The following is a 72,089-nucleotide window of genomic DNA, read 5'->3' on the forward strand; positions in this document are numbered from 1 at the left end:
CCAGTCTTGCACCAGGATCAGTTCTAAGTTGAAACGATTGGGCAACGTAGTTCATGAAAAAGTTCTTTGCTTTGGAGGAAAAGTTCACTTTGTCAGATCTACAACATGAGAAGCAAAGGGTGTTTGAGGGATTTCTAGAGTATATTCGTAGGTTTTGAGATCTCTCTTTACTTTGTTATGATTCTATAGATGAAGAAAGGCTGGTGAATGTTTGTATCACATGTATGTTGTAAAAATATTGGCCTTACTTAGAGAATCTTTAGATCTCTAGTGTTACAAGGCTTGTGGAAGCTGCAAGGAGAACAAGTATGTTTGTATGGAAGCCTTCAAAAGGTTCAACTTCACAAATTGTGAGTGCTCCTAGACAACCGTGGAGGAGAGAAAACAAAAAGGTGGAGGTTGTTGTGACAGAAGAACCTAAGAAGGTGGCCAAAGGAAAGAAGAGGGACAGAGGTGGCATTCCCCCTCCTTTTACTGTGTCCACTAAAGAGTTGCATAGCATCCTAGAAGCTTGGGTGAAAGATGGTGTAGTGACGTTCCTAAATGTAAGCATGAACCTACAGAAGAGGAAAAACAAAATCCATTTTATTGTAGGTACAACAGGAGATGTGACCATCATACTATGGATTGCTATGCTTTGAGGAATATTTTCCATGATAGGGTAGCCAAGGGAGATTTGATTATCAAAGCTGGGAAGAGAGCTAGCCCAAAGATGCATAGACCAGAGGTGGCAATGACTTTCTTCATAGGTCATGAGAATCCTATGCAAGAAGTAGCAGAAAACATGGCTAGCAGTAGCTCAGTCTTGCCACCATTGGTAGATGAAGAAATGGTAATGAGAATTCAGCAGGAGGATAAAATAAATTCATTTCTTGAAGGAATAGGCCTTAGACCCATGGCTAGAAGAGAAGCAGCCCAAGCCTTGACTAGGGTGATGGAAAGGAATCATGTAATGGTCTTTGTTGAAGAAAGTTTGATGCAAGTGACATACTAGGAAGCAAGAGATTTAGACACCTTTTCTAACAAAGATCTAGTTAATCGAGTTGTTGATGGCGATAGACCTTTATATGTCACTGCCTTTTTCGGAGCATCTCGAATCAAAAGGGCATTGGTAGACATTGGTGCATCCACTAATATTCTATCTCTCCCAACTTTTGATGCCTTGGGAATTTCAAAGGAATGAATTATTCTAAAGCCAATGCAAGGAGCAAGAATAGGAGCCTTACAGCAGAATACTCTTGGGCATGTGTCTTTGGACCTTAGGGTTGGGCCGATTCGGGCAACTACTCTCATGTATGTGATGGAAGGGAATACATCCTACCACATCATCTTAGGCCATCCATGGCTAAAGGTGTATAAAGCAATGGCTTCCACATATCATCAATGTGTGAAGGCCATTTGGAGGAACAAGTCGTTAGTCATTAAGGCCACCAAGATAAGAAGGGTTATTGGGCCTGATGGTCAGGTGGTATATGAATTCTGATGGTTAAAGAAAGGGGATGAGGAGGATGGCGAGTCTAATTCCCTTAATTCGACATAACAGCTAGAGGAAGTTCATACAACTGAGGAGTTTGTGAAAGAAGCTCCTGAGTGTATGAATGATGGTGTTAAGAATGTGCAAGAAGAACATATTGAAGTCAACCTGGGTGATAGAGAAGAAGGTAAAAAAATGGTAAAGATCAGCAAGAATATGTTCGAAAAAGAAAGAGGAAAGTTGGTAGTTTTGTTGAAGGAATACAAGGATGTTTTTGCTTGGAGTTATCAAGAAATGCCAAGTCTAAGCTTGAACTTGGTAGTGCACAAGCTAAAGGTGGATCCTAATGCTAAACCTGTGAAACAACCGCCAAGGAAATATCGTTTGGAAGTGGAGGAAAAGATAAAGCTTGAAGTACAAAAGCTTTTAAAGGCGAGATTCATTGAGGAGATCAAATGCCTGAGCTGGTTAGCTAACATAGTCCCTGTAAAGAAGAAAAATGGTCAGATAAGAATTTGTGTAGATTTTTGGGATCCCAATAACACCTGTTCAAAGGATGAATTCCCATTTCTTAATGTTGATATCCTAGTAGATGCAGTGGTTGGTCACAAGCATTTCTCATTTATGGATGGTTATAATGGGTATAATCAAATCCTTATGGACCTAGCAAATGCCTCGAAAACTACTTTCAGGACACCTTTTGGGAATTATTTCTATAGGGTGATGCCTTTTGGATTGAAGAATGTAGGTGCAATGTACCAAAGAACCATGACCGTAATCTTTGGGGACATGCGGCATAAGTAGGTAAAAGATTACATTGGTGATCTTGTGGTAAAAGTGAAGAATCCTTTAAAGCACTTGGTGCACCTAAGACAAGTTTTTGAAAGATGCAGAGAGCATAATTTGAGGATGAGTCCTTCCAAGTGTGCCTTTGGAGTATCTTCAGGGAAATTCTTGAGATTTCTTGTTCATCATAGGGGGATTGATTTGGACCCTACAAAGGTTGAAGCAATAACTATTTTTAGCCCTCCTACGATTCTGAAGGAGTTAAGAAGCTTTGTGGGAAATGTTTCTTACTTAAGAAGATTCATTCTAGCCTCTCCTGAGATCTTAAAGCCTCTCATGGAGCAAACAAAGAAAGGGGTAACTTTTGTATAGTGCGATCAATGCCAAAAAGCATTTAAGAAGATTCAGATGATATTGGGGGATCCCCACACCATGATGGCCCTTGTACCTGGGAAACCCCTGCTATTGTACATAGCTAATACCGAGCAATACTTGGGAGCACTGTTAGCTTAGGAGCAGGAAGGGCTAGAGAAGCCAGTGTCTATATAAGCAGGCTTATGAAGGGACTAGAGTTAAGATACTTAACAGTTGAGAAAGTATGTTTGTCTTTAGCCTTTGCTGTGACGAAATTCAATCATTACTTTCTAGGACATTGTGTGCAACTGGTGACTAAGTGTAATCCCATGAAGTATCTTTTGACATGCCTTCAGTTATCAGGAAGAGTGGGGCAATGGGCCATCCTGACATTGTGCATTGAGTGCATATGGCCAACCGCCATCATAGGCCAGGCAGTAGCTGATCTACTCGCTAATTTTCCTAGGACAAATTATTTTTTACCCCCTCAACAGGAAATTATGGTGATAGAGGAGCAAGTGTGGTCGATGTATTTTGATGAGTCATCTACAATTCAAGGAGAGGGGATGGAAGTAGTCTTAAAGTCACCAGGGGAAGAGCATACATTTGCCTATAAACTACACTTCCTTTGCTTTAACAATGAAGCAGAATATGAAGCCTTGTTGGTAGGGTTGAAGGCTACCAGAAGGTTAAGCATAAAATGGTTGAAGGTATTTGGTAACTCTGAGTTGGTAATAAGATAGGTTGAGGAAATTTACAAAGTAAAGAATCCTAGTTTGGTTGCTTACAGATCTGCAGTGCAAAGAATCATGGAACACTTTACTTTCATAAAGTACAAGGTGGTTAACAGAGGTGAAAACAAGCTTGTTGACTTACTAGCTACTCTAGCCACTAAGTCTATACTAAAGAAAGAAAAGATGACACTCCGAGTTGAGAAGCAACTTGGTTTAGTTCAAGATGAGCTATGTTTCCCTCAAGATTGGCGAAAACCTTTGTTAAAAGCAATGACTCAAGGGAAGTGTGTTGGTTAGAGTTAGCAACAAATATGAAAGACTTCCTTAGGATTAATGGGGATTTGTTTCTTAGGGGATTAGAAGGTTTGCTGATGAAGTGCGTTTCAAGGTAGGAAGGACTGACATTGTTTCACAGATTGCACTATGATATTTGTGGTGCAAAATCTCAATGTTAGCCTCTACAAAAGATTGAAAAGGTTGGGGATCTTTTGGCTAGAAATGGCCAATGATGCTAAGAAAGAACAATAGAGTTGTAAGACTTGTTCTGTTATTCCTCCAGATCATGCAAAAGTGCATAATGGCAAATTACTCAAAGAAGATTGGTAGGATCCATATTTGAGATACCTTTTGCAAGGTATATTTCCTGCTGATCGTGTACAAAGAGAAAAATTTTAAAAATATGTGACTAGGTTTAAAGTGGTGGATGAGAAATTGTTCAAGAGAAGTTTCCAAGGGAGATGGATGGTATGTATTCCTACTAATTAAGTTAATGGCGAACCAACAGGACACTCGGGTGGGAGAAAATTGTGGCAAATGGCTTTGTACCAGGGATATTACTGTCCCATAATGCAAAGGAATGCTCAAGACTTTGCAAAGAAGTGTTAAGAATGCCAATGGCGGGGAGACGAAATACACACTAGCCATCAGAGTCTTCATCCAATTGTGGCTCCATATCCATTCCACAACTGGGGGCTGGATTTTATAGGACATATAAACCCCCTCTCTGAAGGATGTACATGAATATTGGTAGCCACTGAGCTATTTACCAAGTGAGTAGAAGCTGTGGCTATAAAGAGGGCAACAGGTAGCTCAGTGGCTAATTTCTTAAGGGAGAATATAATATGTCATTTTGGGGTACCCAACAAAATTATTTTTGACAATGGCATACTATTCTTGAACAAGGATGTGCGCTGTTTAACAGACTGGTACCCCATTTCTCACATGACATCTACTCCTTATTATCCCAAAGGAAAGGGTCAAGCTGAGGCCTCTAACAAAAGATTATTGAAGATATTGGGAAAAATGACTAAGGAGAATGAAATGGGGTGGAAGGAGGAGCTTCCTACAACTCTGTGGGCTCATAGAACTGCCAAATCACAAGTTACAGGGGCTTCATCATTTTCTTTAATCTATGGCACAAAAGCTATTATCCCAATAGATTTATTAAGGCTAGTGGTGAAACTGGCAAAGATTGCAGGAATACCTAGAGAAGACACTTTGGAAATTATGGAGAAAATGTGCGACAATGCTGCCTCTCATAACCACCTTTACCAGGCTAACATGAAGGCTAAACACGAAGGCCAAGTTAAAGAAAGAAAGTTTCAAGTGTGAGAATTATTTTTGGAAAGCTGCCTCGCATGTATAAGGAGTTGCTGGAGCTGTTAAACATAAGTTTTCTCCAAAATGGGAAGGACTATACATAGTAGAGGAAGCACATGCAACAGGACATTATTGGCTAAAGGATCAAGTAGGTATAAAGGCGTATAGCCCCACTAGCAAAGCCCACCTTAAGAAATATCATGCTTAACCTTGTAAAAACTCCTTTTTTTTTTTTTGTGTGGCCATCATGTCAAAATGATTTTATGTTTTGCAAAACTCATACTATTATAAACAAAGACTTATATACAATTATTTCATATGATGTTGTTCATAAGATGCATGCAAAGTCTAAATAGTTTGTCAAAATAAGGCATGGTAAAGTTATAGTACAACCCCATGGCCTTTCAAGACCACAAAAAAATATTACAACTTGAAAAGTGAATGTTTGTGAGAAAACTAAAATTTTCAAGAGAGAAGTCTAGATCACTCAGAGCTCTTAGCTCACCTTCTAAATTCTCAATCTCTTTCCTCAAAGAGTTACGTTCTGTGGTGACACCTTCTAGTTAAGTTTGAAGGGCAGAACTTGCTTCTTGTTGGGATGTTAATTCCATTTGAAGTCTTTTGATTGATTCCTAGAGCTGAGTAATTGAAGTGACATGCACCTGTAACGCTAATTCTGCTTCCTTTGCTTTGTTGATACATGAGTTCTCCTTAACTCTTATGAGGGTCCTTTTTGGACAGTACCCAGGCCCAAGTAGACACAAGAACCTTGGGTCCTTTTACTTGTTGTTTTAAGGGACTGGGCTTGGTTCACCACAGCTAAATGAGCTGATTACAAACCAGATGGTGCACAGAGCAAGAATCTTACAATACATACATACTAGCAAACAAGAAATATATGCATTGAACAACAAGAAACAATAAAGGGGCAATGCGATAGAGAAAGACACAAAGTAAACGTTAGGGGTCCTTAAGATACTGTGTAATATTTCATTAATTTCTCAATTATGTAATACATCATGCTCACTAGGACGTATCACAAGATCCAAATAAGTTCAAAAATCATAGACTTAGATCTCTTCAAGCCTCTATGACTTGCAAAGTTTGAATCCTTTTAAATCCAAGTGTGTTCTCTAGTGGCTGTTTTGGAGATACGGGGTGGTATTTTCCTCTATTTCCTTACTTTCTTTGAATTCTAATAGAGTTTTCTCAATGATTCTACTCTAATTTACTGTTGCTGAATGTCCCTTCACTGTTGGCTGCTTTCCCCTTTTATAATGTCATCCTAGGATTCCAGGGTACCACTGATTCCCCCCATTTGCTTTCTTGGGTACCAGAACCAATGTTGTGCCAGCAACCTTGGTGGCTAATCCCTTCCTTATTTCTCATCATTTTCTCCTTTTGGTGCTTCTTCCCCAAAAGTCTCCAGCTGACTTTCCATTTTGGGGTATCCTTAAAGAGCTGACTTTTGGTTCTTCTTCCTTCAAGGCCTCTCACCCCTTTTCAGACTCAGCTTTTGGCTGCACTTCCTCTTGTCATTTTTCCCAAGTGAGCTGATTCCTTCTTGCCAGGTTGAAAGTCTTCCCAGCTACTTTCCTTTGTAGTTCTTCATTCTGGGTTCTCCGAGGTACTAGTCCTTTGCTCATGAATAGTTGGTTTCCAAGCTTTTTGGTTCCTTTTTGCATCATTGGGTGGCTAATAAGGATGTATCTATTCTCATTCCTTGTGTTTCTTGGCACTCCTTTTGAGTTGTCTTAATCTCATCCTAGCTTTGCTGCACGTCTCGAGGATGCCGAGCCCTTGGCTGTCCTTGGATATCCCGGTCCAGTTCTTACCACTGGACCACCTAGTGGTTCTCTGACCTTAGCGGGCTGGGCTCTTTTCTTCTTCCCTTTGTTTCATGAATTCTAAGGCCTATCCTTTCGTGGGTTTGGGTTCTTCCCTAAATCCCTCAATGGAGTTGGGCCTACCATATTTTTTTCTTTATTGCGGGCTCAAGTCTTTTATTTTCTCATGGAGTTCAACTCTCTGTGCCATTTTGGGCCTTGGTGCAACATGGTGACTTTTTTTTAGACCTCAACAACTTTTAGTTCACGAAGTAAGGATAAGGAAGCATGAACAAAGGGTCCTGCCTTCTTTAAGTCCCTCAATGCAGTGACACAACTCTTTAACCTACCGAAATTGACACATAGGCTCCCAACCTCGCTTAGTGTGGAAAGGAAGTTGTCAAGGGGAAGAGCTAGACAATCCTCTTTACCCTTTGACTGCAGTTAGGATATGATAGACCCAATTTGCTGTAAGAGAAAGCTCCTAAGTGATAGGGTCCACTTGCTGGTATCATTCATGGTTTTGAGATATATAGAGAGCAATAGAGAACAAGTTGCTCTTAGATTGGGAGAAGCCAATGAGAGCAATGGATTAGGTTTTGTCTGGGCACTTTCACCCTCTTGTCCCTTGGAAGTAGCTTCTGTTAAGTTTTCTTTTTCTTGAGGATTTTCGATGTACACCCGATTTAAGTCCTCCATTTCATTGTTAGACCTTGTCTTTTCATTGGAAGTCATTTCTTGTACAGAAACCTCTTGGGTTGAAGAAGTGACTTTAGATTTTAGTCGAGCTTGAGAAGTAGAGCCTATAACCTGTCAAAGGTCAAAAATGGAGAAAAGAAGAAAAGTTAATTGAGTTCAGGAATAAAAGAAGAGGTTACAAGAAATAGTCAATATAGAGAAAAGAGTGTACCTTGGGCTTCTTACTAGAAGGGGTTTTTGCATTCTTATATCTCTTGGTGCTTGAAAGTTTGGTGTTTAGAAGGGGCTTCAAAGTAAAATCTCCTTGAAAAATAGGTGGAACGTCCACTCGTTGGGCACCACTTTGCCAAAAATTCCTAACATGCTCTTTGATATTGGACCACCATAACTTGAACTTAGGTGAAGGCAATCCAATTCTGGTGGGGGAAGTGAAGGGGATATCGGGGCTTAATACTAAAATCTTGATGAGATTTTCCTTTTTAAAGGCTAAAGAAGCTACCACAGCAGGCAAAGCTGAGGTAGAAAGATGTCCCAATATGCCTTGGTCAAAACCAAGTTGACGGGCAAACCTATGGGGTTTGTAGGTTTGAATTTCTAATTCATCTTGAAAATGTGCCTGAAACTGAGAAAGAAAAGTACAAGCCACAAAAGAAAGTTCTTCCTCAGACCAGGGGCTATCTTTGTAACGAGAAATAGAGATGCTTTCTAGGGAAGTGAATAGTAGGGGAAGTCCACCCTCCAAAGCAGAGTATGATCTAGCTGTCCAAAAAGTAGGGTCATCTAACACTTTGCTAAAGAATCTGTTTGAAGATACTGCCACTTTGTTCCAACGCCAAGAGCTTGGCAAACCTTGGGGTGATGGTAGACTGGTCTTATAAGAGTTTAACACTCTAGGAATAGGAGGATAATTCCTAAACTGTTCCCATAACCATATTTGTAAAAAAGCAATGAGTATGAAAGTTTCAACTTGAAATCTATCCCAGGAGCGTTGCAAGTCAAGAGTAAAATGATCTAGGTGAAAATATAAAGTTCCTGAAAAATATGGGGCAAGGGGGAAAGATTATCACCTAGCTTTAATAGCTAAAAGGAAATGTCTACTTAGAATCTTTTCATGAGGATATCCCTCAAACAGAAGGCAAGAAAGTAAAAAGGCAATAAAGGCTTCAAGTTCATAGGAACTAGAGTTACCTTCTCCAACAACAAAGTTAGTGCCTTCCTTCAGGGAGTCTTTATTGGCTTCCTCATCCATGCCATCAGCATATTCCCTCAAAAAATATTTGATCCATCCTCAGAAGTTGGCCCTGGAACCTTTGTCTCCACCAACACTTGCATCTTCGGGTATTTCCTTGCTAGGGGCTTCCCTTCCCTTGCCACTTTCAAAATTGGCTTCTTCAAAGTTTTCTTCACTGCATCCTTAAGGAACTTCATAGCTTTAGACTCATCAGGAGATAAAGAGATGTTGACTACCTCATCATCTCCGAATAGGGATATTCTCAATATCTCATAGACATCTTCTACAGATATAGAGATTTCTTGACATCCGGTGAAGAATGTATGAGTGATGGAGTTCCAGCAGTACTGAAGAGAAAGCAAACTTTCACTATCCTTGCTAATCTCTAAATTAGAAAAATACAAGGATTTTCTCCACAAGCTTTACTCTCTACAGGATATCCATAAAGGGAGGATGAGTTAACACCCTTCGACACCAGCTTCTCCAACCTCTGGAAACTAAATTGTGAGATTTGAAAACCACATCTATGGTGGGAGTAAAATCTACCCTGCAAGTGCCAAGCCTTGGAATGTGCTTCAATTCTAGATCCATAGTCAAAAGATCATCAGGTTCCCCTCATGTTGCGTAAGGAGGGTCTTCAAAGCAAGGGGTTGAGTCCCAATCGAGACTTCTATCAAATAGGTAATCTTCAACACCCCTTCAACACCCTTCAACACCAGCTTCTCCAACCTCTGGAAACTAAAGTGTGAGATTTGAAAACCATATCTATAGTGGGAGTAAGATCTCCCCTGCAAGTGTCAAGCCTTGGAATGTGCTTCAATTCTAGATCCATAGTCAGAAGATCATTAGGTTCCCCACATGCTGCGTAGGGAGGGTCTTCAGAGCAAGGGGTTGAGAACCAATCGAGACTTTTATCAAATAGGTAATCTTCAAAGAAGGGAGGGATGATTCACTATTCTTCTATGGAAGGATTTTCATCTCCTCCTAGAAGGGGTTTATTACCTTTTGAGGCAGAAGATTCTGCAAATTTAGCAGAGCTGGATTGTAGACCACTTTTCACACCCATGATTTGGTTTGTGAGAAGAATTCTGGGTTTTGAGTTGAAGAAGGAGATAAGGAAAAAAAGGAGAAAAATAAGGAAGGAAATATATATATATATATATATATGTATATTTATATATATATTTTCATTTTATACTTTGAGAAGTTAGTAATTTCCCACTGAAAGAGAGTGGTTCAAAAAGGGAGACATATTTTCAAAATTGACACGTGTCAGCATAGGGAAGAAACTAAATCTCTGATAAAGAATGGTAGTTAATGGTGCTAAAATCAAGAAAACTGCCTTTATAGTCCAAGGGCAAAGGCGCAACCCTTCACTAACATGTATGATTTAATTCATTGCATTTCACATTTTATTAACTAGCATGTTTATCCTTTCGTGTTGTGCAAGAATTTGATATATGATAAAATAAACATATAATATAACATGAAAGAAAAACAATAAACATATAATAAATAACTTTCTTTCTTTCATATATTTTTGTGTTTAAAATTTTTTCTACAAAACAGAAAAGAAGGATTTACATGATTTGGCCCTCATGGCCTATCACCTCTTTTCTAACTACAAAAAAGAACACAAAAATTTATACACAAAATAAGAAAGATAAAGTTTGTTTTTTACAACTTAAGCCAAAAGATTGGCTAAACAAAAAAAACATAATAAAAAAGAAATAAACAAAACAACAACAATAAAAAAAGAAAAAGAAAAAAAAGAAACAGCAGCAGGTTCAACAGCGAGCAACTTAAGGAGACCTTGGCGTATAGGCATTCGTGTCATCCCCAGAGTTCTCTTGGGGATAATTCGAAGCTAGATACTCCATCTCCTCTTCATCATTATCATTATCCTCTTCTTCCTTCTCTTCTTTGCCTTCATCATCCCCTGAGTCGGAGCCATTAGAAGAGCCCTTAGAAGAGCTATTAGAGGCATTTGCCTCCTTGGAGTCAGAAAACCTTGAAGTGCCAGACTCCAAGCTTGAACGACCAAGCCTTTGCCTTCTCCTACGGTGAGTGGGAGCATCCAAGAATGCAACGGTCGCTACCTCCTCAACTTCCTCTTCAGCCCTCAACCGCAGTTCCTTGGAGTTCTCCTCCACCTCATCGCTCCAGTCAAAAGGAGCAACCTCCTTGGGAATGAGGACATGAGGAGGTAAAGGGTGAATGGGAAGGGAGAGGAGGGTGCACGGGGCTTAGTGGTGGGGAAGGAGTATGATCATTGGAAGCACTCTCAAAAGAGCTTGAGGAGTGATGTGGGGAGTTGGAACCATCAGAAGAAGAGTTTGACATTTTCGTGGAGGTTAAAGTTTTTTTGGAAGAAAAATTTGAAAAATACAAAAGGAATGAAGGTTGAAGAAGAAACATTCTCTATTTAAATCCCCAACTGTAGTTAAGTGAAGAGACATGACATTTATGAGGAGTAATGTCTGTCTGCCAAAATGCAAGAAAGGAAGAGGCGCCAAAATGGCTAGGAGCACCCTTTTGAGCCACGTGTCCATTTTGAACCTCATAGGGCATGATTCCTGGAGTGTTAGTGCTTGAACCATGTGATTGTCAAAGGCCTTTGCTATTAAACACCATTGACAATCAGGAGGCTAATGTACATAGCATGACTAAGGCATGGGAGAATGCATAAGTGGTTGAATCTAGACTCTACACGTGGAGCAACTGTGAGGGAAGAGAGAGTAGGTGTTGGCTAAGAGATTTTGTCTTGGTCAGTACTAAAGGTGTGACTTCCTTGGGAAGGAATTGAGATTTACATCTGACACGGTACTCAAGCAATCGCCAAAAAAGGACATAGTGATTTTTTAGGGTTGAAGGCTATGAGGACACCCCTTATTGGTTGAATGCACAATGAGTCACGTTGGAGACACATGTACCAATCATAGTATTCTTGATGTCCTTCTTGATGACCAAGACTTGTCTCTCAAAAAGTGACAAAGTTACCTACCTATGGGTTCTAGTGTCATGTTGGTCAGTACTAAAGGTGTGACAGCCTTGGGAAGGAAGTGAGATTTACATCTGACATGGAACTCAAGCAATCACCAAAAAGAAACATAGTGATTTTTCAGGGTTGAAGGCTATGAGGACACCCCTTATTGGTTGAATGCACAATGAGTCACCTTGGAGATACATGTACCAATCATAGTATTCTTGATGTCCTTCTTGATGACCAAGACTTGTCTCTCAAACAGTGACAAAGTTACCTACCTACGGGTTCTAGTGTCATGTTGGTGCAGTTCTTATCCCTTAGTTAGCAGATAATATCACAGTTGTGAAAAGATCTGAAAGAGAGAATATGATGACTTGACACCTGTCCTTTGTACTTAGTCATATTTCTCAGAGTATAAGAGGAACATGCAGCTGTGTTATTAGGGCAAGAACCCAAGTAGATATTTTGAGATGAAAGTGGAGTGTTGGTAGGAAAGAAAGATAACTTTATTGTAAACTGATCTCTTTCTTATACATAATATAAGCAGAGTCGAGCAAGAATGTTATGTTCTTGCTCAAATCGTGGTTTTTTATCCCTTTTCTAGGATTTTCCATGTACATCCTGTGTTGTTTTGATAATTAGCTTCTTTTTCTTTTCTAAATGTGTCTTTTTCATGTCCTACCATCACTTTCTTTATTTCTTGTTTGAGTGTTATGTCAAAACTTGCATCTTTTTGAGTTTTCTTATGTAGATGTACTGTTAGATAACTTATTTCACTCCCATAAATAAGCTCAAATCTAACTTGCACGTACACAATGGAATCACCACTTATTTAATTACTGGGAAAAATGAGAAAATCATAATTGAATAATTCATTATTTTATTAATTAAAATAAAATAATTCATCATAATTATTTTATTAATTAAAATAATTCATCATAATTGGTTCTAGATACATTATTTGATAAAGTACATGATTTCGTTTCCTAGTTACAATCTAGAAGTTGAATATTGCATGGATAAACATTGATCTATCAACCCTTGATCAAAGTTTGGAGGCTATGTTATAAGATGGGAAGGTGTTAGGCACCCACCTTGCTTGGTGAAATCGGTCGTCTAGACTATAGTGGCCAACATTCATATCATATCATCTGATATACCATAAATCAATTTGCATGTTGAATTTAATGTGTGCATGTGATAACCCCTTATTCAATTTATTAATCATTGCATTTCAATTGAAAAATAAATTCTAGTAAATGTGTATGGATGGTGATATCCTAGATTCAAGTATTTGAGAGAATTATGAAACTAATATGTTTTTCATATTTTTGATGTAGATTTAAGATCAAATCTAGTGTCATGCATGAACATGTGATGAACAACCAAGAACATGTGAAGAACGCATATGAACATTTAAGAACATTTAAACATATTCAATAAGTTCAAATAATCACTAGCATGATTTAATCTTAAATTAACATTATAGAAACATGAAAAACAATTTAGGGAAATGGATTATACTTACATACAAGATTCACATGATGGAGGAGGAGGCTTTTGGTGAAGGTTCTAAGGGTGGAGTAGAGAAGAAGAACTAGGAGAGGGAGAGTGAGTCTCACTTGATACCTTGAGTCTCAAGAAGACCAAGATATGACAAGACTACTCTAGTTCACTAGAACTCAAGAAGGGAGAAGAGAGGGTGTTTCTGTGTACTTTGGAATGGAGGAGGGGAAGAGGGGGTTTATATAGTAGTGGTGAAGAAAATATGAATGAAATGACATTTTTAATGAGGGTTGACAAAGGATCAAAGAGAATCATGAACCTAGACCTTATTTCAGTATTTGGGGAAAGCTGGTACATTAAATGTGAAGGTTGGTGGGAGTGATGAGCAAGCAAAATGACTAAGAATTTGGTTTTTCTCGTAGCTCCTGTAACAGCTCGCAAAGACAAATTCAAAAAATTGTATCTTACTCAATTTTGACTGAAATTTTCTCGTTCTTGTACTCAAATTGAAGCCCCATATGTTTAGTTTCTGAAAAAATTAATCTCACTTATAAATTCAAAATATTTTGAGAGATATCAACAAAAAGGTGAGCAGAGGCCATTTGTCATAAAATTGTTTCAGCATAATTAACATTAATAGACCCCAAATCTTGTTTCCAATTAACATTAATAAGCTCCAATCACTTCCATTTCAGGCTTAATAAGTTCCAAATCTACCCCAATTAAAAAGATAATTATACAAGTTACTTATTGAATAATTAATATTTGATTATCTAATTAATCAAGTGTATGGAACCTTACCATAAAATGTAGTACTAACCAATCAAATTATGACACATCATTAATTTCAATTTGATTATAATTATAACTAATTGGAATCAATTTTTCATAATTACATATAGCCAGACTCAATTTGTGATAGTGCATCTCGACTTTTAAAACTTGATTTGATGATAACTTTCGATCTGATGGTCCATTTAAGTCTTCTGGCCAGTCAGTTTGATCTTTAAAACATCAAGATCGTTTTGATGAAATGAAATTAAGGATCTAGTGGCCACAATTAAGATGCCAATTTTCAAGGTGAAATTAGCCTTTTACCTTCCATGTGAGGTTATATATAGGTTGCAAAGTGGGGCGTCAACAACAATACACCCCATGTTGTTGAATTTTTTTTCACTTTTTTTTTTCTCAAGATGCAACTTACACTTATCTTTTCATCGAATAAATTCATCTTACTTATTGTTTTCATCCAAACTTTAAACAATCAGACCTTAAAACTATTTACTTTTTTTATATAATTTTTTATTACTATCTATTTTATAATTTTGTTTTAATTTTTTTTTTTTAAATTTAGCTTATATATGAATCTTCATCAAGCCATACATCGCATGAACTAGTTATACATAGAGTTAATAAATATATCCACTTTATAATTAAAATAATTTCTCTTTTATAGGGGATATTACACTTTATCACCCTAAACTATACTCCAGATTATACGTTGCACCCTAAACTTTTTGAATGCACGTTTTGCACCCTAAACAATGACCCTTGTTACACTTTGCACGCCGATGTTAAGTTTGCTATTAATTTAAATGGAAATCCAAAGTTTAGGGTGTAAAGTGTAATCGAAAATATAGTTTAGGGCGGTAGAATCTATGTCATATTTATGTTATTGAAGTATGATTATTGTAGGTTAAACACTCCGTGAAAATAGTTATATCATACTAATAGAATTTTATTATAAAATTCTATGATATTTCCATAAGACAACTAAACATTAATATGATATAAAATAAATTAATATAATATTAAGCTCAACTGGTAAAGTTTCTGATGGTTGAATAAGAGATTTGGGTTTAATCCCTGCCTACACAAAATAATCGATCGATGTTTTGGTCTAATGATAAATAACTATCATTAGAAGTGGACATCATAAGTTGAAATTCTCTAAAAAAAAGTACTCCCTCCGTCCCACTTTGTTTGTCCTGTTTGAAAAGTCAAACATTTTAAGGGAACATCATTTATTATCTTGTCTGTCTTATAAAAATGTATAAGTTTACAAAACTACCTTTAAATAAATTTATCAGCTTTTTTTAAAAGGAGTTATTCTTAATAAGGCTTAGGGGTATAATAGGAATATTAGTAAACTAATGACTTTTATTTTTAGAAACAGGACAATATTTTGGGACATCCCAAAATGGAATAGAGGACAAACAAAGTGGGACGGAGGGAGTAACAAAAATTATGATTAAAGAAACAATCAACTTATTACACCACATAATAACTAATTTCCAATTTACTCTATAGTATAAATTCTTCATCCCCTTAATTTTGTATTACATCATTAATTTAACAAAAACCTCTTTCTTGTTATCGCAACATTACTTGATATTATTACTTTAAAATATTTTGAATATAACTATATAACTTTTGCACAAGAAGCTTACAGAATTATTTGTGCGATGCCCATTATTAGTTGTATCGAATAACATTTGTCGGATTTCATAAGTTGAAATTCTCTTTCTCAATAAATAAAAAAAATCCTACCATTTAGTCGTTTACAACCTACAAGCACATTTGTAGCTTGTCTATCAAATGGCTTCACAAAACATGGATAAATAGCTTGCAATGGATTAATCATTATATATCACTAGTAAAAAAAAAAAAAAAAAAGATGCTACTTTTCAGTCATGAAAATATAAATTTGGATAACTTTTGGGGGTTTGTAGTATTTGGTGTAGGCTAGATGAAGTGACTTCATTTTCTGCAGTAAAATATAAGTTTATATTAAAAGAGCAGAACATGGTCAAGAACTTTGTAACTCAACTAGTACTTTCTAACGTTTCTAATTTAGAAGTGTAGAGTTAAAATTCTCCCTTCCCTACTGGCTATTGTACCTCTAGAATTTATCAACAGAAAAGAAGAAAGAAAAAAGAACGTTATTTTGGGGGCAATAGATCGAAGTTTCCTTATTCTATATTTCAACCCTCGGTCTTTGTCTAAGAAGGGCTAAATTACTCAATTCCTCAATCTTGTATCCTATGTCCCGCAATCCTGTGCTTTCACAAGCCATGTGTTAAAGATATATCGGGGTTTATTATGTATTGGTCCAATTGGCCCGATTGAGTGTGAAGTCCATCTAAGAGCAACTATTTTCACACCATGTTCAAATTTACGAGTCTAACTTAGCCCAAGTGAGGGATAGCAATCAGAAGAGGCATTCTATCGACGAAGCCCAAGTGAAGGATACCCATGAGAATGTAGTAGCTACTTATGCCCGACTCCAGGTCTTATATTCCATGGTATGTGAGTTGGAAAGAAACTAGAGGATTTCAAATGAGGACTAAGTCTATACATAGAAGAGCTAAAGAAGAATAAGGATGAGAGAGAGAGAGAGAGAGAGAGAGCTGGGGGCTGGTGAAAGGGTGATCATATTAAAGTTTAGGATGTGAATGAGTTGACTAATGCTTATTCTTCGGTTGTGGATGAGTTATAGTTTAGGGTGAGAAATTGCAATATTCTCTTTATTTTATATAAATAATCAAGTGCTTTGAAAACAAAAAAGAAAAAAGAAAAAGAAAAAATACCTGAAACCATGACTTGAAGTCAAGTGAAAATCTTGACTTGAAATCACTGGTTGTTCTTTGGATTGTGTAAAATTGTTTAAAACAATTTGTGGATAACAAGTATTACGAATAAAAAAACCAAGTAATACAATAATCAAGTGCTTTAAGGTACATTTTGCTGGTGCAAGAGACAAAACATCTTGGACTTGCTGGATAGCATGAATCCTAAAACATACTAATATCAATAATCCAAGTGCTTTGAATAAAATAAATAATAAATAGTAATAACAATAATAAAGTGCTTCAAGATACATCTTGTTGATGTAAGAGACAAAACATCTTGAACTTGCTGGAAACATACTATACAAAATAATCAAAACAACTTTCTATCGCCTTTGGAAATTGAACACCTTGATGGAAACTGCAAAGATGAATGCAAAGAGTACAGCAATCCCAGCAACTACAACTGCAACCACTCCTAGAAAATCATGCTTGTATCCAAAAGAGCTTTTAATATATTCTTTCACTGGTTCTCTGTTGCCGTCAGTCATAAACTTCTCTATATCTCCAAATTGTGAAGCAATCAATCCATACAAAGTCCAAGCTATTGGACATGCCCAGTAGTACCATCTCCACCATACAGGAATCCTCTGTTGATTTCCAAGTAGATTAATGAAAGGAAAAGGAAAAATGAAAAAGATTTAGTAATTGTTACATATATTTGTACACATGAAAACCTGCACATCAAAAATGGAAAATACTTACTGGTCGCGGCATTATGAATCCTGAAAATAGATTCCATATTACAAGAAATGCGGTCGCTATTATGCCAGCAATATGGTGGTTTGGCGTCACAGCCACAGTCATCATGCCGTAGAAGGTAAAGTATAGCAATGTGAAGTACATGAAAAATAGATACCAAAAGAATTTGGCAACAGTCCATTCAAACCCAATCATTGCATAAACTATGACGCCATAAAACACAGCTTGTGCAAAAACATATGGGAGCTCAATTGCAGCCTGTGACAAAGACACGAAGTTGCATTAACATACATAGTTATTGTATACTAGTACTGTAAATTTATATAGGTTAAGCTTGCAAGATGTGACCCTAGCTAGTTACCTGTGCAAATGCATATGGCAATGCAGAATACATTCCAGCAGCTCTTTCTCTGTAGAAGACAGTTCGTTCAACTGCCACTACAGGCTGCACTGACGTAGAATTTTGGACACCAAGGAAGAGAACAGCAGCATACATGGAACCCATTGCATTTGCTAAATCCTGTTGCCTCTCGCTGCAATTTGAAACTTAAAGGCATTAAAATGTAGTAGTAAACCAATGGATTGTTCAAAATTTCGCAAAGTTTTGTAGCAGTAACTTACGTCTTGGTACCAAGGTCCCAAAACATTGTCCCAAATGTCAACGCTATGAAAACTGTGAACAGAAATCTCACGGCAGTGTATGGTTGGTTGCGCCAGTAGGACCAGTGTTGCTTCCACAAGCAAGCCATGCATTGAGTGAAAAATGGCTGTGCATATTGGGTTGGGAAATAGAGTTCTTTTTTATTAGGTGTAGGCTTGCTCAACTCTTGAATCAATGCCTTGTTCCTCCTAATGAATATACCACACAGAAGTTTTAGCCTTAAATTCAAAGAACATGACTACAAAAAAAGAACTTATTTATACATTGCCCAGATGGTAGAATTGTTTTTCAGTCTTGTAAAGCATTTAATACAACATTGAACATACCTGTACAGCTCTGAGTTTTTGTACACATTAGTAAAATCAACACCCAAATTTATTTCCTCTGCTGAAGATGAAACTTCCAACATCCAAGTTGCTGGATTGTAACCATCTTTAATTTTTTTGACTCCTTCAATACTCTAGAAGCGAAGGAAAGGTATATGCATTAGGAAATATACAACATAGATAAAAATTTATGGCTTTTGGATGTTTGCAGTTATGATCTTCAAAGAATCCTACCTCAAAATACTTTATAAGATGGCATGAGTGGTGTCCCAATGGCCCAACGTATATCTCTTGTCCTCCACGTTTCATTAGGAAAAGCTGCAAATACATGTTACATATTTGTCATACTCAAATCTAGAAGAAAACCAAGTTAACCAACACATTTGCACCTAGCCTGTTGATAGTTAATGGTCCTTACCTCATCAAAAGCTTCGAATATGTCAATGCTTGGCTGATGGATGGTGCACACAACTGTTCTTCCAGTGTCCACTGTGTTCCTAACTGTTCTCATAACAATTGCAGCAGCTCTTGCATCTAGACCTGAAGTTGGCTCATCCATGAATATTATGGAGGGGTTTGCCACAAGCTCAACTGCGATAGTGAGCCTCTTGCGCTGCTCAGTAGAGAGACCATTCACACCAGGTAACCCAACTTGTGCATTCCTCAATGGGTTTAGCTCCACAAGCTCCATGACTTCCTCAATGAACATCTGCAACCGTTTGTTAGAACCATGAATCAGGATTTCTGGTAGTGATATAATAGTCAAGATCTTTAATGCAAACCCAAACATCTTCTTTATGGAATCATGCTTAACAATTACCAATAGAATCTGATTTATTGAGCTTAATCGATTGCACTAAAGAAAGTAGGAAGAAATGCAAACAGAAAAACCATGAAGCTAAGTGACCTTTTAGATACCGACCTTTCTGGTTTCTGAATCAACTTCAGAGGATAAGCGGAGCCATGCTGAGTAAAGCAAGGACTCATACACAGTAACATGAGGAGAATGAATGTCATTTTGCTCACAGTACCCAGAAATTCGAGCAAATGTTTCTTGGTTCTTTGGGAATCCTGATATTGTGATGTTCCCTTCAATATATCCACCGGTTTTCCTACCAGCCAGCACATCCATCAGAGTTGTTTTACCAGCACCACTAACACCCATCAGAGCTGTGAGAACACCTGGCCTAAAAGCACCACTCACACCCTTCAGAAGCACCAATTTATCCTCAATAACACCCTGGCTCATCATTTCCTGTAAGTCCAATCAAAATAGTCAAGTCTCAAGTTTCCGCTTTTGGGACAATATTAATTTGAAAGCCACTACAAGAAATTTTTTCAATTTAAGATATTTATGACTTGAGTTACCTGTGGCATGTCAACAGAGTATATAATATCATCAAATGTGATAGAATGTTGATCAAATGGAAGAACCATTCCTCTTTTCCCATTAGTGTTGGCGTTAATTTCAGCTCCTGACCTTGCAGATGAGCTACTTCTCCTCCTACTCCCTGCACGTCCATTAACTTTAGTTGGAAACTAAAAAGCAATAAAACTTTGATGCTCACAAGATACAATACACAATATTTGCAACATATTACCTATGTGGGAATGGTGACTTGAGCTGTTTCCTCTGAGTGTTAACTGTATGCCTTCTCCTGTCCTCTGCCCTTGTTCATTGCTTTCTGGTTCATCTGATTTTACAGTCTGTACCTTTCCAAGTGCTGCACAACAAATGGTACATCATTAACAAAAATGCTTCTAAATTTATACAAAATATAGCGGAAAAGGTGGAGATACCCACGGTTAAGATAAGTAAGAGCCAGAGTGAAAATGTTGTTGAAAACTAGTAAGAATCCAACTAGTGCTCCTATGCCAATCCAATACCACTTTGCTTGAGTGGGGAACCCACTAGACTTCAAAACTGAAATTCCCAGTTCTTCCGTTGTGCTACCCTATATTATTACAATTTAATCAAGCATTAGCTTGTTATTAACAGGAAGACAGCATAAATTTTCAGATGCATAGTCAAGAAGTTACATTTCTCCAGTTTCCGCCCAGGAACTCATTCACCACTATTGCATTTTGCCCGTACATCAAAGGTGATATCCAGTAGCCCCATATCCACCATTTCTTTATATCATCTGTAGAAGTAAGTCAACAGATGAAAAGGCAGTTCTTAAAGGTATGGTGTAACAAACTGAAAAAAGGTTTAAATAAATTTCTCAGTTTAGTATATTGTTACCTTTGGTAAGTATAAAGCCACCTAAGGCAAAAAGTAAGAGCAGTGCAAAGGACCCAAAAGTGTTGGCAATAATCATGTTTCTACCCATTGCTGCAATAGCACGGAATAATGCAGAAGCCATTTGGTTTACAAGTAAGAGCAGAAGGTATTGTTTAAAGAACCTGCAATATGTACATTTGAACATGTTGATTAGAATATAACACACAAGCTAAACCAATATCTAAATGAGCCACAATATTATTATAATTACCTTCCAGGACTTGGATCAAATCCCATGACATAATAGGTCATAAATACCCAAACTCCAACTTCTAAAAATGTTACTGGAATCTTGAGGATCCATGTTGGAAGAGCATATACCCAAGAAGGATAGAAGAGGAGATCCCTTTGCTTGTAAAAGACAGGAAGCTTTACAATCGTCATTGAAATCTCTGCCATTCCATTAAACATAATCGTAATCACAGTGAAGAACAAAGCACGCGTATAAATTGATCCATCGTTTACTGAATCACGAGGCATCTTTGTCCGTAGGAAAATTGTCATTGCAATCAGTCCCATTATGAAAAGCTAAAAGCACAAAAACAAAAACAAACAGACAAACAAAAGATCAAAATCGAAATCCCACTAAATGCAAATAAATCAAGAGTCAAAAATTAAGTTTTAAACCCACTTGTGTAATTTTGAAGATATAAACAAATGAATTCCTTTTCATCAGCAAGTATTCTCTTGAGAAATTAGCTTTTAACAGCTCCTTCTTATTAACACCATACTTGTTGGTTGTCAAAGCAGCCGGGTGACTTTTACTCTTTTCATATGGAACTGAGAGTTCATCTCCTATACTCCTGCCAACATTGAATGAATGGAATGCCTCAGCAAATTCCTGAGCTGTGACATAACTGTAAGGCTCATCTTTGCATGCCCAGTACTGCTCCTGATCTTTCCTTGATGTCACCTGTCATAATCACAGATAATACATATGAGAACTCCACATGTATGGCTCATCCTTAAGTTTTTTATTAGTATGGATGAGATAAAAAAGAATATATTTACACTAACCTCTTGCAAGAAATCAGCCACGCCTTTTCTGTCCGGACATTTAAAACCCATGGATTCAAAAAAGTCAAGAACTAGCTCACGGGGACCCTGGTACACAATGTAGCCATCAGAGAGGAGAATAATGTCATCAAAAAGATTATATGTCTCTGGTGCTGGCTGCAGTAGAGAGATGACTGCTGTTCCATCAAGAATGTGAACATATTGCTTGAGTGAATTCACAATTTGAAAAGTTGTCGAACTGTCCAATCCAGTTGATATTTCATCCATAAACAATGCATTTGCTGGTCCAACCAACATCTCCCCTGTAATTTGATTCAATATAGATTAGCATACATCCAATTTCATATCAACTAAACTGAATTCTATTTGTTATTGATTCGATATACCTGTTGTAACACGCTTCCTTTGTCCACCAGAAATACCCCTTATCATTTCATCTCCAACCATGGTATCAGCACACACATCTAAACCCAAAACCTGTATATTTGAAGCAAATTAAATAAACTAAAGTATATTATGTTTACTGTGTCTTAATAGTCATAAGCCTATGCCAAAACGGGCAATGTTACCTTTAATGTATAATCTGTCACCACTGCTGCCTCTTGGCCTTCAGTTGTGGCAGCCTGATATATCAGAAGTCAATAAACAAAAAAAAGCCACAGTCACTCACTTGAATAAGTTATGTTACGAATAAAATTAAAGATGCTACTCAATCCAAAACTGAACATAAATAATCAACTATAATATGAATTATGCCCAAGATTACAGCTGCAACCATTATTATTGTTTTTGGAATCTCAATTATTAAATGAGATCCAGGTACGGTTTCCTCAGAAGGGAAAAACTAATACTATAAATTTCTCGAACAGCTAAAGATATAAATTATTGGTCAATAGCTTCTGCGTCACCTTCATGTAGATATCAATATCTGGATCTGGCTTGATATTTGCCTCTTTTTCTCTTCTGGACAACTCTGCTAGCATATCTACAGATTTCCAAAACAACAGTCATTCTTCCTAATATTACACTAATGACAGTTCATCTAGAAATTTATATTGAAGGACATCTATAAAATAAGTGATCCCATAAATAAATCAACTGACCATATCGTGATCCGACCCCTTGGCACCTTGCAGAGAAGCCCAGGGTCTCTCTTACAGTCATTTCTCCAATATGGAGATCATATTGACTGATATAGGCAGCAGTTCTCTGGGGTACAAACTCATTCATGCCATGGCCGTTGTAAGTCACCCTCCCAGACAACTGAAGAAGAATTTCATTTTTTTTTATAATCAGAGATGATACTAAAGATTTAAATATAGTAAAGAATTACAAACTCAAGGAAGAGTTGAAGCTGAAATCAAATTATTTTCACCTTTAGATTGGGGTCAAGCTTTCCGGCCAAAGCCAACAAGAGTGTTGTCTTCCCAGAACTTGGAGGACCCAATAGCAATGTCATTCTGCAAAATACATATGCAGAAAATGAAAATGGATTCCCAGAAACTAATTGTAAACAATCAGAGTCAAATGCATATTATAGCTGAGGTTAATTTCTCACCTTTTAGGCTTGATGATTCCACTGACATCTTTTAGGATAGACAAGTGTTTCTTTTTACTTGGAAGAATATGGAGAGAATTTAAAAAACCCTGCGCACAGTGAAAAGTAAATTCAATAACAACTTAACAGAAACACTTCGAAAGCAAAATTGTGCAACTGACTAGTACGTATTTTGCTGATGGTTACCTCTACAATATTGACACTGAAGTTAAAGAATGTAGGCAAAGCACTGCCACCCACATGTACTTCTGCCTCAACATTTACGTGCTCAAATCGTACTTCAATTGTTGGAAGATCAATTCCAACTCTAATTAAATTCCAAGAAACGAGAGAAATTAAAATCCATTACAGTACAAACCAAACTATACATGAACATTTTGAAGCATAAATTGGCAGAACTCTTACCTATCAATCCGGTTCCTGACCTTCATCAAGAACTTCTCATTGTCCTCTTCAGCTACTTTCACTAACCTCTCAAGCAATTGCTTCCTTTCTTCAAATCCAAGACTTTCTATATTGATTTCATTAGCCTCACCTTTTGAGGTAGTTAATATACCTTTTCTTAGACGATCAAACGTAGGAAGCTTTTCAAGGGCAGCCCATTTGAGAGCTTCTTCATCGTCTTCTTCATGTGAAGACCTGTTGAAAACTTCCACAGAGTTGTTCCTCCATAGGGAAGAACTATTCGCTCTTAAACTACTACTAGCCTTGTAAATGTCACCCCCTTCCATTACAACCAACAGCTAAAACCCACCAAGTCCCCCCAGAAATATATATATTTCTTCAGAATTCAAAACGTTCAAACTTTATGGCAAAAACAAAAGACTGGTCCTGCTGCAATAACTGCAAAAGCCCACCAAAACCCAGAAAGAGTTTTTGTTTTCTCAATATAGAAGTGAATTAAACTGAAAACAGATGATCAAACTCTATGCTTTTTTTCTCTGTATGTTGGTTTGGAACTTGTCCCAACAATGAATATGAAGCAGCATTATTGGTGACATATATATAGAGTGAGGACATGGAAGTGTATAAGTTTCTTAGAGACGGCTTTTGTTGAACTGCATTCACATCACAATATCCTAGGATGCTTCGTACGTACGTGGCGCGGGAACTCATATGTTGAAAGGTAAATATTCAATTCAAAAAGTGCCACCTTTAGTCATGGACTTGAAAATTAAGATGCCACTTATTTTGACAACGTTTTTCTTAAACTCTAAATATATTCATTCTTGTGTACTAAACCAAAGATTTGTTAGCAATTTAATTATTAGTATTACACTAATTAACATACAAATCTTGGATTTTTTTTTTTTTTTTTTTTTTCCTTACAAAACCCAACTTATACGTTGAAAAGGTAGAAATTAAATTTCAATGTCACTTTGGTCCTTTGACATTTTTTTTTTTTTTTTTGAGAATGCTTTGGTCCTTTGACTTGAAAAATAGATGCCAATTCTTTTTACATAATTTTTCGTCAACTCTAAATATATTCACAACTTGTTTCTAGAACATAAAGATGGATGAGGCTGCACCATATATTGGGGTAGACAATTTCACAACTTATATATTGCTGACAGGCTGCAGCATATAATGGGAGTTACTATATTCCAGCATTACATCTCTGCATTGCTCAGCAGTTTTCTTTATTTATTTATTTATTTATTTATTTTTATGGGAGAAGAAAGTAATGAACTAAGCAGTGATATCATCACATGCGAAATAGAGAGTACCCAGTTGATTAATTTACCAATTTTGACTTCAGGCTTAGGCTAAGGGAACGTAGAATTTAAAAATAATAAAGAGGAGACCGTTATTGTTTATTACATCTGTTTTAGCTAAACTTATTGTTGATTACTATAATTCTATCCAAGTGTCTAACCTGTGTTCCAAGAACGTAGTTGCAATAGTGGAGTTTAAAATGTGAACTTAGTTGCAATAGAATAACTGAAGTTTAAAATGGAAAGCAATTATACATATGGTAAATAGTGATTGGTGGAATATAGAGTGATACACAAAACGTGATACAGAGGATTTGGATGCACTGTTAGGTTACCAATAACAGTGATGTACTATTTTTTAGAAAAAAGTTACGTATTGTGTTTTCTTTGTTGACCTGGACCTTCTAGAACAAAAGTATGGTTGAGCATCATTAATTTATTATAAATAAATAAAGATGCGAGTCTTATAAATCATAAGGTCAATTAAAATTTAATTAAAGGGTCATAAAGTAATTTTCATTTATTAAAAGAATAAATGGTTTTCGTATTGTTTTGCAATTCTCAGCTGGCCTTCTAGATAAAAAGGATAGTTGAATATCATGGTCAAGGTTCACATTATTGTCAAGCAAACATGAGGGGGAAATGACCAAAGAGAAAGTTGGATTTTTTTTTTCCTTTTATTTATTATTTTTATTTTTCTGAATAAGAAAGTTGAGGTCTGGAATTCGGAAATTGGGCTGTGTTTGGTTGTCGTAAAATGTTTTCCGGAAAATACATATTTTCCGGAAATGCTAATTTCCGGAAAAGGAAAATATTTATGTGTGTTTGGTTGCATTTCAAAAAATTTTCCGAAAAATATTTTCTGGTGTTTGGAAAAGAAGAAGGAAAAGACAAAATCCAGAAAAACACTACAAAACCCAAAAGAACCGGCGCGATCGACGGCGGCGAAGCACCGTTCGCGAGATCGACGGCGCCAAAGCACCGTTTGCGAGATCGACGGCGCCGAAGCACCGTTCGCGAGATCGACGGTGAGCGAAGCACCGTTCGCGATCTCGCGAAGCGTCGCTCGACGCTCCGCGAGATCGCGCCGTCGATCGCGATGACGCTTCGCGATCGACGCGAACGGTGCTTCGCGAGATCGCGCCACCGTTCGCGTCGATCGCGAAGCGTCGCTCGACGCTCCGCGAGATCGCGATCGACGGCGCGATCTCGCGAAGCACCGCTCGCGTCGATCGCGAAGCGTCGCTCGACGCTCCGCGAGATCGCGCCACCGTTCGCGTCGATCGCGAAGCGTCGCTTGACGCTCCGCGAGATCGCGATCGACGGCGCGATCTCGCGAAGCACCGCTCGCGTCGATCGCGATCTCGCGAAGGGTGATTCGTGGTCAAGGCTGTGAGCTCGCTCGTTCTCCCTTGCGCGTCCCCAGTTCCGGAAATCAATTGAAGTGAAAATAGGTACTGAAATGGATTTCCGTGGTCAAGGCTGAAAATTTCGGTCAACAGGAAAACATTTTCCGGAAAATAACGTTTTCCGTGACAGCCAAACGCCCTCTTTTCCGGAAATTGATTTCTGGAATTCATTTGAAGCCAATTCAAACGCACCCTTGATAGATCCTAATTTTCGTCCGTATCCAATGCCGTGTACCCCAAAAATTAGTTTTGAGAGTTTTTCTGCCAAATTAAAAGAACGCAGTTGGTAGTTTCACAAAATTGAGTTGGATCACTTTTTCGTAATAATGGGTCGTGGACTCATGATAGTGAAAGCTCTTTTGTTTCAATTATCAATGAAAGAAGGCACGCTAATCTAATTGCCTCTACTAGGGCCGTACTTTTGGCAAACCCATGTGTCTTAATTGAATAGTTCTTGCAATTTATGATTTGTTTTTTGAGAAGACTGCAATTTACAGCTCGGAAAATGTGAGAGTTACAAAATATTAGTAGTGGATCTAGATGAAAATTACTAAGAATTAGTTACATCAACAATTTATAAAAATATTGTGAAATAATTTATGGCCGTCGCATTACTTGACTTGACTTTAGTTGGCATCTAATGCATTGAATTAAATTAGGTTTATAATTCTTGGGCTCAATTGATTAGTATTTCTTGATGTCTCCAATATGATTTAAATGATTAAATCTCTCCACTCTCAACTATCAAATTATCCACAAAAAAAAAAAAAAAGTATATTCTTTAAATAGCCAAGAGCATTGTATCTCAATTGATTGACAGCTTTTTGTATCTTAATTGATTGGCACCTTCTGATGTCTCCAATAAATACTAGGGTTCAAATCTTCATTTCCTGTTGTAACTGTCAAAGTATCAAAAAAATAAACTTTGATTAAAATTAAATATGGAAGGTGAAAGACCTAACACCCTAGGTATATTTAGACCCCAATTACCAATTTTTAGGCTAAACCATTTTTAACTTAATCTAACAATTAATGCCAAATATAAGTGATTAACCAAATTCCATTGCATGCATATTCAAATAGCAATAACTAAATATAAATGAATATAAAGTGCAGAATAAATACAAGAAAACAAGGGAATGTGTTTTCAAAAAGGAAACTAAAGCCTCCAACGAAAAAACTTTATATGGCATCACTGCCAAATCTTCACTGGTAAATACTTGCAATACAATATTGAATAAAACCCTTCAAGCGTAAACATCCCCTAGTATTAGAGCTCTATAAACTTCAACTACCAATTAACTTCTTGGAGTCATTTCTTCATCTATTGTCAAAGTCCATGTGTTGAGCAACCAATGGTAATGTAAGAGACCAACTCTTAAAAAGAGTGTATTGGTACCTCTTTTTGGGGTTTTGTGGAGTCGCCAATTATTTTTAAGTTACAAAAATAAGAAAACTATAAAATTCAGAAAACATGAATAATACTAAGTTTTTATTGATTTAAACTCTTACATTTGATTGGAAGAAATAGTACATGGCTTTGGTTCTAATTTACAATCTTGTAAAAAGATTACAAAACTTTGTTTACTAATTACAATCTGTCAACAATAAAGATTATACTACAAACCTAAGATCTAGATTCGGGGGCTAAGTTACAAGATAGGAAGGTGTTAGACACCCATACGTGAAGACCTGTTGAAAACTTCCACATAGTTGTTCCTCCATAGGGAAGAACTATTCACTCTTAAACTACTACTAGCCTTGAAAATTTCACCCCTTCCATTACAACCAACAGCTAAAACCCACCAAGTCCCCCCAGAAATATATATATTTCTTCAGAATTCAATTCAATGTGTGTAAATGTTTAAACTTTATGGCTAAAACCAAAGACTGGAACTTTATGGCAATAACTGCAAAAGCCCACCAAAACCCAGAAAGAGTTTTTATTTTCTCTGTATGTTGGTTTGGAACAAAAAACAGATGATCAAACTCTTTATGTTTTTTTTTCTCTGTTTTATGGTTTGGAACTTGTCCCAACAATGAACATGAAGCAACTTTATTGGTGACAAATATATAGAGGACATGGAAGTGTGTAGCTTCGTAGGATATTTCTAAAAACTGGCGCGAAAACTCATGCGTTGAGAGGTAAATATCCAATTAAAGTGTCGCCTTATTCCATGGACTTTTTGTTTTTGTTTTTTTTTTTGGGTCCATGGACTTGAAAAATACGATGCCACTTATTTTGAATACGTTTTACGAAAACTCCAAATTAATATATACATTCTTGTGTACCAAACCACTGTTTTGTTAGCAATTACTAGTATTTAAGGGTGGCAATATTTATCCATATTCATGAACCGGCTCATCATCCATCTTATTTGGATAAGTCTTAACTCAATCCATTTGAATATTTGGGTTAAATGGGTAAAGATTCATTTGGTTATTTAATTAGATGGGTCTAAATGGATAAATCCATTAATACCCACTAAACTCATTTAAAATTTAAAATTAAATAAACCTACAAATACCCACCATACCCTTCTAAAATCTAAAACTTACATAAACAGTATAACCTTAAACATTTGCCCTCAGATTTTCCCAGTAACCAAACAAAAAATATATATATTGTTAGAAAAACACACTTTTAGGGATTGAAATATGTTAGAAGAGATCCATTGAAATATGTCCATCGGTCCCAGAAAAAGCAAATGTTTTCATCTCAGGCCACAACAACCAATGACGATGGTATTTCTTATCTTTTGAACAACTTTCACAATCAGCTCAGTCAGGGGCAAGCCATCGTTTAAAGGATGTACACAAACTTCTCATGAATGCAAAAGCAATTGAAGGCATAAAGCATTCAAGAATGGCTTGTACGGATCAACTAAAGGAAATTATTAAAGATGCAGGAAAATCATTGAAATCCCATGGAGAAAGATCTTTTTTTTTTTTGGTGGTTTCTAGAATTTTTGTTTGGGACAACTATGTGATGTTGCGTTGTGGGCTGATATAATTTGATGGTTTTGAATAGTTTTGCTTTGTTTATGTTTTGATAAATATTTAGCTGTAATGCTCTTGTGAAGTTTCAGAAATTTTCGGTTTTTGTTTGAGTGAACAGTGAAAACAGTGTCAGTAATGTGCTTTGCTAATTGTTGGTTAGTCAATTTCAGAAATTTTTTGTTTTTGTTTAAGGGTATTTTGGTAATTTTGGAAGTTAATAGGGTATTCAACTAGTTTTAAAGGTATTTGGGTGGGTCATATTGGATTAAATGGACGGGTTACTAATTAAATGGGTTAGGTGGGTAATGAATAATTAATTTATATATAAATGGGTCATAAATAAATAAATGATAATTACACACCCAACCCATTTATGACCCAACCCGCCCATTTGCCACTCCTATAAGTAGTATTACACTAATTAACATACAAATCTTGGATAAGAAGTTATTGGTTTTTTTCCCCCTTACAAAACCCAACTTATATGTTCAAAAGGTAGAAATTCAATTTCAACGTCACTTTGGTCCTTTGGACTTGAAAAAGAGACGCCACTTCTTTTTACAACGTTTTTCATGACTCAAAATACATTCATTCTTGTGTACCAAGCTAACCTTTTGTTAGCAATTTAATTATTATTACACTAATTAACATACAAATCAGTGTGTATATATATATATTAATTAATAAAAGCAGAGACTTCATGCGACACATTCTTTAAGTCTCTCACATTTAGGCTTTTACCTCATCAAAGTTTTCATTTATGTTAGAGTAATTTTTCATTTAACTTTCTACCTCACATTTTTTTATTATATATTTTTTTATTATATATTTTGAATTATAATAAAATTCTATTAGCCAGGAGGATTTGTAATGATTTGTGAAGCTTGCAGACATGAGAAGGAAATTGAGGATCAACATAGCCAGGAGGCTGTTGCATATAGACCTCCTCCTTAAGAAAACCATGGAGGAAAGCATTTGAAATATCAAGTTGTCTGAGGAACCATCTGAAACTCACTGCAATGGTAAGAATAAGTCTGATAGTAGCTGGTTTTACAACTGGACTAAATGTCTCAGTGTAATCAATGCCAGCTTGTTGGTGAAAACCCTTGGCAACTAGTCTTGCCTTATATCGAGCTATAACCATCACTGTGCAATTTCAATTTGTAGACCCATTTGCAGCCTACAAGGTTGATCCCAGGTGTAGCAGGTACTAATGACCAAGTGTTTAGTCTTTGTAATGCATAAAACTCCTCATCCATAGCCTTTGTCCACTAAGGATATTGAGAGGCAACCTTATAAGAAGGTGGTTCTGTGAAGGTGTAGTCTAGAACTACCTTGTAGCAGAGCTTCTTTTTGGTAATACCATGTTTAGATCTAGTTGTCATGGGGTGAGTATTGGTTATAATGGGAAGGACACGTTCTGGTACAGCAGTAGGATTAGGACTGGATGAGGGTGAACTGGTAGTAGTGAAGATAGGACCAGGTTGGGAATTTGTAGGTGGTGGTGGATCAGGATTAGGCATAGGATTAGAAGAGGTAGATGTGACAGAGTGCAAAGGAGGAAGAGTATGAGGAGGAGTAGAAGAAGAACTGACAAAAATAGGAGTAGAGGAGGTGGAAGGAACATAGGAACCTAGAATGGATGGTTGATTAGATGAATGTAAATAGAGAAGGTTAGATAACCAGATGTCAGATGTAGGTTTGACAAATGTGGAAAAGAGGTAATATGAGAAGAAGTAGAAGGAAACTTGGACTCATTAAACTGTACATGCTTGCAAGTGTACAAGTGATTAGATTGGACATCAAGACATAAATACCCCTTAGAAACATTAGAATAACCCAGGAAAATACATTCAGTAGTCCTATGCTCAAGTTTGTGTTTAGTGTAAGGTCTAATGTAAGGGTAGCAAGCACAACCAAACACTTTAAGGGAAGTAACATCTGGATGAGAGCCATAAAGCTTGAACCAAGGTGAGAGAAATCCAAGTGAAGCAGTAGGTAAGAAATTAATAAGGTTCATGGTTGTTTGAACAGCAAAAGACCAAAACTGAGAAGGTAAGGAAGCTTGGGAAAGGAGAGTAATGGTAGTTTCTATTAAGTGCCTATGTTTCCTTTCCACTAACCCATTTTGCTGAGGAGTATAGGGACAGAAGAGTTGATGGTGAATACCATGAGAAGAAAGGTAAGACTCAAAGAGTTTGGAGGTGTATTCCCCTCCACCATTAGATCTAAGTGTCTAAATAGTTGCTGAAAACTGAGTTTTAACCATAGCATGAAGGTGCACAAATTTAGAATAAACTTCAGATTTATTGTGAAGCAAGTACAACCAAGTAAAACGTGTATAATGGTCAACAAAAATGACATAATATTGGAAACCATTTATTGAAGTAAGAGGTGCAAGACCCCAATGATCAGTATGTACAAGTTCAAAGGGTGCAGTAGCAACAAATCTAGAGCTAGGAAAGGGAAGTTTATGCATTTTTCCATGTAGACAATGAACACAAGAATCTACAAAGTTTGTACACTTATTAAAAGACAAGCCTTTGTGCTGAAAAAGAAATTTAAGAACCTGGGAATTGGGATGACCAAGTCTGTTGTGCCACAAAAGCCAACTAGATGGTGAGGTGAAGACTGAATTGCAGATTTTGTGAGGAAGTAAGAGCTTAGGTGCCTTGTGAGGGTAAATAGGATACATCCCACCTTCACTCTTGCCCTTGCAGAGCATTGTTCCCGTGGCCAAGGCCTGGATAGACAAGGTGTTTTCATCAAAATAACACCAACAATGATTATCATGATAAATTTTGTGGACAGATGCAAGATTGGAAGCAATAGTAGGAACTCTTAACACATTTTTAAGTTGTATTGCAGAATTAGAAGATGGGATAAGAGTATTACCTATGTGTGTGATAGGCAGAGATTGTCCATTACCCACTGTGAGATGATCCTGGCCATTGTAGGGTTTAGGAAAGCTTAGGTGATTAAGACTGGAGGTAACATGGTCTGTGGTTGCACTATCTGCTAGCCAAGGCTACTCTTGTGCAAGCATAGAGTTGGAAGAAGTGGCCATTGCTGCCAATTTAGTGGGTGGATGTTTGCCTTGATTGGCACAATCCATCCTATGGTAGCAATCTATGGCTATATGACCAGCTTTACCACAGATTTGGCAAATAGGCCTCTCTGCTCTTGGACCAGATCCTTGATTAGGAGAATATTGTGAGAATTGATTAGGTGAAGAGCCTCGTCCTCTACCTCTGTTATTGTTGCCTCTACCTCTACCACGATTAGTGGACTGATTGTAATTGCTAAAACCACCACTGTTATTAGATTTAGGTGCTGTGTTGACAGCCATTGCAAAGTTTGAGTCTTTAATCTCCAGTCCTTCATTCAGTGATTCTTCTTCTGCATTTAGCATAGTAGCTACCTCATCAAAACTCAATTTTGTACTTCTTGTCCTAATTGCAAGGCATCCCTTGGATGCACCCGTCCATTAATGGACTTGTATAAATTTTAAGGCATCCCTTGGGATGTATTCATCCACTAATGGACTTGTATAAATTTTTAGGCATCCCTTGGGATGTATCCATCCACTAATGGACTTAATAAATTGTAAGGTATCCCTTGGGATGCACCCGCCCACTAATGGACTTGTATAAATATTTAGGCATCCCTTGGGATGCATCCGTCCACCTATGGATGGGTTTATCCACTTAACGACCTATTTTGTAGACGGGGTTTTGTAGAGATGTATATATACACGTGACATTTCTAAATAACTCCTCTTATTGTGATAAATACATGCATAAGACAAAAATTGTTCTTGAAAAAATAAAAAGCTGCCCTTTGGGCTTAAAAAGTATTGTAGATAATACTAATAAAAACTAGAAAGAAATAAACTGGAAATGAGGAGTGGTGGTCTGTATGTCATCAACTACTGGTAGTATTTCTTTAGGTGCTCAGTGTTCCATGGGTGGTGCAACTTTTGTCTGTTGAGTGTCTCCAGGTGATAGGTGCCTTTCCTCTGCCATGAAGGGATTCTGTAGGGTCCTTCCCAATTGGGTCCTAACTTTCCTTGGGAGGGATCTCTTATGGCACTCGTCACCTTTCTCAGGACAAGGTCTCCAACTTGGAAATCTTGGTGTTTGACTCTGAAGTTGTAGTGCTCGGCCATAAGGTCCTGGTATCATACTAACATTTGTGCAGCTGTTGCTTTGACCTCGTCTACTAGGTCAAGTTGTGGGCACATGGCTTCGTCGTTCCTACTCTTATCATGGTTATCCACTCTGTAGCTTGTGAGTCCGATTTCAGCCAGGATAATGGCTTCGCTCCGTATGCTAGTCGAAATGGTGTCTCTCTTGTAGGTGTTCAAGCTGTCGTCTTATATGCCCATAGTGCACTTGGCAGTTCGTTTGGCCATATACCCTTTGCCCCCTTGAGCCAAGTCTTGATGATTTTGAACAAGGATCAATTCGTGACCTCAACTTGTCCGTTAACCTGAGGGTGGGTAGGTGAGGAGTAGTGATTCTTGATCCCTAGTTGTGAGCAAAAATCCCTAAATGGCTCGATGTCAAAAATTTTTCCATTGTCCGAGACCAATACTCTAAGGATCCCATACCTACAGATGATATTTCTTTAGACGAAGCTTTGTATGTTCTTCTTCGTGATGGTGGCCAGTGCTTCAGCTTCCACCCATTTGGTAAAGAAATCTATACAAACCACTAGGAACTTCAGCTGTCTTGCCACTGTTGGGAATGGGCCCATGATGTCTAACCCCCATTGAGCAAAGGGCCACAGAGTTATCATCGAGGTGAGCTCTTTTGTTGGCTGTCTGATGATGTTGCTAAACCTTTGACATTTGTCGTGGGCTTTGACATAGGCTTGGACATCTTTCTGCATGGTAAGCCAATAGTATCTTGCCCGAATCAACTTGTGCACTAGTGACCGTGACCTCGAATGGTTCCCGTAAATCCCTTCGTGAACTTCCCTCATGAAATAATCCGTTTCCTTGGGGCTTAGGCATCTTAGGTACGGTCGAGAGAAGCCTTTTTTTGTATAAGACTTCCTTTATTAGGACGAATCGTGCCACCTGAACCTTCAACTTTCTTACGGCCTCCTTACCGTCAGGTAGTGTGCAATCTTTCAAGTACGAAACTATTGGTGTGGTCCAATTGCTTTTGGAGCCTATTTCCTGCACACCGATGCCATCTATCAAAGGTGAAAGCTAAACTAAAGAAAGTACCTTACTGGGGATAAGCATGTGTTCTGTTGGTGCAGCCTTGGCAAGATAGTCAGCTTGCTCATTCTCTTCCCTTGGGATTTGAACAAACTTGGCCTAAAGGTTGCCCACTTATTTTCTTACTTACTCCAGGTTTCTCTTTATCCATTCACCTTTGCATTCATAGTCACCATTCACCTAACTTGTGACTACCTGAGAATCACAATAAACAACCATACTTGTGGATCCTGCTACTTTGGCGAGATCTAAACCTGCCACTAAAGTTTCGTACTCTGCCTCATTTTTAGTCGTAGGGAAGTTGAGACGAATCATGCACTGGATCTCGTCCCCTTCTAGGGAGTGGAGTACTATACCTGCTCCGCCAGCCTGCCTGTTGGACAATCCATCCGTGTAGATACTCCATTAAGGGTGCTCTTCTACCCCCTGGCCTTCCATATTGGTGAACTACACAATGAACTCGGCGACCACCTATCCCTTCATGGCAGTGCACAGGCAATATTGTATGTTGAATTTGCTCAACTCAATTGCTCATAGCGCTATTTGTCTAGCGACTTCAAGATTACTCATTGCTCTCTGTAGAGGCTTATCCGTCAGAATGACCACATTGTGGGCTTGGAAATATGGTTTGAGCTTACGAGCTGTGGTCACTAAGGCGAAGGCTAGCTTCACCATCAAGGGTACTTCTCCTCTACATCTTGGAGTGCTTGGCTAGTTTAGTAAACGGGCTTCTGCACCCTGTCTTCTTCTTTGACTAAGGTCGTACTGACAGTAGCTGAGGAAACGGCCAGATAGAGAAATAGCTCCTCCCCTGGTTTGGAAGAACTTAGCAATGGTAGGGAAGAAAGGTATGTCTTTAGGTCCTCGAATGCTTGTTGACACTCAGCCGTCCACTCGAAGGATTTTCTCAACATACAAAAGAAAGGTAGGCACTTGTTTGTTGCCCTTGACACAAAACTGTTCAGCGTCGCTACCTTGCTGTTGAGGCTTTGCACTACTTTCACGTTCCTAGGTGGTGCCATCTCCATTATGGCCTGAGTCTTGTTTGGGTTGACTTTAATGCCTCTTTGAGACACCATGAACCCTTGGAATTTTCTAGTTGTTAACCCAAATGCGCATTTTCTTGGATTGAGCTTCATGTTATAAAATCAGAGGGTATCGAAGGTCTCCTTGAGGTTGTCCAAATGGTCGTCTTCTCGTTGAATTTTCACTAGCATGTCGTCCACCTAGACTTAGACATTCCTCCCAATCTAATATGCAAACATTTTCTTCATGAGCCTCTAATACATTGCACCCGCATTCTTGAGACTGAACAACATCACTTTGTAGCAAAAAAGGCCTTAACTGGTGACGAATGATGTTTTCTCCTAATCAACCTCATCCAGCTTGATTTGGTTTTAACTAGAAAAAGCATCCATAAAGCTCAGCAATTGGTGTCTTGCTATTAAGTCTACCAAGATGTTGATCTGTGGGAGTGGGTAGCTATCCTTGGGGCATGCCTTATTCAAGTCCGTGAAGTCTACACACATCCTCCATTTTCCGTTGGCTTTCTTGACCATGACCACATTGGCCAACCAGTTGGGATAGTATACTTCTCTTATGAATTCTGCCTTTTGCAACTTGCGAACTTCTTCCGCTATAGCCTTGTCTTGCTTCTGGGCAAACACTCTCTTCTTCTGTTGGATAGGGGGGAAACAGGGGTGATACGTTCAACCTATAAACCATGATTGAAAGGTCGATCCCGAGCATGTCTTCATGGCTCCAGGCAACAACATCCTGGTTCTCTTTTAAGAATGTTATGAGTGCTTGACGAATTGGCGAACTGGCAAGGGTGTCGATCCTGGTCGTTCGCTCAGGTTTGGAGTTATCGAGAAGTATCTCCTCCAACCTTTCAACGAGCTTTGCCATCGTTTGTTGTTCTTCTATACTTATGGTTTGTAAATGGTCGTCCATCTCTAACATCGTTATGTAGCACTCGCGTGTTGCCACTTGGTCTCCATGTACCTTTCCTATTCCATACTTGGTGGGGAAACTTGATTATCAGGTGATAGGTCGAAGTCATGTCCTTCCACGAATTGAGGGTAGGTCGGCCCACTATGGCATTGTAAGCAGACAAACAGTCGACGACAAGGAATGTAACATCCTTAGTAATTTTTGAGGGTATTCTTCGATCGTCACGGGTAATGTAACTACATCGAGGGGGTATACTTTCATTCCTCCAAACCCGACAAGTGGTGCATTAGTCGGCACGAGCCGTTCTCTCTCGATTCTCATCTACTGAAACGCTGGGTAATAGAGGATATCAGCAAAGCTTCCATTGTTAACTAGAACTCGGTGAGTGTTGTAGTCCCCTACCCGTATGCTAACAACGAGGGCATCGTCATGGGGGTGGTGGAGACATCGAGCATCTTCCTCCGAGAATTTCATTATGGGGTTGTCGACCCGTGCCATCTTTGGAACGAAACTCGTCAACTGGACGTTTTGAACCATCCTAAGGTAAGTCTTACGTACCTTCCTTACAATCATCCTTATGTCCCCTAAAGGTGACTTGGGGTGCTCGCCATCCCTTCTAGCAACTTGTTCCTACAATGGGTCTGCCCTTTCTTTGCTGACGAATCGTTGTAGTTTCCCCTGTCTGATAAGGGCTTCAATCTATTGCTTCAAGTCATAGCATTCAGATGTGTCGTGATTGTGATCTCGATGAAAACGGCAATAATTGGCTTTGGACCTCTTACTGAGATCTTCCTTCAACTTGCCAGGCCATGTCAAGGTTGTATCGTCCTTGATCTGCATTAATACATGATCAATCGGGACAGTCAGCGGGGTGAAGTTTGTGAACCTTCTGGTGGGGGGTTTAGAGTGCCTATCCTCCCATCGGTCTCCGATTTTAGTCATATTCTATCTCCTATCCTACCATGCATCTTCTTACTTTTCCCTCTTCTTAGGTTTCTCTTCTCGGGCAACTAACGCGTCCTCCGCGTTCATGTACTTAGCGGCCCGAAAAAGCACATCTGACATAGTCTTTAGGTCATTTTTGTATAAAGAGAACAAAAGCTTCCCTTTTCACAATCCATTGGTGAATGCAGCAACAAGTATCTTGTCATTAGCTTCGTCTAGAGGGCTTCTTTGTTAAAGCGTGTTATGTAAGATCTCAACATCTCGTCCTCTCGTTACTTGATGCTCATCAGGCATGCAATAGACTTCTTATACCTGTGCCCCCTGATAAAGTGCAATGCAAACTGCGCACTCAGTTCCTTAAAGGTACTAATGGAGTTGGGCATCACCCTGCTGAACCATACCCTTATGGGACCTTTTAGCATATTTGGGAAAGTTCGGTACATGATCTCGTTTGCAATACCATGTAAGTGCTTGAGGGTTTTGAATGACTTTAGGTGATCTAAGGGATCCTTAGACCTATTGTAGGCTTCTATCTACAGTATACGGAACTTTGGTGAAAGGGGGAATAAAGTGACGAACACAGTAAAGCGCGAGTCCATCCGGTGGACCAACTCATTGAGGTCATTTGACACCCGTCCCCTGAGAGCGTTCATCATGAAGTCCATTATCTCTTTCATCATCTGCATCTCTGCAACTATGTACGGTGGTGCCGTGTCTATGATGGATGGATGGCTAGTGTCTTGTCGCTCTTGTCAGCTCGGGGCATTGCTGCCTTTTGGTCCTTTTTGGTCCTTCCTTTCGGCACCGGTGCCCTCTTGCTCCTCTTCGTGATTGTTGGGTCCCGCATTCCTTTGGCGCAGTTATTCCTCTAGATCATGGTTTTGCTTAGTAAGGCATTCCATAGCTGCGGCGAGAGATTGTAACTATCTTTCGAGGGCAGTAGTACATGGTTCATCTCCTTAGTGGTTGTTGATTGCTATTGAGCGAGTGAGTACCATTCAACTCTTTGTCTAGGAAGTGGTAGTATGGCTTCTACTATGAGAGTCGTTTTTCTCACAGATGGCGTCAACTGATGATGCCAAAAATCGTCAATGAGTCACACGATCCTTACGTGTTCTAGATAGAACCTGTGAAATAGAAACAAAGAAGACCTTACAGAGAGTACCGGAGTAGTGCCGGTCAAATACCCTCCAAAGGTTAAGTTAGAGAGGATTTCTACAACTCTAGAGTGCCAGGGCTAGGAAAATTACGCATACCTTGATTTGTGAGGGTTTTGAGGTTTTTATAGTAGTGTGGAGCTAGTATTCGTTTCTTGGTGGAGAAGGTATTTCCTTGTAGAGAAGATTCTCATTAATGCTTGTTATTTACGAGATTCTTTCCTTGTAGAGATTCCTCTAATTATGGTACAAGACATTTCTATGTATAGATATTCGTGGCGGTCAAGCTAAGCCAGGCTGGACCCATCGGCTTCCTCGTACCCGTCGGCCTCTTCCCCTTCATCGGCCACCTACCTCGTCCAAAAGTTCCTTGTCGGCTTATGGAGGCGCCCGTCGGGTATCGCGGTGAGGTCGTCTACTTTATGGTGTTGTTGCTTTTTGTCATCCCATTTACTCGCAGGAAGTTGATGGGTCTAGAGGAACCGTTGGCTTCCTTGTGTCACTTTAAATCTTCTGCAAGAATATCCTTATCAATTATTATGTAACTTGGATAGAGGAACCCTCTACTAATTGAGTCAGCTATTACTCATAATGTAATGAATTTATCTTCTTCCTAATAAAGTTACAATCTTTTTCATTTAAAAGAAAAAAAAAAGAAAAAAGAAAAAAAAGATGCCCTTTATTAGGTCCTTTTGTTTTGACATAAAGTATCACTAATCGCCTTTTTTTTTGGGTTATTATTATTATTATTATTATTTTGGCCTATTAAACAGTAATAAATTGATAATAGACTCAAGAAAGGGGATATTACTGATATAATTAACCATGTCATTTAAAATAAAAGTAAGCTTTAGATCCGTTCATGTGTTGGAAATTTTTTTCCTGAAATTAGAGCAATCACATCAGTCCGTCTAAAAATTTTCGTCTATTTTACACTAAAAACCTACTTTTTCTATTTTACACTACCACATTTCCAAAATACCCACATCAATTAATCTATTTTACACATCTATTCTAATTAAATAATATTAGTTATTGTTTTTTTTATTATTATCTATTAATACCCATTCTCTCTCATAAACACCCACAACATCACAACTCTCTCACATGTTCCTCTCTTTCCCTCACTTTCTTCCTCATAGCTGTCTCACCCAGCCCGCCGTCATTGCTGATCCAGCTCGCTGCCGATCCAGCTTTCCACTGATCCAGCTCGCCGCCTTTGCCCTCCATCGATCTAGCTCACTTTTTCCCTTCCTCTTTCCTTCGCCCTCCATCGATCTAGCTCACTTTTTCCCTTCCTCTTTCCTTCGCCCTCCCTCTCTTCCTCCACCACCGACCCTTCGCCTCCCACCCTCAACCAACGACAGCAATGGAAGATCCGGCAGCAGCAATGGAAGACTATTGGATGGTAGCAGTGGCAGCAGATCCGGTTCTGTTGGGCATTTCACGTGAGTTTTCCGTTAAGTATGGTTTGGGCTGGGTTGGACTGTTTTTGGGTTGGGTTTATCGGTGAGTTTTGATTGATTTTGAGTTGGGTTTTTAGTGGGTTTGTCTTGATTTTGAGTTGGATTTTCTAATTGCTTTTCTGTTGATTTTGGGTTAATTTTCTGTTGATTTTGGGTTAATTCTCTGTGCTAGGTTGGGTGGTTATTCTGGCGCGCCGGGTTGTTGAGAAAAAAGAATTAAAAAATCGTTTACACAGTGAACAGTAAGCATGTATATATGCACGGTTACTGTTCATTTTGCAAGATATCATGTATATTTAGACATTTTAAAAAGAACTGATGTGGAAGGATCTTGGGGTAAAATGTGTAAATTGGAACACTTTTTGTATTTTAGATGAGTATCCACGAGCTGGTGTGGATGCTCTTAGTAGTTGACGTGGTTATTTATTTAAAAGAATGCGACTTTTTGGTGTCCACTTTGAAATGGTTCTAAATACTCTCACGCATTAAACACAATAATTCAATAAGTTTAAAAAACTTCAAATAATAGTGTCAAGTAAAGAAAATAATAATTTTCAAATGCCTAAAATTTTTAGGTCACATTTAAAATTTAAAATGAATTGTCCATATTTTTCACATCACTGACTAATTATAACTATTAGTATTTTTGTAATTAAAAAAAAAAAAAAAAAACTATTAGATAAAGGATAAATATGAAAAAGTGCTTATAACTTCCTCTACTTTTCTAATTAAACAATAACCAAAAAAAAAAAAAAACCCTTTAAACACACTCGTAGCATGTGTGAAGAGTCTAGTAAATTATTGTGGTTTTTAACCTAAATACCTCCATATATGAATGAAAATAATAACTCTTATGTTTTAATAATAATGAGAATAAGAGTGATGTGTGCGAGTTTTAAAGCTTTGTGCTAAACATTCAAGAGTTATGCTCCTTTGAGTGTTTACCGTATTATAAGTCATACAAAAATATTCTTCCCTCTACCCATGTGTGTGTGAGTTTTACAATAAAAATTTTTAATAATAATTATTTTCTAGCATTATTCTTATTTCTAACAAAAATCTTTGCATGCATTAAAAGAGAAACTTTCTTGTCTTAATAATTACTATTATTGTTGTGATTATATTTATTATCATTATATTAAAACATGCCTATAATTTTTAATTCAACTAGTATCTCTTAATTTTTTTCAACGGAAATGTTCACATTCCAAAACTTTGAATCTTCCCTCCCCCATTTGAAATCAATGAAATTTAATGGACCCTTAGCCATAAGCAAATACAAAAAACTGGACTAAGGAAGATATATGCGTATGCATGCATACATATGCTATACATTCACCAAAATATTTCGTTATTTATATGGAAAACAAGTCGAGAACATGACATGAAATTTATATTTTGTATATACCCATTCACGAGTGGTCCTGAGTCGGTGAGTCCTACTGCTAAGTGCTAACTAGGAGTCTAGGACCACTAATATGAACAAAGTCCGTATATTGGTGTTTTGCATTAGAGAATTCAAGTTCTTCAGGACTTCAAAGATTTAGATTTGTATAGAAAAAACATGAAAGCAACATTGCAACCATGAGCTTATGATATATATATATATATATATATTTTTTTTTTAATGATGTTGATATATATATATTTTTTAATGATGTTGATCTGGAGTCATAATTCATCGATGAAGGCTTGTTACGCATTTCACAATTTTATGTTACAAGATCTTTCAAATTTGGATAATAAAAAAAAAAATCTCAAGAAATATTAAGAATTAAAGAAAGAAAGAAAAGAGAATCACGGTACCACGGGCAAGATTTTTTATTTATTTATTTATTTTTTGAGTAAATACCACGGGCAAGATTAAGATGCAGGAATAGAAACTTTTTTTTTTTGTTTTGTTTTTTATTTTCCCCTTTATTCTTTTACTATAAGATGCTCACTATATTCTAGGCTTGCCCTATTAGAAGTATCAATATGACTAAAATGTACTTGTACAACTTACACTACTGCAGTACTTTCATTAACATCATATACAACTAGAACACATATCACCTCTACAAAGAATATCATTCATATATGTCTTTCTTTCATACTCTTGATTAACATGAGGTTCTCTAGGCATAACTCTTCTAGATCTTAGCCCTTTCAAAAGAACAACACCCAAATCAATAACAGATATAGTTGCCCCCATTATGGCAGCAGGAAGTGATGGGTTATCCATCTATATTTCAAAAAAGAAAAAGAAAGATGAGTATGAATTAAATGTGAACTTAAAGAAAGCATTCATATATACAGGTACCTAAAGAAATCACTTCATAACAGGACCAGCTCAACAATTTTGGGGGCCTTAAGCGAAAATTTTAAGTGGATTTTTTAAAAAACTTCAAAGTCTAAACCTGCACTTATAAAAATTAATTTATTACATAATTCAATAAATTAGTATCACTATAATACAAATAAGTTGATATACATCAAATGATTAATTGGTGTGATAATATATAATAATTGATAAAGTAAAAGTTTGTATTAAAAAAAAAAAAAAAAAAGATGTGATAACTTATTCATTGTGGGGCCGGTGGGGGCCAACTTAGCTTAGGCCAATAGCCCTTGTGATGTGTTGGGCCTTGTGGACAAGACTGCACAGTGCACATAATACTGTGCAGTCTTGTCCTATCAAGTTGTGTGTAGTATTTTGTACTGTGCACGGTTATTGTGTGGTATTCTGCATTTTATGATATAATGTGGCATTTTTAATGCATTTTATTTACCAATAAAAGTACTTAATTTTTTTTTGTAATTAAAATATATAGATAAATATTATATATATAATTTTTTTTTAATACAAATGGGGGCCTTCAGCCGACACTGCTCCATGAAAAAAATGACCATAAGTTTGATGAGACTAAACTATAAGGTAACAACATCATCACTCCGTAAGTACTAGAAACAATAACTATTGAGTTTGTTATTAGAGGCTAAAAATTGATAAGGTAATAGATGGTGAAGGAGGGACATTTGCCCTTAAAAACACTCTATTTCTAGACCACGTTTTGACTGGCTTACAAACACTGTTTCTGGACCAAGAAACAGAGCATTGCTCCTAACATGAACAACAAGAAAACACATAAGAGCAATCAAGGACTTAAGCAAAACACAAGTTCATCTACAAATATAACTGGCTCCATCCCTGTCTGCCAGTGATGTTCTACCTGAGATACTAAACAAGTATTACCGTAATGAGGAACTTTCTAAATACAAGAAGGACAACAACAACAACAAAAACAACTCTTTAATAATTTTAATTCCCTAGACATTGAGAGAGGATTCTAATATGACTAATAGAGCATTACACAATTTGCATAATTCACAGTGATAAAAAATAAAAGCAAGCGCAAAATTCTGCAGTAGTCCAAATAGGAATCCATCAAACAGAGAAGAATAAAATCAAGTATACTGAAACACACACGAACAAGATCCAGCCATGCAAATCTTACCGTGGGAATACTGTAATTGAAATCAAGAACCTTATAAAAACGTGAAATTACTATATATATTGTTGGCGAAACAGAAAGCAAACTTTAAAATTGGGGTTTTTGTAGAGAAGAATGAAATATTACCAGTGCAAGGAAGAGTTGTTGACCGTGAGAGACAGATAGAGAGAGATCTGTGAAAACTGAAAAGAGGAGAGACCAGAGTGGGAGAGACAGTGAGAATATGTGAGGAGAGAAAAAGCAAAGAGAAGGGAGAAAACTGAGAGCTTACCGTGAGACTGTGAGAGAGACGCCAAAATAGTTGTTTCCCACAACTACAGAGGGTAAAGAAAAAAAAAATATTTATAGTAGATGTGATGCATGAGAGAGAAATTGTTTTCCAAAAAATTTTTTGGAAAACATCCCATAAAAAATAAGCCTTGTTTTTATTAGGGTTTTCCATTGACTAAAGATAGTTTTCCGTTGACTAATTTTTTTTTGTATTACCAAACACTAGAAAATGTGGAAAACTATCTATATAGATAGTTTTCCGGTGAAACAAACAGAGCGTCAATACCATAAAATTTTTTAATATGTTATCAAAGCAAGTGGTCATAATTTTGAACTCCTATTTTCACTATACCTTATATTTAAAAAAATTTATATGTGTGAGTCTCACTTATAGAGAAGTCCAAACTCACACATGCATAAGGGAGTATTAGAATAATGATTAGATAATTAAATTCACAATTTTCCTTAAACTTTTAAGAATGGTGGTAATTTATCACAACCATGACTTAGGAACAAGCTCTCTAAATCTCTCTTAATTTAAGCATGTTTTATATGATATAGAACAAATAGCACAAGCTTTTCTTGAACAGAGAGACCGCCAGAAGTCAATGCATAAGAAATAAGAGGTAGAAAAGTACTGGTAAAAATCATTTTTGACAGCAATACAATTACATGAAAATGGCAATGTATAGGTAAACGACGTTGGGAGTAAAACTCATGCCTTTGGCCATGATCAAAACCGCTTTTCGAGCAAATTTCACCATTTAGGCCATGAAATCTTCATTTTTGCCCTTTTTATTAATTTTTATTTCCGTTATAACTTTAAAAAAAAAAAAAAAAGTCATAATAATATTTTATCTGTTTTGGAATGTTTTCTAGAGACAGTAGTATTTAGTTTTGCAATTATCTCAATTTTTAATATTTTAGTAAAATTTACTATTTTGCCACTTAATTTTGTCCTTAATGCACATGAGGGTTTTTATGGCATTTTCCTAACCGCCCTTGGGTTTCTTTTACTTAAACGCATTTTAGCCTCTAAGACACATCATTTTTTTTTTTAGATGAATAAAATACTAACTTTTGCCTCTTTTCTGGTGGATTCCAAACTCCATTGCCTTGTTGATACGATGTTATTTTCTTAAAGTATACATGTTCTGCTTCTTGTCTCATCTACTTGCATCATAACTGTATCTTTCTTTGTTAGCAATTCTACCACCTGCATTGGTTTAAACAGTAGGACTAAAGACCACTAATTTCAACAATCTATCTGACGGTGACCACTTTAAGACAAATAGGGAAGCAGGTTCTTAGCAAAACATCTGATATAGGGATGGACATAAAGCCCACATGGGGCCTGCCTGCTTAACTTCTAATTTAGCCCACCAATTCCTTCAAATATATGTGCTACTAGGGATTTTCCGATAAATTATGAGCCCCTTAAGATAAACTTTCATTAATTGTCTCCAATTCCAAAATAAAATAAAAATCTAACGCACAAGTTAACACACAATCCTGTCCCTTACAAAATTGTTTGAGCCTGTGATCGAAAATTCAATTAAAAAAAAATTAAAAATTGTTGTGATGAAATCTATCTACAACTACTTTGTGACTTAAATATCACCATTCATGTGATTATAGCTAATTATCACGAACTAGATTGCCTAATGAAACTCTTAAATTGTGGATAATTGGCAATGCCTCATTGCAAGCGATAGCTTGTAGATGGATCCATGAAGGAGGCCTCATATTGATCTTGGTAGTTTAAAACCCTATATATGTGGGGATGATAATGGGCTCCACAATCTTAATTGGAACCGGCTTGGAACAGCAATGGACCCGTTAGGATTTGTACCATTTTCTTAATTAGTATGGGCTGGTCCAGTTCAGCAATGGACCCGGCTTGGAACAGCAATGAAAGTGCCTAAATAAATTTTTCCTCCAAACCTATTGAAAGGGAATCTCCTGAGTCCACCCATTATGTGATGATTAATAAGTTCATCCAAATGGATTAAATCACCTAGTTCACTAAATTATCTAAGCAAATCACATAAATATTAAGTCGTGTGACTAAATATACATGTGTGTTAGGCATATGTGAGACTTGTTAGAAACATATGTTATGTAAATTGGCTAATCTTTTGACAAATCACACTTTACTTGTAATTAGGTAAATCTAGGATGTGTTTAGTATTTCAAGGAACAAGAGTTCAAGTTTAGCATTGAAGTCGTGCAAATCTTTCCAAGAATTAAGTGAAGAAGTGTTGTTCATTAAAACTCGACAAATATCTTAACAGATCATATCTATCGAGGTTTAATGCTGATGCTTGACAATAGTTCGACAGATACTGTATCTATCGAAAATTACGAAATTCAGATTTCCAAATATGATTTCACGCATATCCATGTGTATTTGTGTAGGGTTTCTTTTCTCACAACCCTAGACATATATAATGATTATTTTAAGGGTCGTCAAAGGTGAGGCAAGGTGATGCAACTTGATGCAAAGTCATTTTACATGCAAATTGTGACCTAAGATAGAATTTTCCCTAGTTCATCATATTCTCTCTAGAAGGTATTGCGTCTTTGCGCTAAGGGTTTTGTGACCAAGGAGCTTCCTAATCTTCATTGTTAGATGAACTGAAGAACCTTGCAACCAACATCTTCCTCAAGTTGGTGTGTTAGTAACGTACTAGGATCTATGCATCATTGGTTAGTCACGTATTGGAATTCGTGCATTGAAAGGAGAGATTGCCGCTACATTACAAGTCCAATTGGGTATTGGATTAAGGGTTCAATTTTAGGTTGGTATTATGTACTGGGATTCCTTTTACTTGTCATTGCTTGTTTTGATAATAGTGGATTCTCAGGAATGGAGGCCTTAAATTCACCTGATGGGGTTTTGACTCGGTGGTTTTCCTCATTCATAAACAAATCACCTATGTCAAATTTATTTTCCGCTGCATTTAACTTAGTTAATGATTTGTTTGTGCTACTACGAATATTGCATGTAATTGAATCTAATTAATTTCACTTGGGTAAATAATTTGATTAAGTTACCAAAAGGGGTCAATACATTCTTGGTTTATCAAGTGGTATCAGAGCGGGCACACTCTGATTAGGTTTAATCTTTATTGTGTGATCCATTGACCCTTGTTTGTCATGGATAGATGATAATCTCTTATCACACTTCCTTTATTTGATGGCATTAACTATGCATATTGGAAAGTACGCATGAAAGTTTTCTTGCAGTCTTTCAACGAAAAGGTCTAGCAAGTATTGGCTGGACTAAGCCAAAAGAAGCGCCGGCTGATTGAGATGACGCCAAGATCAAAACGGAAAACTTCAATAGCAGAGCATTGAATGCACTATTTAGTGCAGTGACCAATGAGGAATTCAAGAAGATATCCTCAACTGAAACTGCTAAGGAAGCATGGACTATCCTCCAAACAACCTATGAAGTAACTAAGGTTGTCAAGGATTCAAAACTCCAAAGGCTCACTACTAGCTTTGAGGAGATAAAAATGGAGGAGGATGAGTCATTTGATGAGTTCTATGCCAAGCTAAAGGACATAGTCAACTCAGTCTTTAATCTTGGGGAAACCATTTCCGAACCCAAGGTTGTAAGAAAGGTGCTAAGGCCTCTGCCTGAGAGATTTCATGCGAAGATCACTGCTATTGAAGAATCAAAGGATATTGACTCTATTCCTTTGACGGAGATGGTTGGCAACTTGCAAACCTATGAATTGGGTTTGACTAGAATTGGGAAAGGAAGTAAAAGCAAGAGCATGGCACTGAAGGCCAAAAGAAATGAGATTGATGAGTTTTCTGATGATGAAGATTCCAAGATGAAATCCTACATCACTAGGAAGTTCAAGAATTTCATGAAGAATGCCAATGCGAAAGGAATTGATAAGGACCATAAACAATCAAGTTCTTCTCAGTTCAAGAGCTAAGACAGGGGAAAGAAGGATGCTAAGGATGGCAATCAGTACACTATTCCCTCCAGATCAAAATGCTTCAGATGTCAAGGTTTTGGACACATGAAACAAAAATGTCCAACATATCTCAAGTCAGTTGGAAAAAGCAAGGCTCTTACTGCTACCTTAAGTGACACCAAGCCTGAGATTGAGTCAGATGACAATGATGACAAGGGAATTTTAAATGCCTTCACTGCTACAGTTGATCCTACTAAAGGGGTTATAGAAATAGTAGATAATGAAGAGGACTTGGTGGATTCTATGTTTGAGAAAATGAATGATCAAGATGACATCCATACAACCTATGCAAAATTGTACAAGGTTTCTAAGAAGCATGAGAAACTGTATAGACTAGCCACCAAGATTGAGGAGCTCTCTACCAAGGTTGATGAAGCCAATCAAACCATTGGAGTACTGTGGTTTGAAAACAACTTCCTTGCTGAAAGGACAAAGAAGCTTGAAGCAGAACTATTCCAAGTCAGAACTCAATTGGAGAGGACTTCCAATGCAAAGCTCGATGAGATGCTAAGCTTTCAGAAAATTGCTTCTGATAAAATCGGTTTGGGGTATGATTTCTCTTATCCTAATATTGCATCTTCTAGTACTACTGTGTTTGTTTCACCTGTTGATAATATTAATTCTGAGAACAATGAAGTTAAAACTTAAATAGGTAGTGAAAACCTAGATAAAGGCAAATATGTTTTAGAAGCACCCTATAAGCTTGAAAAGAAAGAGACTAGAAACCCTAAGACTAAGAAGGTAATAATAAAAAGTCTCAAATGAAGAAGCCTCATCTTTGTCATCACTATGGAGTTTCAAGGCATACTCATCCAAATTGCTACAAGTGGTTAGCCACTCAACAAAGTAATAGTATGATCTCATTTGCAAACCAGAATCAATTTCCATCATCTCTTGCTTCTCTTGGAGATCTTCTTAAGGCCCTCGTGTTCCTTTCGAACTTGAACGACAACTCTTCTCCCTCATCACTAGATTAAAGGTTCGCTCAAAGGAAAGGTTCTTCCAAGGTGTGGAAGGAAAAAAGGCTCAAAGTGATTTAGTCACTTTTCTTTTTTCTTTTTCTTTTTTTAATTTTTTTTATGCATTATTTGTTTGTTTTGCTTTCTTGTTCTTGAGTCAGTCTAGTTTTATGCTTTGCTTTGTTTAACATGTTTTTGTTTGTTTGTTTGTTTGTTTTCATTTTTTTTTAAAAAAAAAAATTGAAAAATTAGAAAGATACAAAAATAGTGTGGGTTTTATGTACATTGGTACTTGTGTACCTTGGATAGCCATTGAAACAAAATTTTCTAAACTTTATATCTTTTGTAGCTTAGATAAGCATCTCAATGCATAACTAAGCAAGTGAGCTTTGTGGTTCATGTTTGTGATGAGTACGATTAAGTAATCTCTTATACTTAACACTCATATCACTCTTTTTGACGGGAAGGACTAAAAAAATCATAAGAGAAAGGTATAAATAACCATCTCACCACTAAAACCCGTCAATCATGTATAACATCTGTATGCTTCAACATAGCAAAATTGTGATGTTTAAGCTTACATAATTAGGTATTTCTTCTCTCTTCCTTATATGCCCATGCATGATATGCTCAAAATAAATATGCATAGAAAATCAAAAGCAACAAGAATCAAAATGCTTTTAAATATAATTGCAAGCGTGTTTCTAGGAGATGTGGGAGTTATAGGATGTACCTCGAAGGTGATAGTCCCCATCAGACAGTTATGATTTTGTGTGTGTATGTGATTTTTCTCATATCTCAAATCGTCATAATATGAGACATTTACGTACTCTTGCTATGTTTTCACACACAACACACAAATTCTTTGCTACTTTTGATACATGTACAGGTACAATGTGATTTGGCCATCACAAGAAATACTTGTGTTAATGTATACTCACTAAACTGTCTTAACTTGTTTTTGAAATATAAAATTAGTTAAACTTGTTTAGTGTGTGTGTGAGTATTGGATTTTCGAATGCTTTGCATTTTCTTGTTGAAAGATGTTTTGAGAGCTTAACATGTTTATTGGATCTATATTTAAGTAGCTTACTTGTTGCATTCATCTCTATGTGTTTTCCCTCTCTTTGAAAAACTCCTTTTCTTCAAGCTCAACAGCTTCTCTACAGATTCTTATCTATCAAGCCCCTTAGACTTCTTTTCTCCATAGAAGTTAGTGCATACTCGGTCCATCGAGCTTTTTGGAATTTGTCTCGATAGCTTCTCGACAGCTTATCAATCCATCAAGAAACTTTCTATCTGGCCGATAAATTCTCAACAGATTCTCAATCCATCGAGGTACTTTTGCCCTCGACAGATTCTCAACAGCACCTTAATAGATTCATATTTGTTGAGATTTAGTGCTCCACAGATCTCGATAGCTCCTCTATCCATTAAGATGCATTTTTCTATATATAGCTGAGGCGCGATCCGGTTTTCATTTTCTCACTTCTCTCTCAACTAAAAATTGTTTTCACTCCCTCCAAACACTCTATTCTCACTCAAATCTCCTCACCCACTACATTTTCATCCTAGATCAAGCCTTAATCCTTTGGTAAATGTTCTTAAACCCTTATTTTCATGTATTCATGCGTTTTAGACCTAGGTTTTTGGGGTTTTTTGAAAATTTTTGGGGTTTTTGAGGTTTTTGTGAAATTTTTGGGTTGGTTGTTGTTTAATAGATGCTATATGATCATGCATTGCATTCCATTAGCATTTTCACAATGTTTCATGCATTTAGATGTGTGCTTGATTTTTGAAAATTGTGTGCTGGTAGATTTGGATTGGGTTTCAACCCATGATGCAATTATTCTTAGCACGTCACATGTTCATGCATATTTCATGCATACGTACCCTTTCTTTTCTTTCTTTGTACTCTATAGTGACTGTGTTCTATCTCTTTCTCTCTCTCTCTCTCTCTCTCTCTCTCTCTCTCTCTCTCAGATAGACAGCGTATAGCACCCAAGCACAAATCTAATCTGACTCGAAACCCTTTTCATTCCGAGTCTTCCTTGTCTTCTAATCTTCCCGTTCCCCTTCTCTTCACGTTTGGTTCCATGATAAGAAGGCACATCAGGACTTCTTTGAGAACTTTTCTAAACATGGCGTTCATTCGAAGCACCATGCGATTCTGTTGAACTTTGCCAACACTCCTCTACCTAATGTCATTCACACTCGGGGATGGGAATCTTTTTATGAGATACCCTTGAGGTGTCCCATCGTGTTCGTACAAGAGTTTTACTTAAATATGCACGGTATTGATACCTTTGTACCTCAGTTTACTACAGTACTCCGAGGTACACGTATCGTAGTCACTCCAGATCTTTTATCCAAGATACTACACGTCCCGCAGGTAACGCATCCTGACTACCCCACCTGTCAGCATCTAAGGATTGTGTCCAAAGACGAGCTTTTATCTCACTTTTGTGAGACACCCTCCATATGGGGTGAGTGTCAAAACACCCTATGCTCGGGCTTTGCAAAAGGTTCGAGATTCCTTAATATAATGATGACATTTGTTCTTACTCTACTATCTCACTATAACTTCATCACAGAGCCTCGTGCTCGATTTTTGTTGTCCCTCTTAGAGGATCTTTCCATAGACTTTGCATCTCATTTCATTATCTCTATCATAGATGTCTATAGGGGTACGACGACTTGTGATAAGCTCATTTTTCCATCGGCTATCACTCGGATCCTTTGCCTTTTTTCTATCCTTATTCCTGATTCTCCTTACTTCACTATCATGGGTGCCAGCACATCGTTTATTTGGCAGAGCGAGGCCTAGCTTCGGCCGAAGCGGCCACAGACGGAGACGACTAATCCTCCAGCATCCACCATTCCTTCCACCTCCGCTTCTTCTTCTTTGGCTGGTGGTGTGACTCTCGAGGCCATCATGGCTTAGCTTCAGTGTATGGTTGCTTGCCTTGACACTCTCAGTGATGAGTTGTGTCAGGTGAACACCCATATCAGTCGTATTGCATGACAATAGGCTCTCCTCAGTGTTTTCACCGCTTCTCCCTCTCCTTCTTTGAATGCTTCGGTAGATGAGGATGGCGATGATGGTGATGATGATGATGATGATGATGATGATGAGGATGAGGACGCTAGCTTTTCCAGTGATGAGGAGATGACGACCTCTTAGTGACTTACCCTTTGTCATTTGTGACAAAAAGTGGAAGTAGTTTTGGGATGATGAGAGTAGTCTTGTATCTAGGGGGAGAGTTAGCATAGGACATTTTTGTTAGGGGGAGTGTTTATATTTTGAGGGATGTAGTGAGTATCTTATGTACTTTTCTCTTCTTTCTTTGTAATTACATTATCATCTTGTACACTATTCTTGTGACCATTTATTTATGTCATACATTGTCTTTATTTTCATTTATATATATATATATATATATGTTGATGTATGTTGTTTTTCACCTATCTCTCTATGTGTTGTTTCTTTTCTATTTTTATACACATGTTTCTTTATATATGCAATCCTTTATTTCTGTTTCACACTAAGATGCCTTAATGAGTTTTGTTCAAAGTGTTTTAGAAAGATAGGTTGTGAAAATCTATCATGCCATGAACTCTTTTCTTGCAAAGTTTTTCAAGAGTTTGTGTTAGGGTTAGATTTTATTGAATTCCACAAGTGGTTATGAGTTTAGTGATTTAAGACTTCTCTTATAATTCATTTGTTTATTGTGGATTTGTCATGGATTGCTAAAGGGAGAGATTGTTAGGACATTTGTGAGATTTGTTAGAAACATATGTTATGTAAATTGGCTAATCCTTTGACAAAACGTATTTTACTTGTAATTGGGTAGATTTAGGATGGGTTTAGTACTTCAAGAAATAAAAGTTGTAGTTTAGTATTGAAAATCCATGCAAATATGTCCAAGAATCAAGTGAAGAAGTGCTATTCATTAAGCTCGACAGATATCTCGACAAGTCATATCTATCGAGAATTAATGCTAATGCTCGACAACAACTCGACAAAAGCTGTATCTATCGAGAATTACGAAATTTAGATTTTCAAATCTGATTTCACGCATATCCATGTGTATTTGTGTAGGGTTTCTTTTCTCATAACCCTAGACATATATAAGGATTATTTTAAGGGCTGCCAAAGGTGATGCAAGGTGATGCAACTTGATGCAAAGTCTTTGTGCATGTAAATTGTGACCTGAGACAGAGTTTGCCCTAATTCATCATATTCTCTCTAGAAGCTATTGCGTCTTTGCACCAAGGGTTTTGTGACCAAGGAGCTTCCTGATCTCATTGTTAAATGAACTGAAGAACCTTGCAATCAACATTTTCCTCAAGTTGGTATGTTAGTCATGTACTAGGATCCGTGCATCATCGGTTAGTCACGTACTGGGATTCGTGCATTGAAAGGAGAGATTGCCGCTATATTACAAATCCAATTGGGTATTGGGGTAAGGGTTCAATTGTAGGTTGGTATTATGTACTAGGATTCCTTTTACTTGTAACCGCTTGTTTTGATAATAGTGGATTTTCGGGAGTGGTGACCTTAAATTCACTCAGTGGAGTTTTGCCTCAGTGGTTTTCCTTATTCGTAAACAAATCACCTATGTCAAATTTATTTTCTGCTGCATTTAACTCAGTTGGTGATTTGTTTGTGCTACCACACTTATTGCATGTAATTGAATTTAATTAATTTCACTTGGCTAATTATTTAATTAAGTTACCAAAGGGGTCAATACATTTTTCACCTATCAATGTGGATAGGTTTTTAAGGTGCCATGTGGTGGATGTGAGGAAATTTGCTCCAAAACAGTTTGAAGGAAATCTTCATCCTATCTAAAATATACCACAATCATCCATAAGTCATAAAAGCCTAATGTTCAAACTAGGAATATATATATATATATATATATAGAGAGAGAGAGAGAGAGAGAGAGAGAGAGAGAGAGAGAGAGAGAGAGAGAGAGAGAGAGAGAGGTGGGTTCAAGTTATACCTAGTGTAACTCTAAGTAACATTGCATCAACTAATATCTTTTACTAAATTCACATTTCGAAAATCCCACTATTGGATTACATGTTCTATATGTTCTTAACATACATGCCAATTTTCATGCCAATAAAATGTTGTTTAACATTCGATCTATAAATTTATTTTTTATACATTATTATAAACTACAAAAACTTGTATTTGAACAATTAATTAATGACATGGATATTAATCTTTGATTATTATTAGGTTCTAAATATTTAGGAATAAATGTTTAGGTTCTAATTTTATATATGTTGGCAAACCGAGTACTAAAACATGCCTAGTTTAAGATTTTTAAGTCTTAGAACATTATTAGAAATTGTTCAAGATGGTTTAAGTCAAGATTTAAGAATAGTCAAGCTGCAGAAAGAAGAATTCAGAAACTACAAGGCTTGAACAATCGAGAGACAGGCTTGACTGATCGCAAGTCAATTTCTACATAATTGAAATCAAGCCCAAAAGTCCACGCAATGTTTAGGTTTTTGTCCAACACTACTAGGTATAAAAGGACAAACCTAAATTATGTTTTAGAGGTTATAGGAAGTCTTATGAGTTACTCCTATGAGATTTATGAGGTTTTGTAACCTTCTAACTCAACAAGCATCTACCGAAAGAAGATTCATATACAAGAATTGGTGGAGATAAGTTGTTGCTTACAAGATCAACTACTGCTAATGGTCTAAAGATTTGAGTGGGATATCAAAAACAAATGAGGGTGTTTGTGCGCGACAAATTCATGCAGAAGAGTTTGTGGATTCAGAGCTGTATGTGGCCACGTGAGTAAGTACTACAAGAGGTAGGTTTAGATTTAGGGAAAAATATATTGTAAAACTTCCATTCTATTTAGTGGACTTGTGATGTAGGTGATGTGATATTTTGTTTATGTATTATTTAGAAACAATGAAAGGGCTGAGTTACTTTTAACAAATTGATAGGTGGATAAGTACCTCTGCAAGAACACTTAGTTCCAAATAGCACACAAAGGCTAACATTTCATTCAATTACAAAAACTAATTTACAAAGAGCTTACATTCTCCTACTTATGCTAGTTGTTTGGCATTGGCATCCTCTTGATGGTTGACAAGTATCTAAATCCTATAGGCTAATGCTTAAGAAATCATCTAACTAACTAACTAACTAAGTAGTTACAAGTGGATTAGGATATAGGTATATAGTTGCTTGAAATGCCCTGCATCAAGACTCTCCCTCTTAAGAAGCACTTGACCTCAAGTGCTCTTGGTTGCCACAAGATTTGTATGAAGTTATAGGATGATACAGTTGCCTTGTATGATGAGTTTGCTGCTATTGCAGCACACCAAAGGCTGCTGCTTCTGCCTAACCAAGTCCCACACAAATGAAACACCAATGTAGATGCACCTGCATTAAGAGGACTCCCTTTTTTGAAAGCAAAATTGTCCTCAAGTTTGGTTGACTTTTTCAATTGTAAAACATGTACACCAAATTGAACATTAAGTTTTTTGCCTCGCTAATGATCAATCATGCATATTTGGACAATACAAGGCTTTATTGTTCACTGGTGAATCAACCTTCTTTGTCTTGACCATTGGCTTGGGGCTTGCCTTCCCTTTCTTTGGTTGTAAAGAGTGTGGATGCACTAGCTTGTACATGCTGTGTGTGTTGCACCTTCTTCTGCCCATGATAGATTCATATGATTTTTCACATCTACGTAAAAGATGGAACCCATTCATGGCTACCTCCTCACAAAGAACATAACCTTTATGATGTCTATCACCCTCCACTTCTTGTTTTTAGAACTTGCATAACCCTTGTTGCTAATGGAGAGTCATTTGCTTCCTTAACAATAGCATTTGCTCATTCTTCCACATACTGACCATGCACAGATTCTACCGTACTTATTATGCATTCAGTCAATTCTTGTCCACCCTCACCAATCTGTTCTTCAATGTAGCTATTAAAAACAAGATGTCCAATGTCTTGGTCTTCTAACTCTTTAACCAGAGAGTCTTGATTTTCTATCTCTTTAACAACCAAGGTTTCACCCTTTGACAAAACAAGTTGGTTCTTGGCTGGTACCTTGGAAGCCTTACTTGATTTAGCAACATTTGATCCATTTTCAACCTTCTTGATGAAGTTGGATGTTGCATCACCACTTGAAGCACTGATTTTAGAACTAAAAGGAACTAATTGTGCCCCCTTGACTTGACGATTCTCAATCAGCAATGCCCTATTGAAAGCTTCTGAAACAATCCAATCGTTTCGGAGGAAATGGACATCTTGGATTTGCACTTTACTGTAAAGGGTGTGGCTGTAGTTGTAAGCCAAGAATTTCTCTCTAAGCTTCTATTTCATCGTCTCCCAAGTATGAATCTTGGTTTTTCCTTTCCTCAATCTTTGGATCTTCAACTACTCCCACCAAGATCTTGCCTTGCCTCTCAAATTGGTTGCTGCCAATTTAACTTTCTTGGATTCTAGAATATCATAACAAGCAAAGATCTCTTTAACTTGGCTAAGCCAATCCACAAACTCCTCATGATCCAAGCTACCATCAAATTCAGGGAATCCAATCTCAAATCTTGATTCCTAATTTTGGTTTGGCATCTTTTGTTGAACCATCATAGGATTGTGGTTATGCCACTCTTGTTTTTGCTTAGGAATATGAACAAAGAATTGCTCATGATCCTCCCCATTTGAAGTTGCACCTCTAGCAACATCATGCTGATTATGTTGTTGTTGTTTCCTATCTCTTCTCAGTTGTTCAGTCAAGGCTTGTAATTGCCTCCTCAACAATTCCACTTTAGCTTTTAAGCAATTTTGAACCCCTCTACACCTTGATCCATTGGCTGCAATATCATCTTCCTCTACTACAAGAATAGCTTGCTTCTTGTCCTTATCCTTCCTTGTCTTCTCAAACACCATGGCTTCTTGCTAGTACAAACTAATTGTTAGAACATATGAAGGCTTTGGTTTTGGTAAGAGAGGTGTTTTAGGCTAGGAAAAGCAATCAAGATTGAATCTTGATAGGTTCTTGGACAAAAAATGACGAAACAAATTGCAAATGAACTTGAATCCTAAGGATCTCAAGCTCTGATACCAAACTGATGCAGGGGATGTGATGGGTTGTTTGTGTATGGTTTAAAAGCAATGAAAGAACTAAGTTACTTAGAACAAATTGATAGGTGGATAAGTACCTCTACAAGAACACTTAATTCCAAATAGCACACAAAGGCTAATAATTCATTCAATTACCAAAACTGATTACATAGAGCTTACATTCTCCTACTTATACTAGTTGTTTGGCATTAGCAACCTTTAGATGGTTGACAAGTGTCTAAATCCTAAAGGCTAATGCTTAAGAAATTGTCTAACTAACTAACTAATTAGTTACAAGTGGATTAGGATATAAGCATATAGTTGCTTGAAATGCCTTGCATCAATTTGTTGCGTTGAGGATAGTTTAGGTTAAATTCTTCACAAGTTTTTTTTTACCTTGAAACTAGATGGTTTCATTAGTTTTCCTAGGTTATCATATCACTTGTCTTCTTTACTTTTATGCACTTAGTGATTTGATTGTTTGTGTTTAACCTAGATCTGTTTAAATAAACTAAGTAATAACTTGGTATTTAATTAGGTTAAACAATCTGAGTATTCAGGAGTTTAAATAATCTAACAAGTGGTATTAGAGCAAGTTCACTCTAATTGGATTAACGTCTTGAGTGAGATCCTGGATCCCTACTATCATGGATAATTTTAAGTGTCTTATTGCTTTTGGCTATGATGATTTGAATAAAGAAGATACTAAAATTTCTATTGATTTTACTGATGATTGTGAAACTCTTCATAGGGAATTATCTAAATCTATGAAAATTGCTAAGAAATTCCAAAAAGAGTTAAAATTGGCTAATCTTGAAAAAAAGGAATTGATTTTGAGATTGGATGAATCCTATAAAAATAATGAATTTTTAAGAAATCAATTTTTCTCTCAAGATGAAAAGAAAAAAAAAAAAAAAGCTTTTAACAAGAGTTAGTTGAGTCTATAGCTAAACTTGAAAAATTTTCTATTACCAAGCCTATTGTTGATAACAAATCTGTTTCTGTTCTCATTAAACCTAAAGTTGGAAAAGTTTATATTCCTCCTTTCAAGAGGAATCATAAAGAAAATGCTTATTTTGCTAGGATAGAAAAAAGTAAAAGTTCTTATGTAGATGCTAAAGTTTCTAAACCTATGTCTAAACCTCTTGTTAGAGAGCAAAAGAAATCATCTTTGTGGTGTTTTTGGTCACATTAGACCAAATCGTTCTTTGTTGAGGCAAAAACCAAAATTTGTGACTAAATCTGTTGTTAGGAATACTGATGTTCCTAAATTTGTTCCTATATGTCACTTTTGTGGTGTTACTGGTCACATTCGTCCTAACTGTCATAAATTGAAATTTAAGGATTCTAAGTTTCAGTTTAGGATATGTGATGATATCTCTCCTGCCATAAGTCTAGATAAATTGTTTCATATACTTTTGAAAAATTTAAGCTTGTTGGCTTGTGAAAGGAAATTGCAAGATATTTTTCTCTCTCAGAAGAATTGTGTAATCCCTCAAATACAATCTATTTCTCATGGTTTTTCACCTACAAAGCTAAAGACACATGCTATACGGGTAAGAAAAGATTTGCTAAGATAAGTGTTGTTTACCTATCCTTGATTTAATTCCTTCAATTATTTTGTGGACATGTTTTCTTTTAGTTTTTTTAGTTTTTTTAAGGTTGTTTTGATTATTAAAAAAAAATCCAAAAACATTAAAAATTTTCAAAAAGACAAAAACATTTAAATTTGCGTGTTTTTTTTTCTTGAGGATTACATGAATTATAATATCTCTCTCTTGACTTAGAACATGCTTGATATTGTCGAGAAACTTGAAAAGTATATGTTGCATAACCAAGTGCATGAGCTATCTCTGATTCTGTATGAGTATGTACTAAATAGTACATGTACTCATGGGTTAATTAAGAAATTGATATTTCTTTTTTGTGTACCCTTTATAACTTAGTTGAGCACTTTTTTTGCATTACATGTTGTCAGGCATTGCTTTGCATTTTATTCATTTAGCATAATGTGTGCTATTAGATTTTTGGTCATAAAAAATTTTAAAAATTCAAAAAGATTTTTATTTTAATATTGCATACCATTTATGTGTAATTAAGGTTGGGCAATGAAACTTTGCATTCATGACTATGTACCTTATCTAGCTTTGATAAGCTTTGCTTTTGCACTTTACAAGTTTGTGCTTCTTTATGCTTTATTGTGTGATGTGTTTATAGTCTTTGAACAAAAAATCTTGATTTTGATGTCACATATTTTGATCATAGGGACTAGAAAATCCTAGGAGAAATTCATAAATTCTGCAGAATTTGATTCTTGATCGATTGAGCCTCTCTCAATTAGTTGAGCCTTGCAAATTCTAAATTCTTCTTTCTACAACTTGACTATTCTTGAATCTTGACTTGAACCAACATGAGTACTGTCTAACACTGTTGTAAGACTTAAACATCTTAAACTAGACATGTTTTAGTTCTCTATTTGCAAACTTACATAAAATTAAAACCTAAACATCTGTTTCTAAATATTTAGAACCTAACAATCTGCCCTTTTAGCAATCTGTGAAATAACTTACATAAACATGAATTGCTCAATTCAAGAACTAACCCAATACAAGTTGTTGTCCTACTACAATTCAGTCAAAATCTACTATCTATAAGTTGCAATAATAGGTAGCAACATGATGAAAGAATTAACTTGTAAATTCTTGAAATACTGAAACAAACCATAAATGCATGTGTGAAAAATACAGTAAAAATCATAACTTGAACTTGATTTCACAACAAAAACTAAAACAAGATATCCAAAGAGAATAATCAAAGTATCAACAAGCATCAAGTTTGTGAAACAAGAACAAAATAAACATAACCACAAAAAATATATAAACATCACAAAATGAAAACAACTCTCCCCCTAACTACAAAAAAGCTGCTCCCTTTAAGTATAAGAGCTTACACAACTACTCACACATCTACTCCCCCTTTTTGTTACATATTACCAAAGGCAATCATCAAGAATCAAAGAGTGGAGGAGGTGGAAAAGAACTCCTATACTCAACAAAGTCATCTCTCAAGGCAACTACATTTGTGATAAAATCATCCAAAAGCTGTCCATGAGCCGCCTGTGTCATCATGAATGTCTCCATCATGATATGCCTTGACGACTGCGTCTCAAATACTCTCTGTTGAGGGGGTAATTAATGCTTCTGAATAAAATATGGGGAAGCCAAGCCGAAACTGAATGATGGGCTCTTGAGATAATGCCCAAAGGCTTTCAGTGTGGTGATAAGCCTATCCAAGCAAGAAATAACAGTTGCACCTTGACAAAGCAACAACAAAAGCCCAATAAAAATGCTTTAGAATAGTTAATTAGTATGTTAGTGGTCCTGTTTTGATAATACAAGAAAAATAAATTCTCTAGTGGTAGGGTAAAACTACACTTAGAGTCTAGCAGTTCAATTATTAAATAGATTTAAGAAGGTGTTCACTTCTGGGGGTCCTTGTGTGTCCTGATCAGGGGAATTTATTGTACTTTTAGCCATCATTATATTAATATGAGGGAAGAATTCCATTGCTACAAATACATTATATCCTTCAATAGTAAAACAAAAAGTAAAAATTAAAGGTTCCATGGGAAGAAGAATGGGTTAATTGGCATGGTGTGAAGGGTGAGAGAGAGATTCCAGTTCAGTATAGTAAGTGTTAAACTAAGATTTTGGGAGATATATATATATAAGGCATGAGTGGGGTAGTGTGGTCTATTTTTGAGTGAGTGGGTATTTAGGCTTGTGGTGGTGTGATGGAGTTAATGCTGAGTTTAAAGCTTTAGTGAGTAAAGGGTTGTTTGTGGCTGATTAGGAAGCATTTATGGGCTGTGAATATGCAAAAAAGGAAAGGGAATGTCTGAGGCTAAGTAAATGTGGGCTAAGGGGAATGAGTTGAGAGCTTAGGGAGAACTAAAACACAAGCAAAATGGCAAGCAAATCAGAAGTTTTAGAGGGAGTCCATGTGTGGCTGTGCGCTGGTGTACTTATGCTTTTATAATAGAGTTTAGGGAAGCATTAATCAACAAAAGTCCAAAAACATAGGACTGATCAGGGGGTAGAGTATCAGCCTTAATTATCCTAGGATTTAGCCAGAAGTGGGAGATTTGCTTTTGGGGCTGCTTTGCTTCTTTGGGTAATATGACACATGGTGGGTTTTTGGGGTGTTTAGCATTAAATGTCAAGATTTTCTGAAGCTGAGTTTAACCAAAAGGATTAAAGCAAGTATCAAAGAGGAGTCCTAGTGTTGCAGCTGTGATTTGGACCCTAAGAAGTAGGATTCAACACCCCAAGCCATCTATTAAAGTTTAAACCCACTTCAGAGGGTTCTGCTAGAGATCCCTTTATGCCCTCCAAGCCACATGTTCCCAATTTTTCCCTTTTAGGATTCATGGGCTTGGCACATGAACCATGTCTTGAACGTTTTTGACATTTATAGCATTGATTTGTTGATATTTGGATAACTTGGTTTCAGCTCCCCTTCTATTGGAGATATGGTCTCAAGGAAAATGATGAAGTTCCATCACCCATTAGACTTCAGCTGATATCACAACCTTTGGGCACTGTTCACATCAGGTAGAGGGTGATAGAAAGTTGATGGGACAACTCCTAGTTCATCCTCAAATACTTGGTTCTCTTGTAGAGGCCTCTAGCTATACCTTGGTTAAGGATGAACAAGGGCTGGTTGTCTATTTTCAGTCCTCTGCCTCTTGTTGGAGTTCTTTGGATTGGGCTTGCTCATGTGAGCTAGTCCCTTTGGGCTAGGCTTGTTCATCCTACAAAATGGACTCCAACAACACATGTTGCCATGGGTTTTCATCCCTCATGGACTTTTATTATTAGTAAATATTTTGGGTTTTCATAGATATTTGTAATGGGTTTTTGGGCAATGAGTTGTAATATTTGAAATAATAGAATAAGTTTCAAAATGTCTTTGCAAACAACATTTACTATTTTTGAAAATGATGGACTCCATATCATAAGTAATGTTTATGATTTCTAATAATCACATCATAATTTAAATGGTGAGTTTGTGGGATTGAATAGTTACCATGAGCTTTGAAGATAAATATTATGGGTATTTGATGTAAAATATGTTATGAGATGAAAATCATAATCTTCAAGATAACTTTCCATGAGTTTTCGATTATAATTTTCTATGAAATTTTATAAAATGATTGCCTTGGTTTGTTGAGATGACTGCCATAGTAATGTTTAAGAAAAATCATTCATCTTTTAAATGAAATAATTATAACATAATATTTTTGCCAACCGTTAATAATCTTGGGCTTTTGATAAAAAGTGCTAACGCAAATTGGGATTTTGATATTACCAGTGAGAACTTGGCTTTTTGATGTTGCCAGTGAGAATTGGGCTTTTGCTATTACCAATAAAAATTGGCCTTTTGATATTGTCAGTGAGAACTGAGCTTTTTGATGTTACCAATGAGAACTGGGCATTTTGATATTGCCAGTGAGAACTAGGCTTTTGATGTTGCCAATAGAAATTGGGCTTATAATAAATAATTTTCCATGGGTTTGAATCATGGGGTTGAATCCTATTGATAAAATAGTATTGCCATGAATTTGAATCATGCGCTTTAATTATGGACTTGAATTCCATTGATAAAATTGTTTTGCCATGTATTTGAATCATGAGCTTTTTTCAAATATTAATAAGCATGAAAATTCTTGGGCTTTGGAAGGAATGAGATTTTAGCTTTCTCAATAAATAATTTAGGCTTTAAAAAAATATTGGGTCTTATAGTGTTTTACATTTGTAGCCCAATCTTGTGATGGAAAGAAGAATGGTCGTGGGCTATCATAGTAATAGTAAAAAATATAAAGGTATGTCCAATAATTTGTTTGTGACGTTTGAAAAATAAATAGGTGTTATTTAAATAATATTAGGTAAAAAAAATGTACCCTAACACTTTCTAAAGCATGGAGTGGAGAGAATGAGAGAATATAGAAGGACCAACAACAGTAGTTGCATCTACATCACTATCATCTCCATCACCATCATCAGCAACAACAGCTGTAGGATCAATAGGCATATCCTTAGTGGTAGACTCTACTCTAGGTCTCTTTGTTGTACTTATACTCAGTTCAACAGGCTTCTTCTATGCAGTACGGTGTTTGAGGAAAGTAGCTCCTATAAGTGCTATGAGATACTAGACTAGTAGACCAGTACAAAGAGGCAACCAGCTCCTAGACTCTAGATTTTGTTTAACAAACGGGTCTAACTCATCTAGGTTAATTTTCCTTTCACTCCAAATAGACCTATTCATAACCAATGTCTCAAACTTTTGAGCATTTGGAAGAGTATGAAACCTAATTTGATCAAATTCCTCATCAAAGGTAGAAGTGGACCCTACCACTCTTGTGGCTTTGGTTTTGACATTTATTTTAGCTTTCTTTAAGGGCCATTTCTAAGGATCTAAAGAGAGATGAATTAGAATAAAAAAACAAATCCAAGAGTAGACTGCATTAGAGAGATAAACAGGATATATATATATATATATGCAATCTTTAAAATCTATATGATGCATGATGCATTGACACAAATGATGCATGAACTAATGCATTGAGGTGTTCAAATTCTCACAATTTTGAAAAATTGACCCAAAAAATAAAGTTTTATGAAAAATCTCCAATTTATGAAGAACATAAATCCTAACTTTTCAAAAAACACACAAATTGAGAAATTGATTATCACAACAAGTGTAAAACATGTTATAATCAAAAAATTAATCAATAATAATAGTCAATTTTACCCAATTGTACAAAATCCCCAAAATCTCAAGAAGAGATGAACCCTAATTGCAAAATTTTCCACAATACATGAAAATTTTCAAATTAAAGTAGAGGAATCATTTATATATCATGCATAGACAAAACCACATTGAAAAAAATTAACTCAAAACACCCAAAATCATCAAAATCCCCAAAAAGTTTAAGTCCAAAAATTTTGATAAAAATGATTGATTATGCTTGAAAGAATGTGATTTGATCAAAAAGGAAGGGTAAAAGAGTCATACCAGATGTTGTACATAAAAACTCTTGACGCTTTTAACCAAAAAAAAAAAAGAAATTTATGTTCTAAGAAGGGATCGAGAGGAATCGAAGAGAAAGTGAGAAAAGGACAAAAATGATCCGTTAAACCCTTAAGAATTCAAAATTTTCAAATTTCGATTGGTCGAGATGAATTGAGTAGTGATCGAAGGCATAGTTTTAAAATTTTTGATCAATCGAGAAGCAATCGAACAAGAATCGAGAGAGACAAAGACTTTTGGCCAAAAAACTGAATATTTTTGATTGGTTGAGGATCAACCTCGATCGATCGGGCGAGTGAAAATTTTTTAAAGTTTGAAAATCTTGGAAATTTTCCAGAAAATCAATTGAAAACCAGTTTTTATGATATGTAATGCACATGAACACTTCTAGAAGATTTCAAAAACATTTTGCTCTCAATTTTTCTATATCATCAATCACATTGGTTTGAAAGTGACTATCACCTAAAGAGTTATATCATATAACTCTCACATCTCCTAGAAAGCATTTTCATTCTTTTTGCCCTTTTTACACTTCTTATTTTATTTTATTTTAATTGACACCTCATTTTATCTTGTTGTGCAAGTGCTAAACCTTATCGAGCATGACTTTTATGATTTGCACATAGGTGTTCATGATTGGCGAGTAACAGTGGTGAGATGGTTATTTATGCCTTTCTTCTAAGATTTTCTAGTCCTAACAATCAAAATATGTGACAAAAAAATCAAGGTTGTTTGTTCAAAGATTATAAACAACTCACACAATTAAGCACTCAATAGCACAAACTAGCAAGGTGCAAAAAGTAGTTCTCAAAGCTAACCAAGGTAAAGAGTCATGAAATGTAAATTACATTGGCCAACCTTAATTACACACTTAGTGGTGCGCAATAATTTTTTCTCTGAATTTTCTATTTTTCTATTTAAAAAAAAAAAAAAAAAAAACATCCTATTCAACCCTAGAACGAAATGCATGAATGAAATGTAGAAAATAAATCCTAAGCAAAACATTATGTCCAAGCATTGAAAGATTAAGCACAAGGACCATGTCAAACAAACTCATTTATGCCGACTCTTTTGCATCCACACTTTTGTAGATGCAGAGCTGAAGTTGAAGTTTCTAGACACATGGGATTGTTGATCAACTCTAGTATTGGCATAAAGGCTGAGAGCCTTTACCAATTCATGAATAAGTGTCATGGGATCTTGTGCTTTAGGCATAGACACTTTTGGTTTAGTTGCTTGCTTTCTAGCTTGCAACATGAAGCAGTTTAGGCGAGTATGTCTAGCTCCACCATAGAAGTCACAAAACCACTGAGGCTTGTGTTATTTCTTACCTACAAGATGAGTAGGTTTCTTGGGTTTGGTGTCACTTAGATCTGCCTTAATTTTCCTAGTAGCTAGGACCTCTTCCTTATGAACCCTAACTTCTAGTTTAGGCATAAACATAGGAGAACAAACTTCATGGGAGTCACCATAGAAGACGAACTACTCTTAACATAACCTAACCCATTCTTGTCAGAAGTAGATTTTTAAACACTCAGCATGTTATCAAGTTTAGAACTAGGAGTTCTACAAATTTGTTCTTTAGCAACAAGTAATTCAGATTCTAAACTTTTAACCTTTTCAATCAAAGACATATTCTCAATCATAACAACATTTATAAGTTCATTAGCATCAAACAATTTGACCAAAAGATTTTGCTTTTCATGTTCAAGAGTGTCTATCTATTTCAATCCTAGGTCAACATTCATAGCATCTTTTGTTGCAATCTTGCATAGCTTGTTGTAAGCCTTTTGCAAGTTAGCATTCTCAGAGAGTTCCCCATCAGAAGGGTTCTCCTCAACAATTTATGATTCACCAACTACAGTAGTAGCAATGAAAGTTATGAAATTTGCTTTTTGATCACTTCCAAACTCATGACCAAATTCTTCATCATCATCAAGAGTAACGTCTATAGCTTTACCCTTTAACCTCAAGTATGTGTTCTCAATCATAATAGCAATTATAAGTTCATTAGCATCAAACAATTTGACCAAAAGATTTTTCTTTTCATGTTCAAGAGTATCTATCTTTTTAAATCCTAGGTCAACATTGATAGCATCTTTTGATGCAATCTCGCATAGCTTGTTGTAAGCCTCTTCCAAGTCAGCATTCTCAGAGAGTTCCTCACAAGAAGGGTTCTCCTCAACAATTTTGATTCACCAACTACAATAGTTGTAGTAAAAGCTATGATCCCTTCTTGATCACTTTCAAACTCGTGACCAGATTCTTCATCATCACTAAGAGTAACAGCTATAGCTTTACCCTTTGACTTCAAGTATGTGGGACATTTAAACCTTACATGTCCATACCCTTAACAACAAAAACAATGTTGGCATAAAGAATTGTTAGAAGATTGAACAAACTTATCTTTGGATTTTTTTGAAAAATTATTTTTAGTTTGTTCATTCTTCTTCACATTCTTAGGGTCAGCAACATTTCGATTTCTTGCCCTTCTATTATTGTTTTTCAAAAAGTTTTGAAATTTTTTGGCAAGGTAAGCAATCTCTGTAGATGTGATCTCATCATCAAACACACCTTCATCAACATCATCTACAAATTTCAAGGCCATAGATATGGACTTGTTAGTCATGGGTAGGTCAAACCCATAACATTGAAGGGATCCTACAAGTTCATCAATAGGGATAGTATCCACATCCTTGCTCTCAATTTTGGCAATGACTTTGAGACTAAAGTCTTTAGTCAAGGATCTTAAGATTTAGGTTTCTACAAGTTTTGTGTTTATTTTTATTTTGATGTGAACTTTTATTTTGAATAAATTTTTTTTTTTTTCATATATTTTCAAGTCAATACCTTGAACAAAATAAATATATTTAATTTCTATTTAACTATCTCGTGCATTGCACGGGTTAGTGACTAGTTATTATATATATAAAACTGAAACCTCTGAAGTTCCCACAATTTTCCATGTCAGCATTACTTAAATAAAAATAAAAAACAAAAATTCTAATTTTAAAAATTTTCCATGTCAGCCTTACTTAAATAAAAAAATAAAATAAAAAACAAAAATTCTCTTCCACTTAAAACAAAACCCGATAATACTTCTTCTATAACTAAAACCCAAAAAAGAAAAAAGAAAAAAAGCACATAAACGTAAAATCAGAGAAGCCTAACATGCTTTACCCTCTCCTTCCTCCAAAACGCAAACCACGCTTTGCCATTCCCCCACAAGCAAATCGCAGCTCAATGGCTCCACCTTCAGTCCAAAACGCAAGCCACCATCAGTCCTTCTCTCCCATAACTCAACGGCTCCACCTTCTCCGGCACCACCCTTCTCCAGCTCCATATTTGTCGGCGTCTGGTTTTTTTTTTTTTTTTTTTTTTTTTTTTTTCCAGACCAGATTCTCTCCGCAAACATTACTGGTTAATTTTTTTTTTTTTTTTGTTCTATAATTTTGGATGTTAAATATGATTTAGGGTTTCAATTTTGGTTGTTAAATATGATTTAGGGTTTCGTTTGGGACTGTTTCTTTTGAATGATTATTTTAGATTGATGGGTATGGAGCCGTAGTGGGTTTTATTAATTTCAATTATTGGCGGCAAGAAAATCCATCTAGGATTTTAGAGTTGTTATTCTGTTTCATTGTTAATAATTTTGTTATGTTTTGTGTAAGGAGTTTTGCACATGCCCTTGATGTTTTTGTGAGTCATTTGTTTGCATTTGGATTTAATTTAAGTTTTTGGGTTTCTATACAAATGCAAGTATATTAATTTCATTATTGAAGCAGCATGCCCTTGATGTTTTTGTGAGTCATTTGTTTGTGTTTGGATTTAATTTAAATTTTTGGATTTATATACAAATGCAAGTATATTAATTTAGTTATTGAATAATTAACTTTCTATTGTAGATTATTGAATTATTTTAGCCTCATGTGAATTTGTGGTTAATTATATATACTTGGTGGCAGTATTCAGTTTTGATCTTAGCCTCCCAATCCTATAGGTTTTGCTTTCATGTGTTTCAGTTTCATGGCTTTTTTTATTTATTTTTTATTGTGTGTCTATCTGGGGTTTATGGTTTCATGATCGGGTTATATTTTATACTACCTCATGTATCGTTTTGATAAACTGCTAATTCATGGTTGACTAGAATGTTTTTATTGTGAGGTGAATGTGACAGTGGTTTTGGGTTTTGAAGGTTTTTTGTTTTACTATGATATGGACTTTAGCAAAAGATTTTTAAGTTTATTTTGAGAGTGATGTTATGGTTAGCTCAAAAACCCTTTGATGTTTGTCCAACCCTAAATTTATATATGGGTTATGCATTGTTCCCATTGTGAATGATTACTTTCATTAAATGTCTTTCTTATATTTGGAGGTTTTTGAAATTAAAAAAATTAACAGTTTGGAGAGTTGACCCTTTTTTGTTTTTACTTGAATGAATTGACAGCAGATTTCAATGTGATAGTTATAATACACTATTTGATGTGCAATATGCATTTTTTGGCAAAAATGTTGTTGTGTTGGGGGGTTGCCATTCTTCATTACTAGGAGTTTTAAAATTTGTTATCAATTCATCATAGCTTTCATGATGTTGAATAATAATTGGTAATTGGTAGTTGATTTCATGCTTTGAATTTCTAATTTGTTAATGCCCTATTTTTTAATAAAAAAGTTTAGTTTTGTCTTTTCCTTTCTCTTTTTTTGTAAATCTTGATGAGTTTTTGTAATTTAAACTCTCCTTGGAGAATGTTATTCATGCTGTACATTCTGTTTTATTTTTAAGGAAGAGAGATGCAAATAAGATGCTTAGTGAAGTGCAAAACAGGAATTCTTGGAAGACCTCCATGGACAGTGAGCATATGTGGAATAGGTGAGGCCCTATCACCGTTGGTGGGGCATCACACCATCACTCTAAATATATATATAAGGCCATTTTGAAAATTTAGTTATTGTTTAAATACTTTGAACCAGATTCTCATGTTGTAGTTGATTTATGGTTAGAATTAATATATACAGATGTTTGATTGTTAGATATTCCTTTTTTTTTTTTTTTGGTAAACAATTCCACACCAAGTTGTTGTTGATTAGTCATAAATTTAATTAAGTTATTTGTATGTTAGTGAGAAGAACATATATTTTCATGTTCTATGGTTCCATTAGATGCTTTGTACTTTGGAGATATTTTTGCATACGAAAGAAGGCGTTACTCTACAATTCTACCAAATTACTCTCAGTTCTTGGTTTGCACAACTTTTTGTCTTCCTCACTCATTTTTAAGGGTCTTAATCATTCAGTATAATGATGTGAAATAAATATCTTTGTTCTTTAAATTTAAGGTAGTTGTGAATTTCCAACTTCTTCATCATGATAATATTTGACATCATTTTCACTGTCCTCACATATGTACGGTTCTATTTTTTGTTCAATTTCAAAGAAATAAAAACTAATTGTTTACCCCGTGCATGTTTTATGTTTAGTTTAATTATTATTTCATCTCAAGTTTACCATTGTTTTTATTACTTCTTTATCTAATTTTTATAAGAATCTTCTTTAAGAGCAGCATCTAGATTTTTGAGGGGTTTTTTTTTTTTTTTTTTTTTTAATTCTTTGTTTGGTTGCAGACCCTAGCTTCTTTTCCAATGTCCTCCTTCTACAACCTTGGCTTCTCTTTTTATCCACAACTTTTATTTGTTAGTTATGGTAAGGTTTGTATTTAATATTTTGGTATAACCATGGAAGCTAAGATTCGTTCCTACTACTGACTTTTATTTTCTGCTTTCTGCCATGCACAGCGAAGGACTGAACTTATAAAGTTTAGAAGCTGTCTACAAATTCCAGCAATAGCAAATTGAAAAGGTAGAGCTATGTTATTTTTTTCTTCCATATCTATTTTTGAAGCATATTTTGAGAGACTTCACTGTGATCCAAGTTGATATATTGATTATTGAATCTAATAGGCAAATAGTGGTTTAAACTTCGTGTTTTTGATGAATTTGGGAATACCCAAATTATATATTTTTTTGTATGGATGAGAAAACAGGTACTTAATTTAGAGTCAAATCCCTCTCATAATAAATTTTTTTGAGTACATGAACTAAGCCATGCCTTCCTATAGCCTCTACATACTGTTTGCCTTTGCCTTTATGTATTGAAGTCAATATGTGGTGATAGGCTACTTGAGGTGTTGGACAGATTTGCCTTATAGTAATTGGGTGGTCAGATTTTACCATATCAAAGTTACCTTGAGATTTCATTTGGGAGGAGAAATTGAAAAAAAAAAAATTGTGCTAAGTGTGCTTCTTTTAGTTTTCTTTTAGAGTTCTCACATGTCCAATTAAACATTTTGTTGACTTTGGTACGATTTTTTCATGTTTACGCAAAGTGAGAGAAAATTTTATATTTGAAATGGTTGAGATTTAAGGAATTGTTGTTGCCGTTGATATCAGTGACGATCTCTACTAATTCTTGCTACATCAATATTGGTAATATGTTTTTAGGAAGAATTTGAAACTTGATCAGTTTGTGTTTTTAAATTAACCTTACCTCCCATAGAAAAGATGGGTTTTAATCTATTCTATATATTTACTTTAATTTGTTGTGATAGTTTTTAGACCCCTTAAAACAAAATTGGATTAACCTAGTTAATTAGCCAAGTTATTACTTAGTCCAAATTCCAGGTCTAGGTTATCACAATCAAACAATCATATCATGCAAAGCAGCGGAAAGATAAATAACACAATGACATGATCACCTAGGAAACCAAACCAGTAAAAACCTGGGGAGGATTTAACCTAGCTATCCTCAAGGTAAACCTGAATCCATTATGAAAGAATCGAAGTTGTTCAACAGGACTTAGACCACTAACATCCTATTGCTACCCACCAGTAGAAACTTACTGACACGACCACGTGCAATCTCCGAAACCATGGACTCCTTCTTTCTTGGATTCTCCAGCAAGTACAAGCACACCCGCTTGTGTTTCTTTGAGTTCTTATGGCAGCAACTGAACGATCATCAAGTACTTGAATGAATCTCCTTCTTGATAATCCTAAGCTTATGTAAAGGAAAGCTCCTCTCAGATCTCACCAGAGATTTACACAAACAACAATATGAGCAACACTAAAACTTGGCTAGGGATTGCCTTATATACCTAAGGCAAAAATACAAAACCCTAAACGTTTTAAATAAACTAGGGCTGAGTTGGAATTCTACGGAAAACACATTCTGCCCGAATTTCGATTGATCAAGCCTAAGCTTCGATCGATCGAACCAAGCCAAAATGCTTTATTAAATCTGCATCAACTTAAATCCAACTTTACATAAATGAACCAACTTTGAGCAAGTCTAAACACGAATAAACATCTTGTTTTGATCATGGTTTGCCAACAATACACATTAGAGTTCTAAATACATAAGATCCTAAGTCTTTAGAACCTAACATGTTGAAGTGTTTAATTTAAACATTTTCCTTTTATTTTTCTATGTCTAACAGCTAAGGTGCAATGAGAGTTAAAGATGTGTGCATCGTTTTCAGAATTACTTGCGATGCACAAACAATAGAAGAGTGAGTTTATCTTCATTCTCATGAAGTTCTCTTTTCTCCTCCATTTGATGTTAATAGTCTTAGAATTAATCCCATTTAAATTTGATGATTTGTCTACACAAATCTAATGGACTATTCTGTGCATTGTTACATATCTTGACTCAATTTTGTTCAAAATCTTAAATTCCTTGATGTGTGGTCTAGCAAATTTTCATTTGAAAGTCAGATTTGTTAGGTTCTAAAGTTTAGGACTTTATGTATTTAGAACTCTAATTTGTATTGTTGGCAAACCATGATCAAAACAATGTGTTTAGAAGTGTTTAAAGCTAGCTCAAAGTTGTATGTCAAATGAAAAGTTGGAATCGAGTGTAAA

At 36.2% G+C, this 72,089-nt stretch overlaps 2 protein-coding genes across 2 annotated transcripts; both read right to left on the reverse strand.

Annotated features, from left to right (window-relative positions):
• Window positions 1-17,005: 17,005 nt before the first annotated feature.
• On the reverse strand, window positions 17,006-22,810 carry LOC126725604 (pleiotropic drug resistance protein 1-like). The gene is made up of 19 exons (XM_050430406.1): window positions 22,723-22,810; window positions 22,384-22,437; window positions 22,201-22,291; window positions 21,815-22,116; window positions 21,429-21,710; window positions 21,009-21,325; window positions 20,759-20,919; window positions 20,554-20,657; window positions 20,318-20,468; window positions 20,115-20,237; window positions 19,882-20,024; window positions 19,436-19,768; window positions 18,932-19,222; window positions 18,748-18,831; window positions 18,514-18,647; window positions 18,148-18,375; window positions 17,888-18,059; window positions 17,530-17,784; window positions 17,006-17,414 (listed from the first exon to the last, which is right to left on the reverse strand). Exons 1-19 carry the CDS (start codon window positions 22,795-22,797, stop codon window positions 17,151-17,153), a joined length of 3,564 nt encoding a protein of 1,187 aa, XP_050286363.1. The 5' UTR covers window positions 22,798-22,810; the 3' UTR covers window positions 17,006-17,150.
• Window positions 22,811-22,841: 31 nt separating this feature from the next.
• LOC126728015 (pleiotropic drug resistance protein 1-like) lies at window positions 22,842-24,103 on the reverse strand. The gene is made up of 6 exons (XM_050433900.1): window positions 23,778-24,103; window positions 23,559-23,679; window positions 23,373-23,461; window positions 23,190-23,274; window positions 22,973-23,077; window positions 22,842-22,856 (listed from the first exon to the last, which is right to left on the reverse strand). Exons 1-6 carry the CDS (start codon window positions 24,101-24,103, stop codon window positions 22,842-22,844), a joined length of 741 nt encoding a protein of 246 aa, XP_050289857.1.
• Between the last annotated feature and the right edge of the window lie 47,986 nt (window positions 24,104-72,089).

This window comes from Quercus robur, chromosome 5 (genome assembly GCF_932294415.1).
Source record: "Quercus robur chromosome 5, dhQueRobu3.1, whole genome shotgun sequence".
Classification (NCBI taxonomy): Eukaryota; Viridiplantae; Streptophyta; class Magnoliopsida; order Fagales; family Fagaceae; genus Quercus; species Quercus robur.

Coding starts and splice junctions, on each gene's coding strand:
- LOC126725604 (XM_050430406.1), bottom strand. CDS start 22,797: ATGCTAGCAGAGTTGTCCAGAAGAGAAAAAGAGGCAAATATCAAGCCA. Junction 22,438..22,722: donor ATATTGATATCTACATGAAG/GTGACGCAGAAG, acceptor CTGATATATCAG/GCTGCCACAACTGAAGGCCA. Junction 21,326..21,428: donor ATATCTTCAAAATTACACAA/GTGGGTTTAAAA, acceptor TTGTGCTTTTAG/CTTTTCATAATGGGACTGAT.
- LOC126728015 (XM_050433900.1), bottom strand. CDS start 24,103: ATGGAAGGGGGTGACATTTACAAGGCTAGTAGTAGTTTAAGAGCGAAT. Junction 23,275..23,372: donor GGAATCATCAAGCCTAAAAG/GTGAGAAATTAA, acceptor TGTATTTTGCAG/AATGACATTGCTATTGGGTC. Junction 23,078..23,189: donor AGCTTGACCCCAATCTAAAG/GTGAAAATAATT, acceptor ATTCTTCTTCAG/TTGTCTGGGAGGGTGACTTA.